General features: G+C 34.6%; 4 protein-coding genes across 5 annotated transcripts in view; 1 reads left to right on the top strand and 3 right to left on the bottom strand.

Annotated features, from left to right (window-relative positions):
- Positions 1-4,391, bottom strand: part of LOC125829451 (protein CELLULOSE SYNTHASE INTERACTIVE 1) — a 10,440-nt gene extending 6,049 nt beyond the window's left edge. The window contains exons 1-4 of the mRNA XM_049508663.1: positions 4,241-4,391; positions 3,526-3,660; positions 2,812-2,885; positions 1-1,771 (exon numbers count right to left, since the gene is read on the bottom strand). The exon at positions 1-1,771 is cut by the window's left edge and continues 1,278 nt beyond it. Of these exons, the coding sequence (XP_049364620.1) occupies positions 1-1,771; positions 2,812-2,855 (1,815 nt within the window). The 5' untranslated portion in view covers positions 2,856-2,885; positions 3,526-3,660; positions 4,241-4,391. The remainder of the gene's footprint in view (positions 1,772-2,811; positions 2,886-3,525; positions 3,661-4,240) is intronic.
- Positions 4,392-13,602: 9,211 nt separating this feature from the next.
- On the bottom strand, positions 13,603-32,809 carry LOC125829474 (uncharacterized). Of its 2 annotated transcripts, XM_049508687.1 has the most exons (12): positions 32,646-32,809; positions 32,243-32,306; positions 30,395-31,114; positions 30,212-30,313; positions 29,932-30,072; positions 29,673-29,750; positions 29,371-29,463; positions 29,174-29,293; positions 20,200-20,277; positions 16,695-16,874; positions 14,356-14,457; positions 13,603-14,248 (listed from the first exon to the last, which is right to left on the bottom strand). In XM_049508687.1, the coding sequence occupies exons 1-12, from the start codon at positions 32,654-32,656 to the stop codon at positions 14,018-14,020; spliced, it is 1,920 nt and encodes a 639-aa protein (XP_049364644.1). In that variant the 5' UTR covers positions 32,657-32,809; the 3' UTR covers positions 13,603-14,017. The 2 variants fall into 2 exon arrangements, with proteins under 2 accessions (XP_049364644.1, XP_049364643.1); XM_049508686.1 differs by lacking the exons at positions 13,603-14,248; positions 14,356-14,457 and having other exon boundaries at positions 16,654-16,874; positions 30,212-30,301.
- Positions 32,810-37,887: 5,078 nt separating this feature from the next.
- LOC125829579 (uncharacterized) lies at positions 37,888-41,361 on the bottom strand (the record flags this gene model as incomplete). The annotated part of the gene is made up of 7 exons (XM_049508789.1): positions 37,888-38,043; positions 38,471-38,597; positions 38,772-38,926; positions 39,009-39,182; positions 39,363-39,539; positions 39,623-39,802; positions 41,266-41,361. Coding segments are annotated over 7 exons (921 nt in total), but the record flags the coding sequence as incomplete, so codon positions are not given.
- A 3,001-nt stretch (positions 41,362-44,362) lies between these two features.
- Positions 44,363-58,006, top strand: LOC125829515 (uncharacterized). Its single transcript, XM_049508736.1, has 3 exons — positions 44,363-44,718; positions 56,766-57,014; positions 57,744-58,006. Exons 1-3 carry the CDS (start codon positions 44,503-44,505, stop codon positions 57,996-57,998), a joined length of 720 nt encoding a protein of 239 aa, XP_049364693.1. The 5' UTR covers positions 44,363-44,502; the 3' UTR covers positions 57,999-58,006.
- Positions 58,007-72,089: the final 14,083 nt, after the last annotated feature.

Raw genomic sequence — 72,089 nt, 5'->3', positions numbered from 1 at the left:
ACTTTTCAATGCATCTAAGACATAAATTTTGGACTCCGGAAGATCACTAGTTAATAGTGCAGTGAGTTGACTAATTGTTGCAGTATCTGATTTGTGAATCAAATGGTTCAGTGTCTTTGCAGCAATTTCCTTCCCGTTGGAGCTACCATTCTTCAGAAGCCACAATAAAGCAGGAACAGCATCAGCACTTTCAACACAAGCACGGATATCTTCACTGTGATTACAGAGGTTTCCAAGGATAGTTGCTGCATCTTCCTTAGCTTTGGCAGACCCAGTATCCAGAATTTGGACAAGTGGAGGTATGCCACCAGCTGCTGTAATGGCCCACTTACTTTCATCATTTTCATTGGATAGGAGACAAAGAAGAGCAACAGCACACTCCTGTTGCTGCTCTGATGAGAGTCCAAGAAGAGAGATTAATAGCTGAATCCCCTCACGACCTTGTAGTGCATGCCATAAGCTACCTTCATTTTTGCATAGAAAGAGAAGTGACCTTATCAACTCATCCTGAACTTCATTTGTGGCCATTGTGATCAAACCAACCAATAGGCGTTTTGCATCAGAATTCACAAGTTTGCTAGACAGTAAAGAATTCCCATACAAACTGGCAAGTGCTTCAATAGTACGCTCCTGCACTAGAAAGGGTAAGCGGGCCTTAAATTGCTTAACCAGTGTTTCTTCCACTTCCAAAGGATCTGATGCTCTTGAATTTTCTGCTTTGCTATCATAAATCATGAGAGCTGAAGCTAAAGCCCCCAATGTATCAGCTACTTGTGCAGGTGAGGTGCAAGATTCAAGGCTTTGACCAAGACTTGAAATGACATATGATAAACCACCAGAAATATTTGCAAGCGCACACATTGCATGCTCCTGCAAAGCTTGGGCGTACTCACCCTGCATGAATTCTTTTGAAGGAGCTATGGTAGCATTTATCAAAGCAGGAATACCATTAGAATTTGCTATTTCCTTCCTGGAATCTTTGCTTTGGGCAGAAAGAGATTTAAGAGCGCCTGCAGCTTCTGCTCTAACTGAGGCTTCATTGCCAGGTCCAAGTAGTTTAAGAAGTTGCTTGGTGGCCTCTGCAGCTAAGACTCTTGAACAAATAGAAGAATCCTCCATCATCATACAAGCAAGGAGAAAGCAGACATTTGCCTGAGTATTTGGCTGTCCATTATTCAGTAGTTTAACAAGTATATCCACTCCTCCAGCTTGTACTGTTGCAGACCAGAAGCCCTCAGTGCTGGTTGAGAGGTTTTTTAAAGCTCCTGTTAGTAAGTCGTCAACTATATTTCCAGCTTTTAGTCCCTTTTTTAATTGCTCCCATAATGCTGGCACAACTCCTTCAGTTGAAAATATTTTTGAGCCAACGTGATCTTTTGCACCACCTTGAGACACAGCATATATAGTTTTTGCTGATGCAATCTGACTTTCGGCTGAGCTTGACTTGAGAAGACCAAGGAGAGGCGGTATGCAGCCTCCTAGTAGCACTTTCACTCGCAGTTCATTCTCTTTACACAGAGAACCCAAAACTGTAGCAGCCTGCATCTTTACCCCAAGTGATCCAGAGCGAAGTAAAGAAACAAGTACTGGAACAGCTTGTGAATGTGAGCCAACAGCACTAAATGCGTTTTCTCGTGTATCAATAAGTTCCAGCAATTGCTTAAGTGAATTTTCTTTTTCTTGCATGGATGAGGAATTCTGCCGTAACTGCTCAATGCATTGAGCAACACTTGCTAATGTCCCATCTGGATCCTCCATGCTACTACGATCTCTGCACAATTTAATAGCAAAACACCCTTTCAGGATTTGTTTGTAGTCTAAACCAACCATGAATATCATGACGTAAAATGCTAATGCAGGCCACATGAAGTTAGAAAAGACTGCATCAGTTTAAATGATACTCTCTCTATCCAAAATAAGTGTCACCTTAGCATAAACACGTCCATTAAGAAATCAACAAATACAATGTGTAGTTTACTAGATCAATCCTATTCAATAAATGTCTCTTGAAAATTGAACACTATTAAGAAGATGAAGTATAAGGGTATAGTTGGAAAAACTTACTATTTTTCGTCTTGAATTCCTAAAATAACGCTTATTTTGGGGCAAAAATATTTTTGCTAAAGAGAGATTTATTTTGGGATAGAGGGAGTGTTACAAATTTTGTTCTATTGCTGCTTTTCTTACTGGTAACAACTTCCATCAAATTAGTATCTTACAACAGAAAACAAAGGACAGGATATAGTCAACTGCAGTTTGAATATTTTCAGTTTTAAAACATAGCAGCAAAGACCAGCAATGTCCAAAGCAGAACGTAATCCACATTCCCCATACTGATTGTTATGTGAATCTAGTTTGTATCTTGGAGAATCTACGCTATCTCTGGACGAAAGGTGAATAAAACAGAAGCTTATGTCAAAAAAATAAAACAGAAGCTTATGCATGATTTATGTTTTGTGCAACTGATGCATGTAGGAGTTGCAAAAAATGGATACTATATTGAGATAAACTATTGGACTCTTTCAAGCAAAAAGAAAGAATCTCTAAGATGAGTTTAATTGAGGACTCCTGAAGTATAAGAAACTGTATCAGCATTTGCAGATACAGATTCCCTGAGAAGAGAGGAGAGCAACAGTTAAGAGTTTTGCATGGAAAAGTCTGTTTTCATTATCCTCATACAGTCATGCTTATAGCAAAAAAAAAAATGTGTCGCCTGACTATAGACTAAAATGCTTCTCATCGAGTAAAACACAAACCATAGATCAAATCATTATGAGCTCCTAGACTGAAAGTGTTGATGTTTAGACTAACCTCGAAGATGTTTTCATAAATGAATGCGGAGTTGGAGGCTCCATATCATGAGGTTTAGCATCCCCATTTCTATCCTGTTACAAGAAAAGAATTGATAGATATTGGTGAGGAATGAGCAACAGTATAGAAAATCACAGCATCCATTGATGTCATCAAGAAGGAAAATAGCACGAATATGATGTTGAAATTAATCATCAACAGCACAAGCCAGTTTTGACATCATCAAAAAACAAAGTATGTAAATAAATCTATAATTTTTTCTCAGTCATGAAAGCACAGCAATATACATTAGAGATGCAGCATTGAGTGAGTGATGCAACCCTTTTTAATTTAAAATGCTGACATGATACGGACAGCTTCTCCGACAAAAAGAAATGCAAAATAACCTATTCCTCTCCCATTCCACGAAGTTTACTATATTCAAAGGAAAAAAGAATTGGAACAATGGCAGGTCACCTGGATTTAGCTACAGAGTAATACTTAGAACACGTAAAATCGAGAATAAACTGCATTACAGTTTCAAGGAAATAAAAAAGTACACCAATACTAAGATTGAACATAGAACACTACTACTTAAGACACACCAAAGTAGAGTGAAATGCAGCAAGGGCATCTCCAGATCTTTGAGTAAAATAGTTCAACAGCTCACATATCAAATAAACCATGAGGAAATTAATCAAATCAGTTTCTTTTTCTTTAAAAAGGGAACTTTACCGTATCACTAGTGGCAAGACTGCTGCCATTGGCAGCAGGGAACCTCCAAGCCAGTGTGGCCGCCAGCTTTGCTGTGATCTCGAGATCTTCACGGCAGATCTACCTCCCAAGACACAGAAGAAAGCCCACAGCCTCCTGCAGAGCACCAGTAAAAAGATACTTATTCCAGAACTTCTAGAAAAAACACAAAACTAACAAAATGAAGTACCTTTATCATACATTAACAAAAAATACAGATCATATTGTACAATAGCATAGTTTCCAAGAATGATAGTACCACTAGAATTACTTAACCACCTTATTTTTCAGCAGTGAATTACTTAACTAGTCCAAAGCAACACTAACCAAAATTCACATATGGAAATCACATAAATCTAAGACCAGATTCAGCACTAAATTCAAGTCAATACAGAATCATACATCATTTCCCTATTAAGATTCCCACAACCCAGATCAAAATTCACCATAAACCCCACAACACCAATCCAAGAAAACACAAGATCCAGATCACACGCCATCAAAGCTCACATCTTTACCTCAAAAAATAAAACCCCAGATGAAATTTTCCACTAAAACCAAACCCCACATTCACATTTCACCAAGATTCATAGTCTTCCACAAAAAAAAATCAACTAAAAGATCTAACAAATGGGTAAAAATTGAACCTTTACACTATAAACAAATCAGTAAAATCTTGAAAAGAGAAGAGATAAACCTGGAAAAGAGAAGGTACTTGTGTTCTCTTTGTTATTGCATTTGATTAAAGAGGTTTCTTAGTAAAGAAGCGAAGAGAAAGAGAAGAAAGAAGATAAATAGACACACAAAAAAGTGAATTAGAGAGAGAGAGAGAGTGTGTGAGTGTGAGCTAGCAAGAAGAAGAAGAAGGGTCACCGACAGACAGCTGAGAAAGACTGTGAGTGATGAGCTTAGCTATAAGCTGGCTTTCTTTATTTTTTTTCTCTTCACACTCTATTTTCTCACTTTCTTAAACTTGAATTTTGGGTAAAAGTTACCTTCATTTGGTTATGCTTCTTTTTTATCAGGTGAAATTTTCCCTTTTATGTCAAATTGAAATTAAGCTTCCTTGTTTTTCTGAGTTTTAATTTTTTATTTTAAAAAAAGAAATCTTTAAATATTTATATACAATACGTAGGGTGGTAAAAGAATTTTGACTAACATTAATACAACTATTATAATGGTAATTTTATTACTAAAACTAAATTGGAGTTATAACTCTCCAAAAGTTAACTCCTCATTTAATGTGAAAAAATTAAAGAAAATATTTTCTTATTTATAAGAATAATACATTTGATACATATTAATTATATATTCAAGAAATGTGACTCGACTCTTTATTATTCGTATAATTTACACTTTATTTATGTTGTTAGAAAGAAAAATGGTTTATGTATATGACATTTCTTTTAACATTCATAACATAAATTTGTTATTAAGAAAAAAAAAATAATGGATTTTGAAGTTTTTTTATAATAATTAAGAAAGTTAAAAAATAATTTAAAATTATATTTAATCAATATTAACGTTTAAAGTGGACATGTTACCAAGAATAAGAATATATACGTCAGTATTGCTATCTATAGTTTTTTAAAAAAAAATCTTTGAATTAGTTTAAATCCTCTAGAAAGCCTTTTTATAGTGAGATCAAATGACCATGTTCTTAAAATATCTTATAATTTTTATCTTGTTATATTCCTTTGCAATATTTCTTATTTGTTTCATGTCGTCTTATCTATATTTAGCTTTTATATATATTAGCATTAATTATTTTTTCCATCAAATATCATACTTTTTTTTTGTTTTTAAAGAATTAAATCATATATTATCTTAAATTATACCTATATAATTCATATTTAAAATATAATTTAGATATTTAACAAAATATATCATGAGTTATAAATCGTTTACACACTTATTTTACTTTTTCATATTATACTCTCCACAAATTGATATTCTTAGTAGAGTAATTAAATCAACTCTCCTTATTTTTTACAAATCATATGAAATATCTTTAAAATTAATTTTTATTTCGATGAAGTTCTCCTACCATGCTCTTTATATGCACACACGCTACTGTCATGTTTTAAATCAAGATTATTATTTTTTGTTCATATTTCTTGATATGATTTTATCAAGGAAAAAATTCAATACAAACACTAAATATTCATTTCTTAAAAGTAAATAATGAATCAAGGTCCAAAGAAGATCATTAATTTCTCTGTTGGTAAAGAAAGTAGATTTTGAGAGACAAATAATTTTATTAAATTTATTTTTGTCCAAAGCGAATATTTTTAATTTTTTAAGTATTAAGCTTGAAGAGTACTTCAAACCCAATAAACCGTAGTAATAATTTTAAAATTTTGGAAAAAAAAAACTTGAGAACTTCTAATTAAAAACTTGAAGACGACAAAGTTATATATTAATACACTATTTTTCTATGAATTAAACTGTATTTTGAAAATGGGAAAATGCTTATATATGTCATCAAACTTTATGAAAAGGTTTACCTATGTTATTCGCTAAAAGTTTGGCCCATCTATGTCATTTTCGTTTGAGAAAAGGCTCATCCATGTCATTATTTGTTGACTGAAAAAAGTTTTAATTTTGCAAAATCATTTTTCATATGTGATCAATTATGATTCGGTCACGTCATTAATTAAAACATTTTTAAAAAAGGAAAAAGCTCAAATATGCCATCAAACTTTGTGAAAAGGTTCATCTATGTCATCCAATTAAAAGTTTGGTTTATTTATGTCATTTTAATAAACAAATAATGACATGAATGAGCATTTTCTCAAACGAAAATGACATTGAGCCAAACTTTAAACATATGATATGTAAATAAGGTTTTTCTCAATATTTGAATCTTTTTTCATTAGAAATTAAATTTACGTACATTCTCATGTTCTATCGTTATGTTTATTAAAAACTTATCTACATGATTTCAAACAATATATACATACTTTCTTGATTAGCGTGTTTGTATAGGTTGACTTACTTTTTAGCTCCTGTTTTTGAAAATATTCTGACATTAAACTATAATAAGTTAATCTTGCCAATAAAAAAATTAATTAAGCCATTTTTTAAAAAAAAATACTCAAGTATGAGTTAGAGAGGAAATAACAACTCTATTATTATTATTATTATTATTATTATTATTATTATTATTATCATACCTCTCCATTTCGGAAGCCGCTTTTATTTCTACATCTTTTTCTTCCTCACTTTCCACCCTTTCTTCTGTAATCAAATTCTCTCAAAACTACACAATGAAGCAAAGAGAAAACAATAAATCATTTTAAAAAAAATCATGATTCATATCATGATGAACCCAAACAAATAATATTAATATATAGTTGCAACATAAAAAAATTATAATCATATTTGGTATATTAAACCATTTTACCTTATAAAATCAAAATATGCAAATATATCTAACAATTTTCATTATTAATATCTCTATGATAATTTGCAACATCAAATAAAAAATTTATCCAAAAAGATAAAAGGTAAGAATAAAGAGAAAAGAAAATAGAATAATAGTCATATATAGTCAAAATATTTTTTTATTAGTGTGATTTTTAAATGTCATAAATTTGTACATCAAATAATTGAGGATTATGATGAAATGATCAAATAATTGAGGATTATGATGAAATGATCAAATAATTGAGGATTATGATGAAATGAGAGGGGAAAAAATAACTAAAAAATGAGAGAGAGATCAAAAAAGAAAAAGAAATGAGGGAGTAATGAACATTACTAATACTCCTTTCGTTTTTATTTATATGTCGTTCTTACTAAAATTAGATAGTCTTGTATTTGTCATTTTACAACACCAATGCATAAGTAGCATTATTCTTCCTACTTTATCCTTTGAAAGTTATTAACCTTGAAAATATAAATTTACCCAATATAAAAAAACTAAGTAATTAATTCATGTTTATTGGTCAAATTAGTTAATCAAAGTAAATAATTCATGTTGATTTATTGAAAATTTGACTTCAAGATAATATTAAATTAGAGTACAATGATAAAAACTTATCTAGTTTCTCAAGAAGCGTGAAAACCTAAAATGATGGCAAATAGGAATGGATGGAGTGTTAGTTAAGAGTAGAATATGTGTAATTGAATGAATCAAGGAGATAATTTTATTATAATAAAATAATTGAAAGAAATTAGAAAGAAAGAAAAAAAGAGAAATATTTTTTTTTTATCATAGAAGATGCCACATCATTTTAGCTATATTGACATTTATATTATATATATATATATATATATATATATATATAGATTCTCACTTGATGATGGAGCTAAGGGTCACTTAAACATATGAAAAGAAATTATCTAATATGTTGCTTTTTATTGGAAATTTATTTTGAAATTTCATGATTCTCACTTACTTCTTTGTTCAGTAAGTCACAATCTTAAATACAAAATAATCATCATTTCATGATTAGAAGATTACATATTCTCGAATATGTTATTTTAGAAAAAATGTAAGTTAACATTGCAACATAAAATTTAATATCATTGGACACTTTTGAAATTCCCACAAAACAGAAGTAATTTAGTCTGTATTTTTTAATGTGACAACAACAGTTTATGAACAAAGAGTACAATATTTTTTTAGTAATACAAAACAAGAAAGCAAGAGAGGTAATTATACAGCTTCAGCCAAAGGCAGCTGAATTACAAGCTGGCTCAAGCCTCTCTATTTTATTTTTGTTACTTTCTGATTTCTATGGGTTGGCACAAAATAATATAATCCACTACATATCTTTTATGTTTTTTTAATTGGCACAAAAAAAGACAGAAAGGTACACCTAATAAGGATACTTCTATATTTAATATAATTTAATTGAATTGCATGTTCTCTCATGCATGTAACTATACTCTAACTAACATGAGTTCTGATGAAGTGGTGGACTGCTTCATTTTTAATTAAAAGTTTTGGATTTGAATTTTGGATATAATTTTTTTTTTTTTGGGAGCGTCACTCTCAAATGGACCCTATAGTGTGCAATCCAAATTTAATCAGGGCTCCAATATAAACTTCGAACACCGAATAAGAAATTAAAAAAAAAACAGTGTACTCTAGAATGCCCACATGGTTAATAATTATAATTAGAATAGCAACTTAATCAATAAAACACTCCACATGCAATTTGGGGAATAGGTTTTGTACATAAGTTCTATTAGAATAAATGTTTTTTCAGTGGTTAAATTAATTTTACATTTCTCGCCAATAGATAAAAGAATCAACGAGTCTGATATATATAGCAAGGTTTTAAGTACCGAATGCTTGAGAAATTGGCATAATTGATTTTTATTGAAACTGTCTAATAAAAATACTTTATTATATTTTTTGATGCTCAATCGGAACACAATCATTCGAGCTAGGCATGTCAATGCCTTTTCAAAAATGACCAAATTAAATTGTATCGAATTGATTATTAGATTTATTTTAATAGAATTATAGATTCTTATATAAATTTATACTTTTTCGACTAATAAAATTTTAAAAAATCTAATTTTATTTATATCAAATAAAATAATAAAAATTTATTATAATCCAAAAATATTATTTTTATAAAATAACCGACCAGTCCCATTTTTTAACCCCTCTAATTTGAATGTCTGAAAATCTATACCAAATAAATAAGCTGTTGAAATCATTAGCTTAGTAATGTGAAAGCACAATTTCTGTGGGTTCTCACTTCTCTCTGGTGGGGTCTTTTTTTTTTCTTTTTCTAGTAGATATGAAAATTCATTTGTTCCAAAATTTAAAAAAAAAAAAGTTGATTAGTTATGTGTCACGTATAGTTTGAGATTTCAATCACCACATCACTTTCTGGTCAATTGGAATGTAGTAATAGTGATTTGATATATCAAAAGATGTGGTACAATTTAACGAGATTGTTTTTTTCTTAATTAGAGATCTCATATTTAAACTTTGAAACTGAATATGAAAAAAATCGTGATAAGGAGTGTTTTCTTTCGAGTGAGGCTTTAGGTGTCACGAATTCAGATATAGTCAGAGTTCAATATAGTTATCAGACATCAAATAGGAAATAAACATAATAATTAGTGATTTGGGTTTTTAATCTACATTTTTCTTGCTTAATTTGCAATTTTTAATGAATTTCATCCAAAGAATCCAGAAGTAACTTAAATTCCTTTAGCCACAACAATTTTTATGGAGAAGAGAAAACTGAAATTACGCATTAAAAGTTGTTTAATATCAATTTTATTCGTTAAGTTACTGTTTACGTTCATTAAATTTTCAATTCATTTAAAATGATTCAGTGCAATCATTGCCAAATAAAATAAAACTTAATTAAAAAAAAGATATTATCTACTGGAAATTGCAAATTTGTTTTTGGAAAATAGAACAATCTTTTTAGAAATTAGATTAGATCAACAGAAAATAAAACATATGTGTAATTCCATTAATACAATCTGCATAGGATATGTAGAGTATATGTAGAGCTTATTCCTACCTCGTAGAAATAGAGATATAGTTAATTAGCAATTCCAAACAGTCTGAGAAAAATACAAAAATGAGATCAATAACAACAACAAAATAATGTGACATGGAGAGCAATACACAATATATAGAGGAAAGAACAACAATGACAACAAAATAATGTGATAACTAAAGCACAAAAAATATAGGTGATAATTCAAACCGAAGAACAAGAAACTATGTGAATATTGCTAGTACCACTGATAAGAAAGAAGGTTCAAGTACGACCACCAAGTGTATCCCGCAGAAAATCGAGATAACATTCAACTACCAACTAACATTTTATCCTAATTCACAACGTTCAAACTCTCTTATTTAAAGTTATGCTCTCGGTAAGCTCAATATGCGTCATGTCATGTCTAATCACCTCCCCAAGACTTCTTCAGCATGACTCTACCTTTCCTATTTTCACATGTTCAAACCATCTCAACTTCGCTTACCTAATCTTGTCCAACATGGAGACCTCTCCTATCTTGTTGCAAATATCTTTATTCCTAATCTTATCTCTCATAGTATGCCTACACCTCTATCTCAGCATCCTCATCTCCGCAACTTTCATCTTCTAAATAGAGGCGGACCCATGTGTTCATGCGTGGGTGCACGTGCACCCGTTAACTTTGAAAAATATTATGTTTATATATATACCTTGAAATATGACATTTATTTTATCAAGCGAATTAATTAAATCACTAAAATTGATTGGGTGCACTGCTCTAAATGTTGCGCACATCTCCGTTTCGAGCTGAGGGACCTCGTTTTTGAATCCCATTTGTTGTTTCTCTTTTTTCATTTTTATCTAAAAACTTAAAAATATTGAATAAAACAAGGAGGCTATCTAGTTCGAACTTGCGACTTCATGCACTCTCCAAAGCAAACTTTATGTAGAAAGTCATTTAATTAATATTTATATGTTAGTACATTAATTTTATATTTCTATGTTTAGTAAAATTATCACAAGATTCGGTACTGAGTGACATGCTTTAACTAAGATGTATTAGTCTTAATTAATGGTGCACCCATCATCTTCACACCCTGGATTCACCTCTACTTCTAAGCATATGAGCTCTTGATTGCCAACACTCCATTTCATACCATATAGACACTCTAACAACCACTATGAAAAGTTACCTTTAAGTGTTGGCATTATCTTCTTATCGTGGATGAGTAAGCTAAGTGCTACATATATTTATCGTTATTGGATTTCAATGAAAAATTAAAAAAAATATTTATCGTGAAAGAAAAATCTAAAAATAAACGAGAAAATTGTGTCGACGAGTAAGCTTAAGTACTACACATATTTACATGTGAAAAGTGGTTGATTTGCATGATTAAAAGGGTTGAAAATCAAGCCCAGGATTGACTACATTACACGTGAGAATCATGACCAAAGGGGGCTGATTCTCATTGGATATTTTTGAGTTATTTTGTTAGCAAAAGAGTATTTTTAAGTAAAAAACGTAATAATAAAGATATTTTTTAAACAAAAATATAACGGATGGAAATAAAATTCATAAAAAGTTTGTCATAAAATTTTACTTTTGTCCTCATAAATGAGCACTTTTTGTGATTTGCTAAGAAGTTGTGTTTGTTTTTCTTCAAACCCCCAATATGTTCTCGCTCACCGTTACTAACAAAAGATTTTTAACCTCGCCATGTAAACTAAGAGCCTAGGTACTTCCAACTAATATCTTATCATAAGGAAGGAAAAGAGAAAAAAAGTCATTCTGCATCGACTCTTTTTTCATCATCTATTAAAAATAAAGGATGGTGCTTGTTTTTCTAATTATGAAGTGTGACTTATGTTTCCGATATAGAATTATCAGATATCACAAAAGTATCATATTTCATTTTGAATTGAATAAAAAATTGAAATGGGTCTTATAGTGCATGATCCGAATTTAATCGAGACTCTAATACGGGCTCCAAGCGCCGAGTTAGAAACCAACAAAAAAAGACATAGACAAAGAAAGATAACTCCTCGTTAAAAATGGATTTATTAGTTTAAAGGGAAAGTTTGTAACTAACTATCATATTGGATAACTAAACAGTGATAAAACATAATCTGTTTTCTTTCTTTTAAATATTTCAACTAGTTAGAAAAATAATAAATACATCAAACTAACTTATATTTATTTATATAAGAAGAAGAAAAAATTAGTTAGCTTGTCTTAGTGGCTTGAAACGAGTATCCAACTTAACCTAATCGATAATCAAAGCTAACAACCGAAGGACTTGACTAATATATGTATTAATATATGCAAAAGTTAACCGATATGAGTTGTGGTGGGATGGTTGAAATTCCCCAAATCTTAACTAGAGATCTGGGGTTTGCACTTCTAAGAATGAAAAGCCGCCTCTAAAAATGGTCTTGCAATAAGCAAACCCACGTCTTAACCGAACCCCAATATAGGTGCCTACAATACGCGAATTTGCGTCTAATCCAATTTAAATGTTGATATCTGATATCGGGTGTAAAAAAAGAAGGTTAAAAGTCGTTGGCTTGTAAAGGTCTTAACCAAATTGTATTTAATGTTAGGAAATTAGTTGGGAAAAAAGGGACAATAATCAATTACAAAGTATAATAATCTTAAGAGGGATAGATGACAAATTAATGAAAGGTTATTTTGTTTTTGGGTGCACGAAATTGAGTTAGGAAGGGATTAATTAATAAATCCATTTGGTTAATTTCTCTATAGATAAATATTGAAGCACATCGAATGTTTACGTCAAATTTTCATTTTTTTTTTTAAAAAAATAGGAGCCGGGGAAGGAGAAACACGAGAGGGAATTACTAGGTGGAGAAAATCAAAGTCTCACCGCTGTAAAAATTCAAGTAATCAGTTATGGAGAAAGATCGTGGGAAAGGTTGTAGAGGTGTTAGAGTTAATTACTGGAGTAGTGAATAACCACACTAGCTGTAATATTTTATAACAAGTGCTTTTTCTTTTATTTTTTTCATGATCACGATGCACAAACTAACACCATACATATTGAGAGAGACATATCGACCATGACTTTTGCTCATTTTTACTAATTATGCTTTCATAGTGTAGTTATCACTTGAAAAAGTGTAAACATTCTCTCTCTCTCTCTATATATATAACTGTATGACTTTATTGGAGTTTGGTGAATGAACCCTAGATTAGTAATATGTCTTGATCACAAATCATATGGTATCACTCTTATAATTAATTTTGGGGTTTTAATTTTGTGTTATTGCACTCTATTGATAAAAAAATTACACGTAGGAGAATAACTTGGTCTCTTTTCTAAATTTTGGCTGAACAGTAGGAAAGAACAAACACTGGCCACTTGCACAAGAAGCATTTTGCTTTTTAACTCGATCGTTTTAAACTCGTCTGTATCCAAAGAAACTTCAATTTCTTGATCATATCCCATAATGAATTCAACTATAATTGTTAAGATATACAATAAATCAAAGTATCCACAGAAATTTCAACCTCAACTGTTTCAAGGTGAATTATGTCTACTTATCCCCTCGATCAGACGAAAACCTATCAATGCTTGGCTGAGCTCTTTCAAATTTAATTCGTTTAGGAAACTAACCAAAGAAGTTATCCAGTCATCTGAGCTGCCTTTATTATACATGCTAAACAGGGTAACAACAGCAAATACGATTAGTTCATGCAAAGTAGAAAATGCAAAGGGTACTCCAGCTTGGAGTCCTTTTCATGGTTGACCTGAAAGAACTAATAACAGAAGTAATCCGTTGTACAACAAACCTGCTCGATAGTGATGTATCTATCAATGGAAATTATTCCCGGATCAAGAAAGGCATAACTACTTGGATTGCAACAAGATGAAAAAAGGGATAGTGTTGCAAGCATTGAAAATGTCATGTTAAATCACCAAAAAGCCATTCTTGAGTGATTTTTGTAGGCAGCAGATAAACTGGACGTTTGATTGCTATAATGGATCACTGTTTCAAGTGCTAATAGTGGTGGCATAAGATTGCAGCAAGGTTAGTGCTTGCTCGGTTATAGCTCTGTTCCTAGCACGCTTAACCCAATCATCAACAACTGCTGCCGCGTGAGTGTCCTTTAAACCCTTCTCAAGGGCATCAGCGGCTTCTGATAGTTTTCCCTGAGCCAAGAAACTCTCAACTTTATTTATGAGGGATTCAATTCCATTACCAGACTGGCCAGCCTCCCTAACCTGACATCAGTACACAAAATTATCTTATGGGGAAGAAATACAAATTCAGTAAACTTTACTTCAATAATCAGATAGTTTAACTCAAAGAAGGGTAAATGCAAAGAAACCTTTAACCAGGATGCAACACTAGCCAAAGAATGTGTCAATATCCCACCACCACCTGGAGGAATCAGGCTAAAGTGCCGAAGTGTCCCCTTTAATGTATCGAACTGTTAGAATGAGAAGTAATTAGAAACAGAACCATCCAGATTTTGCTCAGGTACAAGCATCAGATATGCAGGCTTCAATGTAAGAGCTACAAATTCCAATAAGAAATCCTGCTCTCAACAGACACACAAGACTAAAGACTTTAGGCAGAAGGAATAAAAGAAAAAACAAATTCAGATACCTAGCAGCAGAAATCACGCAATTTATAAGGAAAGAGTACTGTTGACAGATTTGATCGCAAGAGAAGCAAATTAAATACTGGGATAATTTAAACAGTGACCAAATCTTCTAACTTTTTTTTTTTTTTGAATCTGGTAACTTTACCAAACTCTTCTATCAGTCTTACAAATTGTCTGGTAGTGACGATTCAACCAGGTCAGGAAATAAGGAACCAGAAAAAGAGCCATTGAGTTTGCCCAAAAATATTAAATGTAGAAAAGGGAACATAGCAAATTTGAAATTAAAAGTTAAAATTACTAGAGATTCTTTTATAGCAGAGCATCTGCTTTCTCAAAAATTGGGGAAATTTTTTAGATTTAAATTTGATAACAAACCGTGTGGAATCCCACTGTGACAAATAGTCTTTCTTCCAGAGAAATGGATCTTACCCAATGGTCCAATGATTCTAGTGTAAGGATTTGAATTCTTGAAGCATAAACTGATTCAAACTCTGATATACCATGAAGGACAACAATAAATATACTGTAGTGAAGCAGTCTAAGGCCAGACATGAAGTACCTAATGGACTGAGCATATCATTACGTCTACATCATGCATTTGTGCCTCAGAAGGTTAAACTCGGCTTTTATAGACACTCAATGCATACTTGATGTGCAAGTAGGCAGACTTTTAATGTTTCCAAATACTGACAATGAGAAGGCCTTCCTCTCTATGTTGCCAAGGAAATTGAAGACTGGATAATCACATGAGAAACTAGAGGAATCTTCACCCACAACATGTATGGAATCAGCTCCAACAGGGTTGCTTAAAAGCTTTAGATCCCAGGTGGACATTACTTACCGTTCTTTTTTTGTTCAGACTATGAGAGTAACAGGACCTAGCAAGGCAACCAATGGGATCCCTTAGCAGAGTAGCAGTTATCCTTTCTGCGAGCTCAAGGAAGTGCATGTGTATTGCAGATGGCAATAAAGGATCAAACCAAACCTTAGAGCTTAAACATTAGTGATCCTACACCAAATTACAAACCCACACTTTTCACGATCACCACAAAGATGAACCAAGATAGACCCAAACCAGAAATTTGTGCAAGGCATGTACCTCTCAAATGATTCAACTCTATGAACCATCAGTCTGTCTTGTCAGTCTTGCACCCCGAGGACAGTGTGACATCAAACTCAGCCCCTACCCAGAATGTTAGTTTTTTTGTGGCCCTTGCTCATTCTCTTTGCATTATAATTCTCAACACCCAATCATCGCACCTTCAAAACAATTATCAGATCTAAACTGGTTGCAAATTTTTGTCATAGCTCTATCACCCATATATTTGGTATTGAAAAAATTCAACGTCTAAGATCCAATCCTTGGAATATTTTAGAAATGAATTGAAGTTAACCAAAAACTTCAATACAGTCTCGTCCATGGAGTTCCATATTGAAACTTCCTAGAGGTTCATACTAGTGCAGGTCCTACATGGAGTTCCAACTCTTGGAAACTGAAGAAAATTAACATAAATATAACTCGGAGGTCCCAAATTAGATTAGGTCTTCCTGACAGTTGTTCTCAGGATAACACTAATCTTTGGATGGACAACAAAAAGAACCAGATTAACGGCTCTTCAAGCACTTCAAATAAAGATAAATGAAGAAAAAGCATCACTACTTAAAAACTGTAAACTAAATTATCCTGTTCCTTTGCAATCAGGATCATTGCTTTATCAATGTATCACCTCCTCTACCATTCTATTTCTAAGGATTTCCAATATGGAGAGAGAGTTACAGTATCAGGTTCTTCTTTTTCGAACTTGGCATGAAATTCAGAAGACAAATGAATGCAGCGGGGAAATGAAGATTTCTCCAGCTGTAGTAGAAACAGCAATGCATCACATGGAAAGACTAAAGAAAAAAGGAGATAAATATCCCTTTTCGTTTTCTTTTGTGAAGGAGAGAGAAGAAAAACATAGGTCACAGACAGCTAGCAAGAAACTGATCTATAAGCAAAGGAAATGTTCAGCCCTAAATTACAGTACAAAGCATAATTCTACAGTGTTTCAGATGCTTGCCTTATGATTCAGTTGTAATACAGTATCTGCACCATATCTCTGTGTTTCTTCTGGAAGAGAAGATAGAACCAAATCCAGCAGTGAGTTGTTATCTATCCCTTCAAGAGAAGCGTGAAGAACTTCTATTTCTTTTTGAATTGGTAACCCTCTGGACAATGCATCTTCCAGAGCAAGCACCCCCTGCAACAATGAACAATCAAAGGGTCCCATCAGTAGAGCTTAAACACTTGACACAGGTTTTAGCTAATAGCCAGTAGGTTAGCATTGTTTGTACACAATCATTCCCTTCTAATACCCTTGCCTGGGAGTACAATTATGGAAAAATAACTGGTTTTACAGCTTAACAAACAAAGAACAAATCAGTATCAGATCACTCCTGTTCTTACTTCTTCCTCAGCAGTATGGTTTTTAACTTCCAACTTCAGAATGAGTAAGATATCACCTTGTTAAATTACAGTATGAATTTCTTTCTCTTAATATACAATTTTTTTTTTATAGTTTCTTAATATACATAATCTTTGGGAAGATGTAGACTTCATGAAGCATGAAAGCCAACGGCCATTTTTTCCTGATTAGAACATGAGAGAGCCAAGACTTGAGCCAAGAATTGAGCTATAGGAAGAGTTCTAAACTTGAGTTTCAGAAGTTATTTAGCAATAGCATAAATGAAAAATGGTGTTACTGGAATGGTGATTAGGGCATCTCCAAGACTCCAACCCAAACACCAAATTTTACACCAAATTTGGTGACAACACTATTTTTGGTGTAATCAACTCCAACCCACTGCACCAAATTTTACACCAAAAACGAATATTTTTCTCTCTCTTCATTATTATATATTATTTCTTATTTCATTTATATTTCTTATTTCATTAAACAAATTCTTTCTAAAACATTCACCATTTATAATTCATATTATTTCCTTTTATAATCGTTTAATATAAAATTATTTTGTACCATAATTTTTTAAATAATATAAATTGCTAGCAAATATTATACATTATACATAATAATGGATAATACAAATAAAAGTGAAATCATTAATGAAATACATTTAAATAAAGTATTGATGTATACTTTATTATACCCCATACAATTCATATTTTAATAGTATTGATGGATCCGGAAAGAATCTATCAGATTATTAAGTAATTGTTGTAATTTTTTTTAAATTATTATGTTTTGTTGTACTTTTTAAAATTACTATGTATTTTATATTTCAATATTGATGTATGTCAATTACTACTTTGTTGAATATTTATTATTTTCGGTTATTTTTAAGTACATTGTATTATTTGTTTAAAAATTTATATGTTTGCATTTTTAATTTTTGTGAAGGTTAATTGTAGTTATATCCCATTATAATTTATAGTAGAATTAACATAAATTTAATTTTAAAAAAAAGTCATATATAGAAAAATTAATTTATAAAAAAGCTAAATTTTATATCTAAAATTAATATTATAAAAATATTTCATAAAAAATAATTAAATATACAAGAGATTTAATTAAAACATACAATTTATATAATGTTTAATTAAAAGTTTGTATAAGTGTGATGAATCACTTTACACCAAATTTGGTGCAACACTATTGACACACCAAATTTGGTGTTAAAATTGGTGTGGGTTGGAGCTTAAAACAGCAAATTTTACACCAAATTTAGGATTTGGTGTAAAATTTGGTGTTGGGTTGGAGATGGTCTTACCAGAAACAAGTGAGATGGTTACATTAGAAATTATTTAGCTTAGATTTAGGAAAGCTGCAATTGTTCCAAACAGAATTCAAGATCATATTTCACAGAGAAGTAGCAGCTGTTAGCCAAATTATTTTGTATGTGTTGATGGTATTTCAGGAAAACAGAAAAATGGCAACGCTGGTTGTACATTGGGTTTACCAACTAATGTGGCCGTTAGCTGGTCATTAGGAAGGGAAGATGGCTACTGTTGAGAAAATTTTGGCAGAGTTTGCGGAAACTGCGAGTTTCAAAATGATATTCAACACCATTTTTGGTTGGAAAAGGGGATCTATTTAGACATGTTACCAAATTGTGCAACTTTCCCTTTTATGTGTTAGGAGGGGAAAAAAGGCTTACAGTTATAACTTATCACATTCAAGCAGGAGATTCTCCCTCTCTCTCACTCTCTCTCTCTCTCTCTCTCTCTCTCTCTCTCTCACACACACACACACACACATGCACACACACACAGGTCCTCAATTTTGCCTTCTTTGAACATTAAAAGACAAAGGACTGAAAACAAAAACAATCAGATCACCACCAAATTTAAGGAAAACAGAGAGTGAAGATGAAATGTTAAAAAGCAGTGGTTGTTATACTAGAAGGTGTCATTAGACGGATATTAGCGCGTTTAATAAACTAGGGCATGGCTAAAGCGAGTTCAGTAGCACCCACCTCCATCATGCAATGTTTAGTAAACAGAAGTGAACTAAACATCAGCGGAGAAAAGGATGGAATGGAGGTTATTAACAATTAGAATGGTTGATTTATGGTTTTCAACTCTTCATGATGTTTGTAGTTGAGCCGAAATTGATTGTCTGGAAATTCCAATTGAATTTAAAAGTTTGGTTTAGACCAGTGTTTTGGACGGCGAAAGGCGACAAGGGCCTGCCTCGTCTCGCGGCGAGGCGAGGCACTCGCCTTTTTGAATTGAGGCGCCAATTAATACCAAAAATTAAAAATATTTAATTGCATATATAATTATCCAAAATCTCAATAGCAATAACATATTAAAGCAAATATTTCAATTCAAAAACTAATAGTAGATACTAAAAGTCTAGAACTTTAATTTATTTTATTTTTAAATAAAGACAGCAGTGACGCGACTCGTGCGAAGGAGAAGAAGACGTGATCGACCTTGAGGAGAAGAGGAGAAGAGGAGAAGAGGAGAAGAAGATGCGACTGGCAATACGATGAAAGTTTGAAAAAAACCCTAATTTTGACTAATATTATTAAGTCAGACCTTTTTTTAAAAATAAAAAAAAACCCGCCTCGCCCGGCCATAGCCATATTGGCGCCTTACGTCGCCTATCTAACTTCGCCTCGCCACACTGTGAAACAGCGTGAGGGCCTCACCTCGCATTATCGCCTTTGGCAAAAGGCGAGCGCCTTTCACAACACTGGTTTAGACCTTTTGGACATGATATCAGATGTTCCCAAATTCTAGCAGGGCAGTCATATACATAAAGAAAGGACTATATATACGTCATTTTGCAGTAGCATCATATATGTGGAGAAGCAAATATAGCAAGCATACACACTAACAATGTGCAGAAGGCAATATAGCAACCATATGTGATAATATTCTGTTAGTAGTTCAACAATACTCTGGACTAAAGATTGGTATCATCCCTGATGGTGAGATTCTTCAGAATGGAAGAATTTATGTATACATTGTCTCACACCCACCCTTAAAATAAAGAAGTTCTTTCAAAAAGGAAGGAGAATAGAAAAATAAAAAGAGAAGTACAGCAGAAGCATAGTTACCAGAGCAAGCTTGTGAACAGAATGAGTCTGGCGAACCTCTTCAGATCGTGCATAAAATGCCATGCACAGAGCATTTATCTGTAAAACAGCAAGAACTCAAATAAAATCATCAGCCATAGAAAATGCCAAACACTTAAACAACTGAGCTATGAAGAAACACTCTAGAGAGTAGTGTTTTAAGATAAGTAGAAGTAAGAATATATGAACTGCAAATTTAGCTAGCACAAAAAGATATCTAGGTTATGCTCCAAAAGAATGGTATATATGAAGATATAACACACAGAATTGGGAAAAAAAATGTTTGGAAAAGAGGAATGTTGCTGGAGTGATTGTACTGTAGGAGGATACCTACCAAAGTGATGGTTAGTTTTTTCCTGGATGCAAAATTTGGTTTTGGATATTAAACTATTGCCTGTTTTCTCAGTCAGTTGCTCAGAAATTCTTTGCTAAAAAGTGGTAAATCTATTAAGAATTTAGCTGCAGTGCGATTTTCTATATGTTTGTTGTGGTAAATATTGAAAGTTGCATTCTTATGTGCATTTTATGTGAGAATCCTGAGTGATTTAGGAAAAGGCAACATTACTTTAAGTTCTCGACTTTTGGTACGATGAATTTCGTTGTCTACAAGGAGGATATTTCTAGATTACAAACCCTTTTGCATAAGATATCCTCAGTGAGCTTCCACCTATCCCAAACAAGCTCCTTTTTCTCTTGGGAACTCAATTTTGGGAAATTAGCCAATTTTAAAAGCACATCTTTTCTGGTTAGAATTGTCCTGTTTCTGGTGAGTTTCACTTCTCCACTATGGAGGGAAGAGCCTATTTCTCTGCCGGTCTCAACCGGAGATAAGTCTTTTAAATTAATTAACATTAGGAAAGAAAGAGCAAGATGGTTTTACTTACTTTACGAGGGCAATAGAAGGCTCATTAGCAAAATCAAAACTGGCAAAAACAACTTGTGATGGGCATGAGTGCTTTGAAAAAGGCTTCACCGGAAGAGGGGAATCTTTGCCAGAGATACGGTAGGAAAATAGAGGCCTACCTATACCGAGTGTATCAGAATTTTAACAGTTATGGTTGGTAGGTATGTTCAAATTGAGGCATGGGTGGGTGATATGAAATTATCGGTGATCATTCGAGAAGTTATTGATGATGGAGGATGGTATGAAAGTGTAGACAATCCTGTGGAGACCACAATAACCAACGACAAGAACTCTAGAGTTAGGCAAGACCATATTTTGAAGATGAATGGTGTTGTGGCAGTTAAAAAAAATCAAAATCAACCAGAGACCAAAGCAAATAATGCCCATATTCTTGCCAAATGCAAAATTAGGAAATTTAATGATCCTTTCAACATATCTCCCAATCAAGAACAACAACATACCCCGTGAAATTCCACAAGTGTGTCTGGGAGGGTAGAATGAAGGCAGATCTTACCACTACTTCATGGAAAGACAAGTTATAAGACCCACCATTACACCCTGAGAAAGCCCATCATTCATTCCCACATACCATTAATCCCCCTAGCATTCCAGGCTACAATCTTGACTTTCATTGGATATTCAAAGGCAAAATCCTTCCACTTCTCCTAGGTTCACCTTCTTTGAACTTCATATCAATGTCAAAGAACAAGTTCTTGAGCTCCTTTGGAGTATTAACTGTGTTGGTACAACTGTGCTCCCTTTGCTCTATTCTGATCTACCTTCGACAAAAGGAAGGCCTCATTTTCGCAACCCCTGATAGCTGCTCCAAACTTCTGGCTAAGTTCGATCACGTTAAAGTTTACCTATAGAGTAGTATTCTCCCTAATGAGACCTTCACAATTTGAGTCGTCGATTTACAGAGGCCTTGATTCAGAATAACAACTCAGTTGATCATGAGAATACTCTAGAATCTCCTCAGCATCCTTTCTTATTACAGAGCATGATCACAATCCTCCCTGGTGATAGAGAAAGAGAATTCTGCAATGATTTATCTCCCAACACTTGATCGTTTTCGAGGATAAAGTCATGTTTTGGAGTCTCCTCCATCTTCTTCATGAAAGTCCCCAAATCTCCCAGGATACATGTGAATTCAAATGGTAAAATAGATGGACCTTGGGTTATATTTAGGAGCTCAATAAATGGTTCTAAGGGGGTTAAATGAATAGGCCAAAAAGGAATTTATGGTTGGTCCATGTCTGCGAGCAAAGAGGAATTTAAAAGAATTGGGTTGGGCCCACACTCTTTTAAATTCAAATTCAAACATTCAGCATTGCACTGGCGCCACTTGCTGCATGTCAGGCCCCACAAAATCTATTGCGTAAAGACCTACAACCGCTTTATCTTTTCATGAAAGTCTTCTCATACTTCCCACAACCCAGAACTACTTTTGTTTCTCCTTTACTAGCTATAGTCGCCTGTCTAGGGTTAGTAACTATCTTTTTTTTCTTGTAAATCACCGACGAGTCTACCCATATCAGCAGAGAGAAGATTAAATTCCCATCATCGACATCAATTGGTCAGCGGTATTGTCTCCCTCGGACCCTTAATCCGAACGCGAGCCCATAGCAGGGGGTTCTTAAGTTCTATTTCTTCTTCATTTTCCAACCAACTCAACATCTATCACGTATCTCTTTCACGACTCCCATGGACCAGAGGGGTAGAGGAAGACCATTTACTCTGATCCAAAACCAATCAAACTTGATTTGGATCGGAAAGGAACCCTTCATCGGAGACCACGAACCGAGTGTTAAGTTGATCGCATATCTCCTCTAGTCGCCCATAAGAATGTGTTCAGCTGCTTTCCTTGATTGGAACTCGAAGAGTAACTAAAGCCATTCATGTCATACACTTGAATATTCTGAGTCCCTTTTTTCGGTTTGTTGAGCCCATCTTCTCACATCATTGTGAGTCATAAGTTCATCCCCACCATTGAATTGACCAACTAGACATCTCCGCAGAAGATATGTATCACCCTCTTGAGTTTTCAAAGAAAGTTGGTTCTTCACAACTGCAACCTCAGCTTCCTTTAAAGTCCACTTGCTCTTATGAAGAACATCTTTGAAGTTGCCCGTGTCCTTTAATAGTTGTTTATTGTACTTCCATTCATAATAAATGCAGCAGGATGCTAGTTTTCACTGTAATAAATTTCTCAATCTTTGTAGCCACCAACCCCCCATCCCTCATTAAAAGAAATTTTCTGGAATGATGATCACAACTCTGTTGTGTCCCTTAACTGTAATAACGGAAAGGAACCTCCCATACTTATTAACTTTTGAGAACAATAATATTTTATTTTATTTTTAACATTGGTAAAGTTGTATTCTTCAGCATCAAGGACATGCTGGCCACCTTTTCAAAAATTTACAGCCCTAACCAAAATTACATGCTCCATATTAATTCTATAATTTGATCTACATCTTCTATACAGAGCTGTTTACACCAAAAAAGTAAAGATACCAAACAATTCCATTTTACTTTGTGAATGGAATTAGATTTATCTTCAAAACATCTCCCATTTCTTTCCTTCCACATTGACCACCATATGCATGATGGTATTAGCTTCCACCACTTATTTTGAGTCTTGCTACCCCCCCTTCTGATCCAACATTTAAAAAGATCAGAGGTGTGTTCTGGCATAGTCCAGCTACATCATGTGATGTTGAGGAACATCTCCCAGATCTGTGTAGTGAATTTGCAATGTAAAAATAGGAGTTTGTTTGTTTCCCCCATCAAATTGCATAGGAAACACCTAGGGACTAGTTGCTTTCCTTTCTTCTGCAGCACTTCTTGAGTAAAGCAGGCTCTTTTGATGACTAACCAAGTGAAGCATTTCACTTTGGTGGGGATCAGTCCTCTCCAAATACTCTTCCAGTGATGATGGTAGCCTCTAACCCCAACTTGTATGCCTTTCTTGTAAGCACTGTTTACTGTGAATTTGCCATCCTTGTTGTGCTTCCAAATAACTCTATCTGGTGCATTTGTTACTAGATTGGTTCCCCCCAATTTTCCCAGGAAAGAAGCCACTCTATCTACTTCCCAATCATTCAATAGACTTCTAAAAGATAGGTCCCAGCCTTGAGTTGTCCAGCATTCACATACTCTGGCTTCAGGATTGTTGCAGATTGAGAAAAGATCTGGGAATGACTCACTTAGAGGAATTTGATCAATCCATCCATCTCTCCAAAACTTAATCTTGTTGCCATTTCCAACTTTGAGAAACACATTTTCTTCCATAGAGTTCCATAAAGCTCTGATTGTCCTCCATACTCCCCATCCATAGGGTTCTGACACTATCTCTGTACACCAAGGGTTCAATTCCCCATACTTTGCCACTATCACCTCCTTCCATAGGGTTCCTTCCTCACTAGTATATCTCCACAACCACTTCATCAAAAGGCTCTTGTTTTGGATTCTCAAATTTCTAATACCCAGTCCCCCTCTTTCTTTGCTTAGCATCACAGTGTTCCATTTCACTAAATAGTAACCTTTGCCTTCTCCCTCTTTGCCTTTTTTCCAGAGGAAGTTTCTTCTCAGTCTGTGCAGCTTTTTGATAACTATTGGAGGAATTGGAAATAATGACATAACATAAGTAGGCAATGAATCTAAAACAGAGTTTATCAAGATCACTCTACCCCTCAAGGATAGATATTGAGCCTTCCATCTTGATAAAAAAAATTCTGCTTTTTCCAGAATTCCATCTCATATCCCCAAAGCTTTATGTTTGCTCCCTAGTGGCATTCCCAAGTATGTTGTCGGCAATTTCTCTACTTTACACCCTAGAATGCTTGCCAATCCTTGAATCTGAGGCACCTCCTTGACTGCAATCAAGCTGCTTTTCCCCCAATTAACCCTTAGCCCTGATACTGCTTCAAATAAGATCAGAATCAATCTGATGTAGTTCAGCTGTTCAACTTCTGGCTAACAAAGGATGATAGTATCATCTGCGTATAGCAAATGGCTAATCTCCTTTCCATTCCCTATTTTGTCTCCTATTTAGAAACCCTTGATCCACCTGCTCTATGTAGCTATTCTCATCATACTGTCAAAACCTTCCATTGCTAGAATAAAAAGAAAAGGTGACAGTGGATCACCTTGTCGCAGCCCCCTTTCTGATGCAAAGAAGCCAACAGGTTCACCATTTACTAGTATTGAGAACCTGACTGTTTTTAATGCACACTTCTATCCATTTTAGCCACTTACTGCCAAAGCCCATTTGTCTCAAAACATTCAATAAAAATGCCCAATTTACATGGTCATATGCTTTCTGGATGTCTAACTTGCATAATAAACCTGCAACTCCACCTTTCATCCTTTAATCTATGCACTCACTAACTATCAATGCAGCATCCATGATCTGTCTCCCTTTTATGAAAGCCATCTGATTTTTATTGACCAATTTGCTCACCACCGTCTTAAGTCTTTCTGCCAGTAATTTAGCAATGATTTTGTAGACCCCTCCTATCAGACTGATTGGCCTATAATCTTTTAATTCTGAAGCTCCAGCCTTTTTAGGAATTAGAGCAATGAATGTTGCATTGAAACTTTTCTCAAAATTCTGATTGGAGTGGAAATGTGATAAGAGTGTTAATTATGTCCTTCTTCAAAACCTCCCAAAAAGTCTCGAAGAAAATCATTGGGAAGCCATCCAGTCCAGGAGCCTTCTCCTTAGCACACATCCTAATACTTTCTAGGATTTCTTCTTCCTCAAAAGGTCTTTGCAACCATACTTGTTCCTCTCCAGTTATCATATTAACATCTTGAATGTTCAGATCAGGCCTCCAGTGTTCAGTTTCCTTGTATAAATTTATGTAAAAATTTTGGACAGCCTCCTTGGTCATAGCTGGATCTTTCACAATGTTACCTTCTATATCAAGTTGTTCCATAGTATTGAACCTCTTATGAGAGGTGGCGATTCTGTGGAAAAACTTTGTATTCTTGTCTCCATGTTTCAACCATTGGACCCTGGACCTTTGTTTCCATGCTATCTCCTCTTTCTTGGCTACCTCTTCAAACTCCATGGCCAGATTTGCCTGTAAAATTTCATCATCAGTAAGCATTTTGTGTTCCTGTATTATCTCCCAATTTGCTATCTGCCTTAAAGTGTCTTCTTTCATCTTTACCTTTAACAATTTCATTTTCTCAGCTAATATATATCCTGCTCTCCCCTCAATGTTGAAAGAATCCCACCATTCCTTTACCTTATCTTTGAATCCCTCTACCTCCAACCACCAAGATTCAAATTTAAAATAAGATTTTTTCCATTCCCAACCACCACATGTTAGCATAATAGGATTATGATCAGATGTTATTTTTGGTAGGACATTTTGTTTGATGTGAATGAAGTTTTCCCCCCATTGCGCACAATGAAGAAATCTATCAATTCTTGAAGCACTCCTATGATTGTCCCCTCTTCTCCAAGTATAAGATCCTCCAAATAAAGGAGGATCAATCAACTCCAGCTCCTCAATACAAGAGGAGAAATATGTCATAGCACCACTAAGTCTGCGGCAGTTTGTTCTCTCTGATGGGTATCTAGTAACATTAAAATCTCCGCAAACTATCCATGGTCCTACAAACCTTCTTCTGAAGGCTTTCAATTCCTCCCACAACACCTTTCTGATCTCTCTACTACAATCAGCATATGCTGCAGTTATGTGCCAACTGAAGTCTTCACTTACCCCTGTGAATTTTAAGCTTTGCCTGCCAATCTCCACCAGTTCCCCCTTCCATACCCTTTTATCCCACAAAATTGCAATCCCCCCACTGCTCCCCATTGCCTCCTTATGAACTTCTCCCATCCATCTATTTTCCCATATGTTCGGTATTAATCCATCAATATTACCCTTTTGCTTTGTCTCAACTAATACATAAATATCTGCCTCCCACAGATGTATTAGTTTCCTAACAGTGTCCCTTTTATCACTCCCATTCAGCCCCCTCACATTCCATGAGATTATTTTCACTCTCATTGATTGGTTAGAGCTAAAACCCTCCCACTAGATCTTGGTTCCCCGTCTTTGAAATTCATATCAAAGAACAGATTTCTCACCTCTTTTGGGACATCATTGTTAGATTTTATTGTCTTCATCTTCTCCCCTTTTCCAGCCTCCTTTTCCCTCCTTTGGTCTAGCTTAGCTAACATGGTATACGCTTCCTTTTTGCATCCTTTAAAATCGACACCAAATTGTTGACCTAATTTTATCATGTTCGCTTGGACCCATTCCATGGCATTTGCAGCTAAGTCTTCCTCGTGTGCTATTGTCAACCTGTAAAGGTTCTGGTTCTGTGTACATAACCAAGAGAGAATTTGAAAAATCCAATTCTCTCCTTCTCCATTAATTTGAGTTGGATTGTTCTCCCTTATTGATCCCCCTTCCTCCTGAATTCTTGCATGTGGTTGTAATTGATTGTCCTGCTCTTTCTCCCTTTTTTCCATTCTTGTTACTCCAGTCGCATCCAGTTCTCCCTCACCTTCGAATTCGACGAAGTTAGAACAGCGGCATGTTTCTGAATTTGACATACTAATGAGCTCGACAAAAGGCTCTGTGAAGAGCTTTTGTTTTTGTTCTGGGCCCAATTCTTTTGGATCTATTTTATCCTTCAGTTTATTTGATTTAAAAGGAATAGGCTTTCCTATTTTATGTGGAGAGATCTCTGCATCTACACAATTTAATGTTCTTCCCCCTGTTTTCTGATGCATCCCTCATTCTTCTGCAAAGCCAGAGTAAGGCTCCTTTACTCAGAGTTAACCTCCTAATAGAATTCCTGGCATTCTCCACCCGTTCGAACCTAAATGCTAATTCTGAATCTGATGAATACATAGAAAAGTCACAAGATTTCCCCCCAGATCTAAAATAAAGTCTGTTATCCATTGAGCCAGAGCAACTGGAGAGATGCATGAGAGTTCAAAAAGGTAGGAAAAGTGGGCTCAGGTGATCGGATATAGCCGGAAAAGGGTAAAAGAGGCCCAGAAGGGACCTCTAAGAAAGACCTAGGGATATGTGCCAAGGAGAGAAAGAAGAGATATTTGTGGCTGTAACTGTTATTATTGTTGTATAAGATTAAGATATAGAATGTTCAGCAGAAATTTGGCAATAGGACAATCCTGTTATATACCTTCTTGGCAAGTAGTAAGATTCCTTATTTGGGACAAAAGAAAGAAGAAACATACGGTTGAGCAATCCATAAACGTCCAATGCTAAAATACATGACAAAGAGTGTAATTTGTCCTCCCACCCATCATTTTTTCTGAGAATGGTAAACTTTACTTCTATATATCCACAGGTATACTATAACAAAATGTAGCCCCCCATCACAAAAGTTCTCTTCACAAAATCCTAATATATCTAATTACAGCCAATCAACTGCATTCAAAACATCTTCTGTGCTGTCTATAACTACTTGTTTACACCAAAAATTGTGAAGGCTGTCCTCCCACCCTTCATACAAAGCATCTTCTGTTTCCTTAGACATTATTATACTTACAGGTATGTGAAATCTAATATCATATGCCATAGACAAAGTAAGAACTGAAGCCATACATACAACAATATAAACTCATGAAAAAATGAAGAAAAAACTGCAGTCAATTACATCAGTTATTTCCCAATGCACGTCAAACAAACATTGTACTTGCATCCCACAAACAAAATAGAATCAAAATAAGACCTTCGCTTGCCAACACTACTTTAATGGAGCAGTCATGCTGGAGTAAGTATTTTCCATTTACTAAAGAATAGGATGCAGGTGTTGGTCTAAACAGATTTTTATTTTTGAGAAAGGGAACTGTAGTCTAAACAAAAGTTAGGATAGCAAATTATCTGATTCCCTTATCTGTAGTTCCAAAATATCATCCTATAGATGTTTCAAGGCAGAGACAGTTTCTAACACACAGTTGAATAGGAATGTGCATAATAATTTAAAAGATTGGTGTAAAATCAAATGAAAAAAGAAACTTCTATATGTGGAAAACTAATAACTGGGAAGCTTTACATGGAGATTGGCTTCAGCCATTTTTTCAATTTGAGATGCTTTCTCACTTGCGATAGCTGCATCCAATTGTGCTTTACCCAACTCCTGGGCTTTCTTCAACTTCAGTTCTGCTTCAGCTTCCTACAATTACGAATCGGCATAAGTCTGCTGGACAGAAAATATAGCATATTTTTTATGGTCTTAAGAGAGTATAGTACCTTTTCCTCAAGCTCCGTCTTGTGTTCTTCTTCGAATTTTTCTTTAAGTGATTTCAAAGCTGCAATGGCTTTTGCTCTTTCTTTTTTCAGTTCCTAATGAAATTTTCATCATTATTCAGTCCAACAAAGAGACTAGGATAATGAAAGACAATGATAAATCATCAACTAAGATGACCCTCCACACATGTGATCCTAAGAAAGAAGTGAAATGTGGCAAGAATAGTTTAAGAACTGGAGTTATCACACACTGCAGCAGCCTATATGAGGGTAAAATAGGCAACCAATAACAAACATGCTACAACCTTATCCAGTAAGGCCTCTTGTTCAGCATACATAAGTTCCCTGGCCCTGGCATCCTTCAGCTCCTTTTCATATCTCTCCTAAATCATGAGAGCAGAAAAATCTTAAAATAATAATAATAATAACGACGACAACAAGCAGCAACACAATTAAAATCAAATCATGTGGAAGAAATACCACAAATCTTAAAGAGTGAAGTATCACAATAATGCTATAACATCTTCTTTTCAAAATTGTAAAGAATTGTTACAGGTCTCACACCTTCATATATTTCTTTTCTTCAGCAAATAAGCGAGCATCTAGCTCTGCTTGTCTACTCTCAGCTTCATGAATAACCTGTAAGACATCAAGCACCAATTTTCCATCCTTTGATATGTAGGAATCACCCAGATCTTCGACAACCTACAGTTTCATAATGCAAAGATTAAGGAAAACCAACTAGGAGATTCTCTCTTTTTCCTTCCCTCTCTCATATCCTTCTGTCTTTTTATTCTTTCATTTTTTTAGGGGGTGGGGGGTGGGATAAGGAAGGAGAACATACCATTTGCTTGTCAGATGAGGTTGTAGGAGTAGCTCCACCTCCATTTCTTATATAGTATTCATCAAGGAGGGAACTAGGTTTTTCCTCATGCTGAGGAGCATCCTTCAAAAAGTAGCTGTTCAGAGAACCATGACAAAATTTGTAACTCGCAAGATAAAGTTGTCAGCACAAATTGGTTTATACCTCCATCTTGGCTCGACTGGTTACATGCTCTGGAGACATGGCACTAGCCTCATTTTCCTTCTGAAGTGTATCAGCCTGTGTGGGAGTTGGAGTGATTTCAATTGCCTTAGACTGCACTGCATCAGTAGATACCTCTGGGCTCTTTATGTCCAAAGTGTCCTCAGGTGATTGAGTAGAAGTAAGTCTTGTTTCATCAGGTGAAACATTTTCCCGATGGGAGCTGGGTGATAATTCTTTTACTTCAGTATAGTTGGCTTCTCCACCAGTAATCTCTGATGAATCGTTTACCTGAAATTGACTTTCTGTTCCAGTTGCTCTTGGCTCTTCTGATCCAGACAGATCTTGTCGAGTTCCAATGCTCTCGTCAGTTTGCTCAAGACTATCAGACTCTACAAATTTAGACTCAGCATCTGGTCTTCCTAAAGTTTCACTATCTTGTGAAACTTCACTACTTTCCTTTAGCTCCTTCACACCTTGAATGTCAGTTCCTTCCCTGGCTAATTCAGGGCTAGAATGGGGCTCTTTAATGAGATACTTATCTAAATATCCAGTTTGATAAGCAGCAAAAAATCCAGCACTTAAAGCAACAGATCCAATAATGAATCTCGGCAAGAGACTCACTGTTTCTTCGGGCTTCCCAGTTGAACCTGGCCCCCGTGGTGGCCCATTTTGTTTGGGTGAGACTGAGAACTCTCTTCTGGAAAAAAGATAGGAAGGTACCTGAAACCATATACCGGAAAACAAATCGGTAAACAAGAATTCAATGCTAGTTACTGTAAGACATAACACTAGTATTCAAAGAAAATGCGAGGAAAGTTTTTTTTTTTCTTTATTTTTCTTGTGGTAAAAGTAAAAAGGGAAAAAACAAGCAGATGATAGTCAAGATTTAAAATAAAGATTCTGAGCATTGCCAGGAAGGGTCCAGTTATGCCAGTCATCGTATTTCTCTCCAGTTCAATGGCATTAGATTTGTTCTACCTCCATTGATGCATCATAATTTACCACAATGCTCCAACTCATTTTGATCACACTTATCAAAAGAGTTTCTCCAATCCTTGCTCTTCCTTTCTTTTCTTTTTTGATATGGTAAGCTAAACCTACTTTACCACAACCCCTTCCCACGAGTGATCCAAGATAACACATCGCTCAGAGTGTTGAAACTTGCAGCAACAACAATCTCCTTGTTAAAAAAAGGCTGCCCTCCCCACTTTTGCTTCCTTAGGGACTCAAACCCATAACCTCATCTTTTTTTTATGACAAAACCCATAACCTCATCTTAGTTGCGCAGACTCTTCACTTTTGATGTTGGACCCGTGTTGGATTCTCCAAACGGGACACTACTTTTGGCGAATCCGACAAGCACCCGTTGACATTTTTGAAGAGTCTGAGCAACATACAACCTCATGGTTAAACGATCTTGTTTTAATCTCTTCAACAATCATATTTACTCTTTCTTTATGAAGATACTGATGTAACAGAAGCACAAAAATCACGAAAGCATCCAAACTTCTGAAAAGTTCCACTTTTTACTTCTCCACCATGACGCCCCCAAGAAATTCAAGTTTGTCCATGTCATAGCTAATAAAAATGGTTCTTTCTTCTTCTTGTCATAAAAGGCACAATAAACAAATGTCCCCCAAGACTACGACATGGGAAGAATCACATAATGCTTTTTTTGTATTTTGTTTTTTCAAAATTGGAGGTTGGGGAAGGGGAAATAGGGGAGGGGATTACAATATGGGGAATCGAACCCTCACCCATGGGAGTTCAGGTAGCCAACTAAGCTACTATAAGATTCCCCACCTACTGTTTTTTGTTTATCTATTTTGACGATATTCTAAAAAGTACCTGTGTTGTGACCTCTACTGGAATTCTTTTCATTGATTGACCAGCCGAAAGTCGCAGGATGGACCTGCAAAGAAAAAAAAAATATAGTAGAAGATCTCAAATTAGTTCAAACACTCAATTTTCATTCAAAAAAATTCATTTCAACCCTAATTCTTTTCATTGAAATTAATACTAGAGAGTAAAATCAAAGGAGATTCCACCAAGAACTTCTATAGCTAAAAGAGCTAATTCAAGTCTACTTATTGCATTAGTCACGTCTATTTTGAAGTCTTCAACAATAAAATTGACATTGACAAACTACCTATCCAATGTATCACAACTTAATGAATGAACAAAAGCTACGGAATATGAGAGTATTTATATATCGATAACTGCAGAAATTGAGATTTTGGTTTAGGGTTACCTTCGCAACATGGTGAGAGGATTGGTTGCCGCCAAAAAAAAACTGATATTGAGTTGATTTGTAGCTTGTCTGAGATGAAGCTCGCGCCAATGGCGGAGAGTTTTTGTTCTTTCAGCACGGCGATTTCATTTGCTTCTCTTTACACTCCGATTTTCTTTATTTCTGCATCCCAAACTTCTTCTTTTTTTCCTTTTATTTTTCTTAAATTAAATTATTACTAATTTGACCTTTTGTATTTCGATTTTTACTGCATTATTAATTGGGAAAAAGGATAAATATATCCCGAACTATCGTAAATGGTTGTTATACTTTAGGGACATTGGTGCCTCTGCCGTCTAAAAAATAGAGCAAATATACCCTTTATACTAACGGACATATACGTGTCATAATTTTATCCACCAACCCGACATTTATTAAATATCGGATCGACGGATAAGATTGCGCCATGTGTCCCTATTTAGTCTTCCGTTAGAGTAAAGGGCATATATGTTCTAGTTTTTGGACGGCAGGGGTACCAATGTCCCAAAAGTATGACGGAGGATATCTGCATACCATTTACGATAATTCAGGGATATATTTATCCTTTTTCGCTTATTAATTTGAGACTATCACAAATATTTTTCATTACCTTAAAACAAGCAACTATTTATATTTCAATTTCTAGAGTACACCTAACAAAAATCTTAAAATTGCATGACATTAACCAAAAGAAATGTAATAAAATATAAATGGCAATACAAGAGAGCTTGACAACTGGTGCAAACATACAAATCCTACATTCAACCCCCAACAATCCATTACTTTTCGAGAGTTGATTAGACTAATTTTAAAAGCTAAATTAGATTATATTAATTCGATACCTAAAACAAAATTTAGATATTCAATTGCAATTTTTTTTCAAATCAATATGATGGAAGACAAAGAGAATTATAGTTAGTGATATTTAAACAATTTGTATTTTGGATCGATTCAATTTTGTAAATATATCCAACCATATTAAAATAAGAAAATCATAATAATTTTAATAATTGAATTTGCAAACCAAATTCGAATGATATAATTCAAACTGTATCATCCAAATTTGAATTGGTTTGAAAATTCAAAGTGAGCCAATATATGCACCGTATAGACAATGGATGTTTAGTCGAGAATTGCTATTTATATACATTTATATTACATATGTGTATATTCCTTCCGTTTCAATTTGTTTTAGTTTTGACTTGACATTAAATTTAAGAAAGTAAATAAACTTTTGAATTTTGTGGTCTTAAACTTCAAATATGTATAGTTTACCAAAATACCTATTAATATTATGTTTTTAAACATGTCACGTGGAATGTTGAAATTAAAAAGTTGTAAAATTAGAAAAGAGACATTCTTTTTGGAACAAACCAAAAAAGGAAAGTACAATTAGAACAAACGAATTGAAACAGAAGGGAGTATAATAAAAAAAAAAATAGGGAATTGCATTTTCAGAGAGTGAATTGACCTGTTTACCGTTCAGCAACACTGTATTCTGAATGTTGCATTTGTAATGTCTGTTTTATTTGTAGGCTCTGTTTGTTCTCCTTTTTCTGCTTTTTCTTTCGAACTTGAAGGGCATACCATTTTCTGAGCTCCCTTCATTTCTTAAGAGCGGTGTTGGTTGCTTCTTCAACATAGAAAACAATGTTTCAGGTGCAATTTCTATTCTCTTGGACTTGTGTGTGGCTTGCATAAAAGGTCAATGTGCATCATTTCAACATTTGTAAAGTGAGTTGGTGAAGGTCATGATCTTCTAGAATTGACATATTTTCATTTTAAATTCTGCATCTTTTATTCACAATTATAAGAAGCTCCCCATTTCTTTCCAAATATGTCTTCTGCAATCTTGTTGAGCTAGAGTTTGATGAGGACCTTGATTTTTTTTTTGGGGAACTGGTGGGAGAAAAGACTTAAACCTAGAATATTTTGACAGGAAATTAGAAGTTACAATATGCTTCTGCTTTCCTCAGTCATTCGCATAGAGGTTTCAAGGATATATTTGCGCCCATCGAAAAAAAAAGTGGAGATATTTTGGATAGTATGAATATATGTACTCGTTAATTGTAAGTAGGTTGCTCGACTTACGTATTATACTGTCCATAGAACTTGGGGTACTGGAATAATAAAAACCAAGCATAGAAACTGGTTTTAAAAACTTACTGTTGGTTGCAACTCAATTAGTAAGTGTCTCTTAGGATTTGGTCCATAGTTGTACTTTATAAGTGGAAATCTCAACAAGAACGAAATCACAATTTTCTGGCAATTTTTCCAATGGGGCCATATACTGCTGGTATAATGTTCATTTCACAAGCAAATATTAGTTTCAACAGTTAAGATGTAATCATCATAATCATCACAGAAGTTAAGTATCCAAACAAAATTTTAGTTGTCTTTTCCCATAATAGATGTGAAGACATGATTATTTTATTTTTTGTCAATAAATGATTATCAAGTTAGAAGTATTTTTCCCGAGGTAATGTATTGATGAGTCTGCATGTCCTTGTGGCACCTTTTATTGGTCAGGTTGTGATGGAGCACCGATGCTACTCCTTCTTTACATATTTACAAATATTGCTTTCAACATATCTGCTCTCAATCTTATGAAGATTTCATTTGCTGTAATTTCATCCCTTATTGTGATGTCATCAGGTTCTCTCTCGCACTCTTGCAGGCACTCTGCACACAATGCTTAGAGGTATCAATTACATTTGAATTTTATGTAGTCCTATGACCAACCAGATTCTTTTTCCTCTTTTCTTATGTAGTGCCTTTGTCAATGTATCTTCTCTCCATGCCATTGCCATATCTCCCACAAGATTCAAGTTTGAGCCCTTTCTTCCTTCTCGACAGTGATGTCCTTCTCATTGGTCTTATCTTGTATAACATTTCACGGACTCAGAAGAAAGACACAAAATTGTGACTTATTTGAATCATTGCAATTGATGTTCTTCTATGAAAATTCTGGATATATGTTAGTCATGATCTCAGAAAGGCATGGGATCTAGAAGAGTCTATAATCTCTATTACAATTGGTCATACAGTATGGCCTTCCGCTAAATGGATTTGACAGTATTATGGTAACTTGACTAATCCTTCCACAGGTTGTCATCATAGACCAACGTGATTTCCAGAGGTACTTGCAATGTTAAGATTGTCTTAGCGTAATAAGTGGATTTTACAATACCGAAGGGCATTTGCTATGACAGGTCTTAGATGGGTTAAAGAAAATTAAATTTTGGTGTATATGTTACTGAGGTTTGCATGCACAAAAATAGTTGATCGATTTTTTTGGTAGACAGAAGATTCAGTAATTAAACTTTCATATAGTCATATTTTGATTGCGAAAAAGCCTTTAGGCTTATGAAATACTGAAATAAGTTTATGTAATTACAATTCTATCATATTCTTTCAGTGGATGTTTCACCAGACGAAGCAAGTTATGTAAAGCAAACATCTGCATCCTGCATGGTAAACATTGAACAGTTCTAATTTTCTACGGAATGGTAAGAAAGTCGATTTTTCATAATATCATATTTCAAGCACCCAAAATTTATGGGTTCTAAATTTGCCACTTGACTCATAGTTGGTTGTAGTTACAGAATTTGCAATTAAATACTTGTACATTTTATTGGATTTTTTGTTTAAGCAAAAGCTTTTGGGTTTGGTTGAAACCATAAATACTATTGTAGCTCCACCCACGCGATGAACATTGAACAGTTCACTTAGCATTTTTACTTAAGTGTGAGCAATAACAATCAAGAACTTTTGGCTTTACACCAAATTAATGTAGGCTAGGAAAATAATCCTCAATTCTCTTTTCTTGATCATGGATAATCCGGCGATATGCGTTAGTAATGTTGGGATTAGTTATGTTGAATTTATTTCTTTATCATGTTTAATTTGTTGTATTGAATTAATAGGGTATGCTAGAATAAGAATAGTACCCCACATTGTTAATGTTATGGTTTGCTATGCATAAAAATGGTGTTTATCAGTGGTGGTATACAATCGGTATAGTGCTCACTCTATTTCATTTTGTTTATCTTGTTTTTTTTGAGTCCGTTAAAAAATGTCTATCTCTTTTTCCAATAACTCTTTAATTCTAATTTTTCATGTAACATGTTTAAGATCACAAGATTAAAAAAACATTTTGATAAGTACATTTACTTCAAAATCACAACATTCAAAAATCTTCCCTAATCTTTCTTAAACTTCGTGCCAAATCAAAACCTAAAAAAGAGAGTTAAAGTGCATAGCTAATACATGTATTAATTATTCATTGTCTAAAAACATGATCAAACAAGGGAATACCTCCTACCAAACAATGCATCTTGTTAAAGTGCATAGCTAATACATGTATTAATTATGCATTGATTGAAAACACAATCAAACAAGGGAATACCTTCTACCAAACGATGCATCTTGTTAAGTTTAGTCTATAGGTTTGAGTTGTTTTGTGAAAGAACATAGATTACAGATTGCCATTAAAAACTTCGAATGCCAACATGTTTAATGATTATGACCAAAGATATAGAACCTTAATAACATCCATCTGGACATATTGATATTCGTTCATGCCTTAGCTTTCGTATTTCTACATCTTCAGGCATTTTTTTAAAAACCAACCAAATTACTGTGGGAAACTGGTTCTTGAATTTAAGTAGTATCAGATTTTCTTTGTCTTGTATAATGTTTTCAGTAAACCTTTTACCTGTAATTGTACGTGCACAGAAAATACTAGTATCTTCAAATTACCACTAAGAATAATCGCGGGAAGAAAATGATTCAGACCTTGATAATGCACAGAACTAAGATATTGAATCTCATTGTAATGGAGCTAAATCTCACTTTTGTAAAAGAAAGAAATTCATGACATGACATCCATCACTAAACTGAGTTTTCCACATCATTAACAGCTTACACCACAGTTGAAGCCCAAAATTGGTGCTCACCCTGAATATATGCTCAGACCGTCCAAAAAGAGCTGGTTACCCTATCGACAAGAATTGTTTAGAAAGAAGTACAATTTCCTTTTGATTTGCGAAGATGATAATACAACTACCATAAGAGGCTTCATTTTACATATCAGCTGACCCTTTTCAAGAAATAAGATATGAACCAAACCACAGCCACCATAGCACTTCAGCCTTGCAGCAAGTAACTTTCAATTATCCATCTAGGCTTCAGTCATCACTGCTGACAACAATAATGAATACGATGCAAGATTTTAGAGCGATAAAAGCCCCAAAAATTAATATCATGACAAAGTTGTACATGTTACATGAGACCAAGGAACATCTAACCATTCCAACCTTAAAGCCTCTAAATTGATGGATTTGATGTACTCACACCAGCAGTCATATCAATTCCTCCTCTGCAATACCACATATATTAACAGTTATTTTCAGCAAGTTTCCCCACACAAAATAAAACTCATGTCCAAGTACAAAGGGATATAGATCAAAAGATAAACCACTACTACGAATAAGCTCCATTCTAATTGTGATTAAGATTGTGTTCATTATACATGCTATACTCAGAAGAAGCAGAGGGTTGTGAACATTGGAAATAACCACATAACTCATAAGCCAACAATTTCCTTCCAATTAAATCATTGAGCTCAGTAACAAACTAGATTGCTTATCACCTAAACGGGAATGCACAAGATATATATATGTCTAGGACAATTACTACATCATAGCTAATGCAAGATTTCATATATAATACTCTAAAGCAGAACCGCACTTCAGATTTTGAAAGAAAACAAACCGAGGAGTAACGCAATCTCCCTAAACAATTACCTTACGCTTCTTCTGTTGTTTGATTCCAGTGCCGCTATTCTCAAAGTTTTCTGATTGTTCAGAAACAGGTTCCCCTAAAGGCAAACTTTTTATCTCATCATAAAAACTATCTGTCAGCCCAAGCAACCTAGCATAATAAAAGAAAGGAGATTAGCCTCCAGTTAGTCCATTTTTAAAAAGAAATCAATCCAGTACTTTCCAAACTATAGATTAAGTTCATATCTGAAATGATCAAAAGACTGACCATAAATTGACTCTTTTTATAGTAAGTAAGATCAACCACAGTTCCTACTGAACTTACCCATTTCTTGACTTCTTCAGATGTTTTATTTTCTTTTTCTCCAATTTTGTAAGTGGGGCACGATCAAAAGCCTCCTCTTCTCGTTTTGCACGTTCTTCCACTTTAGCCATGTAGTTTGTCAGTTCTCTACTTTCAGATCCAACAACTTCTCTTACCTGTATTTTTCACCGTGATCAATAGTCAATACAGGATGGCTCAGTGAAGTAAGTTAGTATAAATAGTCAGATAGAGAACTACCTCTTCGGGTCTTCCTTCAAGATCATTCAACAAATCTATCATATACGGGCTTTGTTTAGCATTTCGCAATCTCTCTTTTTCCCTCCTCAATTCATTTCTCTCCTGCTTCGACATCTTCTCCTCGCCCATAGAAGCAGGTGCAAATTTGGGGGGTCGATATACATTAGCACCATCCTGTAGGTCAAGACAAAAAACATTCAACTATCTCTTTACTTCAAGAAATCATATGGGAGACTGAGTGAGTTAAATCATAACTTCAACTTTTTAAATTGCTAAAGATCGAGCCAACACTTTTTGAACAGGAGGAGAAAGGAACTAAAATGGTCATTTCATTGTCATGTACCAAACACCAACCTCTGCAGTGTTACTTGTTTTACGAACAAGCATATCAGGTTTTGGACGATACTTCAATAGGTCCTCCTTCTGAGTATCTGTTCCCTTCTCACTTATAACTGACTTCTCAGAAGCTGTGTCGCTATCTCTTGTGAGCTTCTGAATTTGATACTGTAGTTTCTTGTCAATGGGGCGAATCTGCACAGAGCATGACAGTAAGGATACTGCAATTAAGGGCAGAAAATCACCCAAGAGGAGCTGGAGAGACAGCTTTAACATACCTTCTCCAAAAACAATCTCATCTCCACCAGACTCCGAACTACTGGATGCCCTTCAATTGAGAGTCCTTTTGCCTTGCGGAGCAAATAATAGACAAGTGATTGACAATAATTCAGAAGTAGCAGATGCTTCGTTTCAAGGTAACTTATTCCATCTGCTGTTGAAAAGTAATCTGCTTTCACCTGCAGACAAATTGCATGGGAATTTGGAAGCAGAAACAGGCATGTCAAGTTGACATAGTGCTATTTTCATTCTTTCCTACACAGATGACACGTAAAAAATCCAAGGCACATTCAACTGAAATGGATCCAGCAGTTCACTATTTTCTGTGATGGAGTTACAGGAGTGCCTGGCTAAAGGCATTAATTTTATGGATTACTAACATGGGGGTGAGGGGGTCACACATACATTGATATATATCCTTTAAAGACAAGCATGTATTTCAATATAGCATAGACTTGGACTTTCTCATACTGGCCGTTTGGGATGATTAGATATCAACGAAAAGTAGCATGAACCCAACATGGATACTAAGTGAGAAGATCATGTATTATTGATCCTAACATCTGTCACGTGGAAAACCAAAATAGTTGGAGGATCTAACATATTAGTTCAAAGATAATTGCTTAAATGGGAGAATATTGGATTACAGGCACCCAAAAGACAATTGTTTTAAAAAATGAAACCATTTACTAAATATTTCTTCAATGTTCGATTGTACATAAGGTAAAATGTAACCTCATAATTTCTCAAAGAAAGAACTTGAACCTCATAGAGGTGATGGGTAGAGGCATGGGAATGACAACCCGGGGTGATTATGGGTAGCAAATATATATTAAAGTTTATCTTCTTTATTTTGTTAGTAGGAAAACATGTTAAGATTTTGATAGAAGAAAGTGACCGATCAATCAATAATTATGCCTTAATCCTAAGCTAGTTATAGTCAGTTAAATGAATCCTCTGCATCCATTCCATGCTTTAAGTCCATTTAAATCAAATAATAAATAAGGTAAACTAACTAAAAGATCTCTAATTTCACACTTATCAAGAATACAAAGAATCTAGATAAACACTAAACCAAATGAAAGTGTATCAGTTGATTTTAAAGATAGTAGTAAGAAGGTGTTTCAAATACCACGGGAATCATATTTTGCAGATAAAAGCTGATAGTCTACAACAGATTATCTTTTGGTGCAATTTAGAGCTAGTAAATGATGTTGAGACATTGGAAGACTTAATTAGTTCCCTGCACTTTTTGGATTACAGCACCAATTTACTGCTGGTTTCATCAATAAAACTTGCCTTTTGCTAAATGAATGTACCAGTATTTATTGGCAATAACTAATTAAACATGACTATTTGGTATCCAATATAGATTTCTTTTTTGTGTGGGGCGGCTAATAATGGTGTCCGGCCAACTTTCCGGCACCTCCAGTGCTGCACCAAGTATTTTCCACCAGCACAGGCATTGGGTAACCAATAATTGATGGGAAAGGTTTCACCACATCCCAAAAACACAGCGTGTATCCTTACAATTTCTTTCTAACTATATAAATTGTTATTCTTCTAATTAACCGAGTATCAATATTTAATAATCAACTATATCCATGAACAATCATAGAATTAAAAAAAGAAAAAAACTGACCTTTGCAGTTAAAGCTTGTACTTTTAAGCTCACTGTATCCAATCCTGCTTTCATCTCCTTCAATACCGTAACTAGTTGAGCAGCTTGCCTGCATATTCATTCACATCCAAAAATATCAATAATAATATGTTCCAGAACCTTAAAAGACCAAAAAAAACAAAGAACTTGCCTGCTTATTCTTTGACTCGTTTCGAGTGATGCCATATTTTACTACTGATTTCGCTGAGAGTGAAGAAGATACTCCGTTGTTGTCAATGGCGGCTTCCTCCCTGTCTGTTTTGAGGCAGAAGCTGTAGGAGGTTTGATTTATTTATTTTCCAAAAAAATAGAAGGATAGAAAAGGGGGGAGCGGGTTATGATTTGGGTTTTATATGGGCTTATATGCAAAGGTCCATCTTTGAACCTTGAGAGCAAGGGAGAGCTATCATGTGGTTCGGTTTATTCGAATCTTTTTGACAAAAAATTATATATTACTTATATATATGATTAAAATAATATATATATTATATACTAGACATCGGAGCCCGTGCTAGCACGGGTCCAATATGTATCATTTTTTGTTTCAATTTATGTGACAAAGACAAAATTAAAGAGTTAATCAAACTTTAATATTAATTTAAAATAGTTTAAATTTTTAATTATTGTTAATTATGGTAAAAAAATTTTTTATGTCTTTTAACATTCTAAATTGTTAATTATTGTTGTATGATTTGTAATATCTTTTACGCAATTTTCAAATAATAAAGGTTATTTCTTCTTTCTAAATTTATGTGGTACTAATAAAATTTCGAGATTCAATCAATTTTTTTGTCTTTAAAATATTCTATTGTTAATTACTGTAAATTATTGTACTTTCTAAGTAATTTTCAAATAATATATATTATTTCATTTGTCCAATTTATGTGTCACCGATAAAATTTGAAGAGTTAATAAGATCTTTTACATATTTTTATATCTTTTGAATATTTAAGTAAATAATTATTGTGATTTATAATATTTTATACAATTATTTTAAAAAAATTAAACAACAAACAAAACGAATTCATCATAGGAAAATTACCAAAGCATCCTTGAATACATCAATAATGGGTCCCACTTTTTGTTTAAAAAAATATGCATATTGGAGGATATTTTTGTCCAAAGTGGAGATAGAATAAGTATAAAACATTAAAGTCTTTTAAAATTTTAAATTGTTAATTCTTATTGTATGATTTGTAATACTTTTACGCCATTTTCAAATAATAGAGGTCATTTCTTTTTTCTCAATTTATGTAGTACTAAAAAAATTTTGAGATTCAATCAATTTTTTTTGTCTTTGAAATATTTCTAGATGTTAATTACTGTAATTTATAGTACTTTCTAAGAAATTTTCAAATAATATATATTATTTCATTTGTCCCAATTTATGTGTCACCGGTAAAATTTAAAGAGTCAATCAGATCTTTTATATTTATTTATATCTTTTAAATATTTAAGTAATTAATTATCGTGATTCATAATATTTTATACAATTATTTAGTATAGTAAAATAAATTTAAAAGAAACAAACAAAACGAATTCATCATAAGAAATTACCAAAGCATCCTTCAATACATCAATAATGGGTCCGACTTTTTGTTTTTAAGAAATTGCACATTCGAAGGATATTTTTGTCCAAAGTGGAAATATTGTGTAAAAAATGTGTATTTATTGTGATTTTGAATGTTTTGTGGGGTAATAGGACGCACGCAAAGTTAAGGTGTCTTTTTGAAAATTTGCGACAACTTCAAGTATCACTTAATGTTTTTTCTCAAAATCTAATTTACTTTCGTAAACTATGTGTCAGATCAAAATCAGATTAACAAATTCAAAAGGAATGAGTAATAAATAGCTCATACAATGACATATTTATTATTTAAAAGAAGTACTCCTTTTGGTTGAAAGTTAACAAGATAGTTACAATGTAACTAAAACTATAAAAATCTTTGCATTGTGGCTTATTATATATAGATATAGAAAGAGATAGATATATAGAGTAGATGTCGAATTCTTTGACTAATTTATGTGTCTATTTCTTCAAATTTTGAACTCCTTTCAAGTGACAAAGAGATAGACATATAGAGTAGTTGCCGTCTGGTTTTCACGGCTGCTCGCTGGCCGGCGCTGTTCGCTGCTAGGAGAATAGAGGAGATGAGAGGAAGATGAAGAAAGAAGGATGGCTTAGGGTTTTGGTTCTTTTGGTTTAAAATAAATAAGAATGAATATTTGATCTCAGCCTTTGGTTTGAATGATATGGACGATCAAGATTTGATCTTGTAGTTAATTTGGATGAACGAATGGCTGAGATTAAAGGACGGGGCTTTTGAGAATTGAATTGAATCAGATAGGCTATAATTGGAAAGTGTGTAAGGCTATAATTGAAATAAGCAATGGCCATAATCGGCATGAAATTGAATATGAAATAGAATTGGATAGGAAGAGGGCTATCAATTAAACAAATTGAACAAAGAGGTTATGATTTAAATGATTTAAGGGGAGATCAAGGAAATGTTATTCAATTAATAAAATACTACATATATTAAAGTATTTTCATATAAATTAAACACACCTAAATTTAAAAACATTTAAATAAAGTAGTTATTTCGAGTTTAACAATCGATAAATATAATAAGTTAATAATAATAATAATTGATAATTTTGTAAATTAGCGATACTATAATATATAACTTTAGACAAAATCGATTAAGATTTTAAAACTCGTAATATGTTTTAAAAATACGTATTTAATCGAATAAATCGGTCAAAATTGGATGTCAACAATATATATATACGTCCTAATTATATAAATTTAATTTTATCGATCACCTGCCAATAAAAAAGTACTGAATTAATTTTTTTTTACTAATTCATCTTATCAAATTGATTATAGGAAAAACGTATTTATATAATGTATTTTTAGAAAATTATAAAATTTTATAAGTTCATGTATAACAATTAATGATAAATTATTAAGAAAATTTCAATTATTACATTTACAATAATAAATAAATAATTATTTTTTATATTTATATGTATGTATAAAAAAAATAACATTGAATAATTTGAGCTTTTATTTTTTCGGACCTAAAACCACGGCATTTTATCTTACGGCTAAATCCTCTTTTTCTTTTCCGATCAGTTCCTCGGCCAACGCCAGTTTTAGGGCTGAGCCGCCCCTCTTTTTTCCGATAGCTTGCTGAAACTACTGCTGGCGAGGAGATGAGTTGCGCTACCATAAACGCCTGCAATTTCAATGCTTCATTTCCATCACTTAATGCTCCCAAAAGGATTTTAAAACTGACAACATTATCTTCAACTTTTGTGGGTATAAAACTCCCGAAAAATGCAAAAGTAGGTGTATCCAGACAGCAGCAGCAGTGCACAACTGTATGCTTATTTGGTGGTGGAAAGGGGAAATCAAGCAATGACAATGAGGTGACAATCTTTTGCAACATCATTCATTCTGTATTTATGTGTGTCAAACAATTTTAATATCTTTAGTCGGAGTGATGATTAAAAAAACCATGAAATGTCCCAAATTGTCCGAAACAATCCCAAGCAAATTGCCCACTAATTGTTTTTTTTTTTTTTTGAAACTTATGAAATGCTTCAAGTTTGTTTTATTTGTAAAAAAAAACCACCACGCCTTGATTTCAAGCTAGTTAGTGTAAGCTATATGGATCTTCATTATCCATTTCGCTCTATTTGAACTCGTTTCATTGCAATATCAATAAATATGAATTCTTAGAATTCGGAGTTCTCTACATTCTTTTTAATAAGAAAATAACTCCTAACAAATATCTGACCAAATATAAGCTTATGGACATGAGAGCTTTAATACCAAGTACTTCCTCCGTCCATCTTTACTTGTCCTATATACTAGAAAATAGTTATCCAACTTTACTTATACAGTTTGGAAAACCAAGAAATAATTTACCATTTTGTTTCTATTTTATCCTCCTTGCTATTAAACACTATTCATCTTTCAATATTTAGATAATTTATAATTAAGGGCGATATAGTAAAATTACCCCTCTATTTATTGTTTCTTAAAGAGTGTGCCAAGTGAAACATGGATAAGTAAAGATGGATGGAGGGAATAATTGGTATCCTTTTCAAATGTACCTAGTGGTTAGTATCACCTGTATGAGTTTGTTTCTTCAGTTGATTGTGTGAGTTCATCATAAATTACCTAGTTTTACTTTAACTGTTAACCTATCATAAAACTCCTCTTTTATCAGGACTTGGGGTTGGCAATGTGAGCTTGCTCACATGATCAAAGTGAAGTTTGCTTTATTTGTAAAATCCCCCAAAAAAATTTCCAATTCTTGTTTGAAGATATTGGTATAAAAAGAAATGAAGCAAAAATTTCTCAAATGGCAATTGGCATGGATGGTTGCCACATGCCAACTGTGAGACAGACTGGGAACATTTCTTTCACGAACCCTCTCCAGGCGTCGAACCAACTGAGAACTGATAAGGACAAGAGGAACTCATCTAGTTAATTAAAAATATTCTAGTTTACGTAAGATAATCCAAACCATCCACAAACTAATCCAACCAGAAAAGTTTTCCCACTATATGCAGGTGGTTTTGATTTCTCTTTGAGAAACGGTTATATGTGGTGTGGTTTTTGTATTACTCTGAGAATCTCCAAGCCATCTTATTTACTTATTATAAAAAAAATAAAAGAAGATAGCCTAAAACCACATGCATCTCTAGACACCATGCAAGATGAAAGAGATGGGAAACAGGTTCCGGTCCCCATATTCACTCCCCTTTATTTTCTTTGCACTTTTTGGATCATTTGAGTGTGAAAACTGTCTAGTTAATTAAGATAAGTGCAAGGCGTTCTTGTATATTCTTACATGCATATGTTGAACCCGCGATGGGCTCTTGCTTATCATGCCAATGTGGCCCTTGGCAGTGAAATGAGGGGGAACTCTAAAACTGAGGCCTATATTTTTTTTATTTTTAATCAAAAAGTATAGGCCTCAGTTATGCTCATTGTGATCTTGAGTCTTGTCTGTAAAATAAGGAGGATAATGTAAACTCTTCAGGAAGGCATAGACAACCTTTATATTCCACTATATAACGTGTTCCATGGCCAGGCCTTTTGGTTGCTTCCTTGTCCGTATCAAGAAACATCAACTGGCCAGTTGTGACTCCAGATATAGCTAAAGCACCATTTGTTTGTTACTAGTGCTTTAACTCATCATTGGTTAAACATAATCCTCTAATATTTGGTTATAGTCGTTTTCTTTCTCATTCGTACTTAGTTTCTTGTCCTTATTGCTTGTATTTTCCCTGACATGGAATCTAAAAACAAATTAAGACAGTTGCAAATAATCTAGGAGAACGGTGAAAGAAGAGAATGTCTCTTTCAACCCTTCTAATCGCCTAACCCTTTTTCTCCCTATTCCTCAGTATTGCCATAATGTGGTTTCCCTTTTTTGGATAGGTAGATTTTCATCACTAAAAGGCTGAACCCATTGGTGGCCACCTAAAGTTGGCACCAATTTTCACGAACACCCTAACTAGGCTTTGTTCATTTTAGACCCCTCATGTCATGCTGGACTGTGTCATTTTGATACTTTTTGTTGACTTGGCACATAGTGTGTGTTGCACTAACTCTAAGCGTGTGAAGAGCTTCTTTTTTCATGAAATAAATTTTTTCCCTTCTTTTTCTCGACTCTTTCTTCCTTCCACCATCCACCTCCACCACCGCCATCATATCCATCCTTTTTCATCATCTACCCCTTCACTGTTACAACCCAGATCATCCATCTTTGTCATTTTTTTCTTCTCCACCACAAAACCCATCAATTTTTCACCTTTCTAATCATTTGTAGTAGCAGGTACGGTAAATAAAAAATGGGTTCTGAAATAATTTTGATGAAACTCCATTTTTGAATATTCGAAATTTGAAAGTACTTCTTGGATAAAGATATGTGTTAGGATATGTAATTGTTCTTTTACGTATGTATTTAACATTCTACAATTGAACAACCTATTTGGGTTTCCAAAATAAAAAAATATTTTTGCTACAACAGTAAAAAGAGATTTGAACAATGAAGCTTGTATTAAGCACCCATTTGTACTGAACTTCTTGTCAATAAAAAACAATTACATAAATAAGCACTCAAAAGCTATGTGTTATGATACATAATTGTTCTTATTAAATTTGTTGGTTGTAAACCCAGATGTGAAATTCAAATTTGTTGGCTAAATTTTGATTGAAATGAATGATAATCATGGATTTGTGCTAAATTTTTTTTATCCAAACACTATTTTATTACTTTAGATTGAAGAAATTGAGATGAAATTTGTAGACTTCATTAAAGGTCTTTTGAAGCTTCTGCAAAAAAAAAAAAACAAAAAAAACTCAGGTCTTGTTAAAATAGTTTTTACTTTTTTTTTTTAAACTCAAAATTCATTATCTAATAATTATTTTGAACACAAAAGACAAGTGTCCTCATTTAATTCGACACTTTACACGTGTCATTTGCAAGTGCACACATTATAGTTTTGCATATTGAAAAAAAAGTGTCAAAATAACACAATGGGGTATGACATGAGATGTCTAAAATGAACAAAGCCTAGTTAATGTGTCTAAGTGAAAATTGGTGCCAACTTTAGGTGGCCACCGATGGGTTCAGCCTTTCCGAAATTGGAGTTATGTACAAGCAAAAAGAGGACTTAGGAATGAGCAACATGCTCCATGCCTTAGTCATTCTCAGATACCCTCTGTAACATATAGTCACAACTAACTAGGCTAAGTTGTTTCTTCTAAGTTGGGTAATAGTTGAATTTATCCAGTCAATTTGCGGTGTGGTGGCTTGAGTTCCCCTCTAAAATGAACCTCTTGCACTATTTGCTTCACTATGGCATCTGGTAATTGAGTCTTCGTCTTGGAAGAATCTGGTGTTTCTCTTCCATTGGACAAATACCTGTTCCAAGAATGGCAACTCCACAGAGTCATATGCTTTTTGCATATCTATCTTGAGCATGCATCTTGGGGAGATCCCTTTTCCACCATAACCTTTAACCAATTCATGACTCAACAAAATGTTATCTGTTATTTCTCTGTGGAACAAATGCTGCTTTAGCCATTATCTATGATATTGTCCATCACCTTCTGCATCCTGGTTGTTAACACCTTAGAAATCAACTTATACATGAGTGTGCAACAAGAGATTGGCCTAAATTCCTTTATTGAGGTAGGATTTTTCCCTTTTGGGATCAAAGTAACGAAGAGCAGTTTATAGTCTCATACATCCAATTAGATTGGAAGAAGTTTTATTACTTCATTTGACACCTCCTCTCCTATAATGGACCATGTTTTTTTGAAGAAGACTCCATTATACCCATCACACCCGGAGCTTTCTGTGAGTCTATGTCCTGTTATGCAACCTGTACTTCTGCTCTTGTGATTGGCTCTATAAACTGCAACTGCTGATCCCTGCTAGGAATAGGACTATTAGTCATGATACTAGGTTGTATTGCAGGTAATTGAGGTGCACAAGTTCAACTTCTTGTAGAATCCAGTGATCTCCTTCTCTATACCTTGCTTGGTTTGGATAGTTACTCCCTCTTCAGATACAAGATGCCTGATGTGATTCTGTGCTAGCCTTCTCTTAATGTTGCATGGAAGTAGGCTGAATTTGTGTCCCCCAGTTTCAACCACTGGACCCTAGATTTCTGTCCGAGTATGGTTTCCTCCACCATGATCCATTTTTCCAGAGCTTTCTTCAATTCCTTTTCCTTCGTGAAAAGTGCAGGATCACTGTGGCAAACCCTCAGCATCTCCTGCAGGTCCATGAGTTGCTTTCTTGTGTCCTGTACTCTGTGGTCTACTTTAAAAGAATACCTTTTGTTCATTTCCTATAGATTGTGCTTCAACTGTTTTACTTTATTCCATACTCTAACCATATGCCTGCCTAAACCAGGTTTTGCCCAAGTTATTTCAACCACAGTCATAAAATCCTGATGCTCAACCAGGTGATGCAGGACCCTGAATGGCTTAGGAGTCTTCTCCACACTATCTTCAATGGTAACAATGAGCAAAGAATGGTCTGAGAACTGAGAAGTAGGGATCCAGTACATTCACCTTACTGTGGCCACTTGGTCATCCATAGATGGTTAACTATCACTCTCTATCACTCTGTCGATCTTGCTATGGACATGTGAGTTGGTCCAAGTGAAGAATCTCCCAATAGATCTCAACTCGTTTAGTCTAGTGTTAATCAACATTATCTCGAAGTGCTTAACCTCCATGTCCTGCACTTGATGACGACCCTTTCTATCTGAGCACTGCATTGAAATCCCCCATCACCAGCCAAGGGTTGCTTACATGTGATTCCAGGCTTTCGAAGATTTCCACAGCTCCTTTCTATCCTCTAAAGTGTGCAACCGTACACCACAGAGAATTCAATCTCAATATTCCTATCAACATCATTAATCACAGTGTATTAGCTGGAGTGATGTGTGCATAGCTGTAACATGTACCACCCTAGGATCCCACAGACCCACACCACCCAGATTCTACCCCTACCATCAACAGTGTAGTTTTCATGCGAACTCCATCCTTGGACTACTTTATTAACAATACTCTTTGCCTTCACCTGAGTGACTCTGTGCTCAGTAATAGCTAAGAGCCTAAGACTACTAACCTTTGTACTTATTATTTTGGGAAGCCTTTATGTTTATGCAACTTATTAAACCCCCTCACATTCCATGCTGCAATCTTCATTTGGCAATGTTTGGCAGGTCTGGGGCCTTAACAACCCCACTGGTGCTGCATGTACCTCTGTCCAACATTTTCATCACTGCCTGGATCATCTGATTTAGGGTATCCTCTTCAAGTTGCTGATACCCATGGATAGTCTCAATAGGCTGAATAGGCATTAGTCCAACACTCTTTGTAGCAGATTTCCCCTTCACTGTTGTCCATTCCTCTTTCAAGCCAACAGGAGTAGGTACCCGAGCATTCCCATTATCCTTAGTTAATTGTGGCTCAGGTTGCTTTAGTTCTTCACCTCCTTCTTTAATCAACCATTTTTTGTGAACTTCTTTGGATCAGCTCTAGCCACCTCTTTCTTTTGGACCTCAGGCCTCTGGGTCTTGTCCTGGGGTTGCTGTTCCTTCTTGCAATCATGCCCAATCAAACAACATGTTGCACACTACTGTGGTCTCCAGTCGTACCAAATCTGTTGCTCAAACACCTTCCCTTGTGTATCCATCACTTTGACGGAGTTGGGAAGTGGTATAGTAACATCCATTTCTACTAGCAGCCTTGCATATGAGATCCTTTCCATTCTGGTAGTGCATTCGTCAGCATACATAGGGGCTCCAAGACTGCTTGCTATTCGACTCAGAGAATTACCCCCAGCATTGCAGTGGTAGATTGAGTAGCTTAGTCCACAATGGTATTGTTTTTAGCACTTCTTCATTAAAGTTGAACTCCTGACTCCAAGGCTTTACTATTACTGGTTTGTTGTTTATCATGTGTGGTCCTGTATGCACTATTCTATCCCTCTCACTGATGTTATGGAATTTAATAAAAAATTATCCATCTTTAGGGTAGTAGATGATGGGCTTGCTGACAAAAACACCTATTGTAGGGGAGTCACCCACTACATATAGTATCATGGAAGCTCTCCAGGCCAGCACTTTCTTATCTACTTCTTTCACTAGTTTTGCCATTTTCACTCCATTTTGGATGACCAAAGTGAAGAAATTGAGATTCATACTTTTGATGCCATCGTGTTTCTATGAAAAGGATATTCCATGTCTTCTTGTCCCATCCTTTGGGGTTTTGGTTACCCAGCTGGGTATCATTAACATTTTCCAGAGATCTAACAGTTCTCCCTAAGCTTTGTCTTCTATCCACCAACTGTATCTTTGTCTGAGAGTCTTGCACTGTTGGCCACTGTTCCATTAAACTGTCAGCCTGCACTGTCGTGCCTATGCCCTCCTCCGCCGGAATCAAGCTTGTCATCTCTATTCCTTTGCCCATCGAGGGGTTTGGGGTGTTACCATTAAACCTTGCTTCATCAGATGTGCGATTTGGGTTTACAACATTCAGCATAGGTTCCTGTTGTGTGGTCTCGCTTGCACTAGAGCTAAGTGCTTTCCCTGCGTCTTCAGTGTCCAGTAGTCTCTTATTTACCTTTGCCAGCTTCACGTCCGGTAGCTGAATAACCTTCGTTGTCCTCCCACGGCCACGGCCGCAGGCCATTTCCGGTGGTGGCGTGCAGAGTTGCACCACTAGTGTACACCAATCTTATCATGCGCCGAGAGAGAAATGTTATATTTTAATCTTCAGTCCAAGATGTGAAATGGAATTGCCTGGAGACTTTATTTTTTTGGTGTAAACAGAACTGTATAGAGGAAATAGAGGAGTTAGTAGAATTTCTAGGAGCTTTGTAAAGCTAGAGTCTACTTGCTTTGTAACTTGTTTCTGATGGTGGCCAGCATTCCCAATGCTGAAGAATACAACATTACTAATCCTTAAAAATGTTATATTTTAATCAACTTCTTTTTTTCCTTATCTTACAATGTGGCTTAATACAACAACAGCAATGAAGACAATGCCTCAATACCAAACTAGTTGGATTGACTATATGACCTAATTATACTGCTTCCTTTAGCCACAATTACTTGATATCAGCTAGACAAGTGCCTTTACTTTCACTAAATCAGGTTGGTTGGTGAGTGGCGAGCGATTTGCTGATTGTATGACCCTTACATGTACACAATGCTAGTTGTCTCCCCAACATTGTTTAGGTTATCTATCCAATATGTTGCGCATGTCATGTGCCCGTTTAATTTTAATTGCTTTAAGAAAACCTTGCATTTTTTATAAAGTTATCTAAATCTATTTTGATTAATTTTGGGTGTTTAAGTTTGCTTGGTGAGCATATTTAATCTGCTTTCCATTTTATTGTCTCACATTTATCCTCTCCTTTTATTCGAAAGAAATCTGTTTCTTGTTACAATGTTGTTGAATTCGTTACAGCTCAACTCTTATCCATGCAAAATAGATAGATTGTGCTGTATCTAAAGCTAGCAACAGATGAACCTTTTTTCTCCATGAATGCTCTGCATGTGCATCATAATTTGGGGTTCTTTTTCATAAAACTGCATCCAAGGAAAATTTTCGTTTCTCTTGACTCCACATTGATTTTCTCTCTCCTCTCTTTTCTCTCTCTCTCTCTTTCTACTGCACCAACGTTCCTCTTCTTCTTCAACGATCCCTCAGGCGAAGCGCCGACCAACGACGGTCAGCGAGCAGCCGCGAAAACCAGTTGGAAACCGGGCGCCGCCGCCGATACGTTCTTCTTGCCGGTAAGCGAAGGCTGCGCCGGCCAGAAGCATCGCAAGGACCAGCTCTAACCGGCGAGCTTCTTTCTCTGTTCTTCGTTGTTCCAGTGAGTACGAAATCAACAAACAGGACCTCCAGCTGCTCGCTGCTGCGAACAGCCTACTCCGGTGCAGGCAAGGCATTCACAGGTGAGACCGACCAGATCTGGCCGGAAAAAGCCCTAAGACCACCGAAGTCCTCCATCTCCACCGACCAGGTTCTATCTACCTTGTTTTCTTCATTGAAACCCTCTTGTTAAGTAATCTAGTCTTGCTTGGTAGGTAATCACAACCTACTTTCAATAATTTGAAGAGCATAGGAGTAGATTTTTAAGGTTACCTGATTGTGCATTGTGCAATACATCTGATTATTTGGATTGTTTAAATTTTTGTGGCTGGTTCTGATTAGCATTTTAGCTCATATCAGGGCTCCATCTCATATATTTCAGATCAGTTCTTGCTTGTTTCTTTTATAGTTCCGATCAGTGCTTCAGCGTATAATATAGTTGTGCTATCGTGTCTTTTGGAGAATACACTATACTTGATCTTTTAGTTTAGTTGTTGCTATCTGGTCTTTTAGAGTATACACCTGTTGCAGAAATTTTTTCTGTTTGAAGTGTATTCCTGTGTAGATTTTACATTAGATTCAGTAGTTTTCAAGTGGATTTGGTACCTGATGGTGGTTTTGAGTCATGTCTTCGGTTGAGGCCGAGGATGAGGGAGAATAGTGGTAAGTGGGTTACGGGTTCCCATAAATTGAGGGTAGGATCTTGGAACATAGGTTCGCTAACGGGGAAGTCCTTAGAGTTAGTGAAAATTCTCAAGAAGAGAAAGATTAATATAGCTTGTGTCCAAGAGACTAGATGGGTAGGTTCCAAGGCTCGGGATGTCGACGGGTTTAAGTTGTGGTACTCAGGAGGCTCTAGGGATAGAAATGGAGTGGGTATTTTAGTAGACGGGGATTTGAGGGAGCAAGTGGTGGAGGTTAGGAGGATCAGTGATAGGTTGATGTTGATTAAGCTAGTCATTGGAGGATGTACTTTGAGTGTTATTAGTGCTTACGCACCTCAAGTGGGATTGGGCGAGGAGGCCAAAAAGCTCTTTTATGAGGATTTGGATGAGGTAGTTAGAGGTATACCGATAACCGAGAAAACTGTCATTGGTGGAGATTTTAATGGCCATATCGGGGCAACTTCTAATGGCTTTGATGATGTTCATGGAGGCTTTGGTTTTGGGGAGAGAAATGGGGGTGGAACTGCGCTTCTGGATTTTGCTAAGGCTTTTGAGTTGGTGATTGCTAACTCATGCTTTCCGAAGAAGGAGAACCACATGGTTACCTTTCGTAGCTCGGTAGCTAAGACTCAGATAGACTACCTACTCCTTAGGAAGGGTGATAGAGGCCTCGTTAAGGACTGCAAGGTTATCCCAAGTGAAAATGTTACTACCTAACACAAGCTTTTGGTGATGGACCTGGAAATTAAGAGGGATAAGAGGAAGAAGATTGTATCTGATCGACCGAGGATTAAATGGGGTGGCTTGACCCCTGACCTTTCTCGGGAGATAGGTGAGAAGTTGAGTGGGATGGGGGCTTGGAGTGGTAGCGGGGATGCGGACACCATGTGGAATAAAGCAGCTAGTTGCATTAGGGAAGTTGCTTCAAAGGTGTTAGGGGTATCAAGGGGTAAATTTGGAGGTCGTAAAGGAGATTGGTGGTGGAATGGGGAAGTCCAAGGCAAAGTGGAAGCGAAGAAGGCTGCATACACAAAGTTGGTGGAGTGCATAGACGAGGAAGAGAAGCGGTCGCTTAAGAAAGTCTATAAGACAGCGAAGACAGAAGCTAAGTTAGCAGTTATGAAGGCTAAGACGGCAGCTCTCGAGCGCTTGTATGTCGAGCTGGGGGACAAAGGTGGGGATAAGAAATTGTATAGGCTCGCAAAAGCAAGAGAGAGGAAGGCGCGCGACTTGGACCAAGTAAAGTGCATCAAGGATGAGGAAGGCAAAGTATTGGTGGATGAGACCTCCATTAAGCAGAGATGGCGAAGATACTTTCACAAACTTCTAAATGAAGAAGGGGGCGGAGACATTGTGTTGGGTGATTTGGCACACTCGGAAAGACTTCGGGACTTTGGGTACTGCAGGTGTTTTAGGAGCGAGGAGGTTATACGTGCTATTAGTAGGATGAGCAGGGGAAGAGCGACCGGACCCGATGAGATTCCGGTGGATTTTTGGAAGAGCACGGACAAGGCAGGTATAGAGTGGTTGACTGGGTTGTTTAATGTTATTTTTAAGACAGCAAAGATGCATGATGAATGGAGGTGGAGTACAATGGTTCCGTTGTATAAAAACAAGGGTGATATCCAGAACTGTAACAACTACAGGGGTATCAAATTGCTAAGCCATACTATGAAGATTTGGGAGAGAGTGGTGGAGATGAGGGTGAGAAGAGGGGTGTCCATTTCTGAGAATCAGTTTGGATTCATGCCGGGACGGTCGACGACCGAAGCCATTCATCTTATGCGAAGACTGGTAGAAAAATATAGAGAAAGGAAGAGAGACCTACATATGGTGTTCATTGACCTTGAAAAGGCCTATGACAAAGTACCGAGGAATGTCCTCTGGAGGTGCTTGGAGGCTAAAGGTGTCCCGATGATTTATATTAGGGCGATAAAGGACATGTACGGTGGAGCCAAGACTCGGGTTAGAACGGTTGGAGGTGACTCGGAACATTTCCCAGTTGAGATGGGGTTGCACCAAGGATCAGTCCTTAGCCCTTTTCTATTTGCTTTGGTGATGGATGAGTTGACGCGGTCTATTCAGGAGGAGGTCCCATGGTGTATGTTATTTGCGGATGACATAGTACTGATTGATGAGACGCGGGACAGAGTTAATGCGAGGTTGGAGGTGTGGAGACAAACGCTTGGGTCCAAAGGGTTTAAGTTGAGTAGGACCAAAACAGAATATTTGGGGTGCAAATTCAGTGATGCGTTGGATGAGGCAGATGTAGAAGTGAGACTTGCCACACAGATCATTCCTAAGAGAGAAAGTTTTAAGTATCTTGGGTCTGTAATACAAGGAAGTGGCGACATCGATGATGATGTCACACATCGCATTGGGGTTGCTTGGATGAAATGGAGGCTTGCCTCTGGAGTCTTGTGTGATAAGAAAATTCCACCTAGACTTCAAGGTAAGTTCTACAGAGTGGTAGTTAGACCGGCCTTGTTGTATGGAGCGGAGTGTTGGCCAGTCAAGAACTCACATGTTCAGAAAATGCAGGTTGCGGAGATGAGGATGTTGAGATGGATGTGTGGGCACACTAGGAGTGATAAGATTAGGAATGAAGTTATTCGGGAGAAGGTGGGAGTGGCCTCTGTGGTGGACAAGCTGAGGGAAGCGAGACTGAGATGGTTTGGTCATGTGAAGAGACGGTGCGCAGACGCCCCAGTGAGGAGGTGTGAGGGGCTGGTTGTAGAGGGTACGCAGAGGGGTAGAGGTAGGCCTAAGAAGTATTGGGGAGAGGTGATTAGACAGGACTTGGCTCAACTTCACATTACCGAAGACATGACTCTAGATAGGAAGGAGTGGAGGTCGCGTATTAAGGTTGAAGGTTAGTAGGGCTAGCGTGTTGTCTCTCCTTGCAAGGGTAGGGGTTGTTAGCGTGTGTAGTAGTCCTAGTCTTGCACTTGCAGTTCTTGTCTGTGATATCGATAGCCTTATGTTGTTTAATGCGTTTCACTTCTCTCATTGTTTATTGATATTACTGTTTTCCTTTGTTGATTGTATACTATCTTTCGTATTGGATGGTATGTATATACACTGTTTTCCTCGCCTTTTACTTGGATTTGATGTACCTGAGCTGAGGGTCTTTCGGAAACAACCTCTCTACCTCGCACGAGGTAGTGGCAAGGTCTGCGTACACTCTACTCTCCCCAGACCCCACCTAGTGGGATTTCACTGGGTATGTTGTTGTTGTTGTTGTTGTTGTTTCATAAAACTGCACTGGAATTGAGTATAAAGTAGCTCCAACATTCTGTTCATAATCATGAATTGTGAAAAATAAGCTTATGGAATGTTTATTACATGAGAAGATAACACCCCACTTGGCACTACTATTTGACTAGGCTTCTCCATGGAAAGCTCTTGAGAAAGCCATGGGAAATCTGAAGAAGGAAAAGTCAGTTGAGGATTTATTGAAGCAACAGATTGAAAAACAAGAATACTTTGACGGAGGAGATGGTGGTGGAGATCGTCCAGGTGGTGGCGGTGGAGGTGGCGATGACGCTTTTGGTGGAGCAGAGGATGAAGGCATTCCAGGGATCTTGGATGAGCTAGGACAAGTAGTCTTGGCAACTATGGGCTTCATATGTTTGGTACTTCTCCTTTCTCTCTCTCTCTCCCCACCCCTCCAAATTTTGTCTGCAGATATGTGTGTACTTCTGGAGCTCACTGTTTATATCCCTTAATCTGTATTACCCTATAAGGCAATCCTTGCAGCTGGCTGAAATATATGTTGCAGGTTTACTTAACTGGCGATTTGTTATGCTGCCCGCTTCTCCAAAATTATTTATAACTTTTTTTTTTGATAACCGAGAAATTCGTCTGTGACCCGCCCTTTGAACCAATCACAGCATTCTAAACTCGGTGGATAATGGGCCGGCCCCTCTACCCTTCTCCACTTAAATACCGGGCTTCGCTTTGCATGGTGTGGGGCTTGAACCTGCGACCTAAGCCACAAATCCTCCACCTTTTGCCACTTGAGCTAGGCCTTGGGGTCAAAATTATTTATAACTTAACTGAATACCTTTTGTCTAGACCATTTCTGGTAAGTCATGGACCAATGAGTGACCGACTAAATAAAGAGAAACAGATTATGATAATCATGTACTCTATGTTTAGCCTTTGTTAGATCTTTCGCCTGAACTCTCTTCTGATGGGAGTGGTAGATTTCAAATAAAGAAAATGTCTTGAAAGGTTTTCAAAGCAACCACTAGTACTGTCTGATTGTTATAGTAATAGCAGGTGAAACAAGTTGGTATAGTTTGCTTCCTCTGGACTGCTTAACAAACTGAAAAATCGCTGTATTTTTACTTTGATTTCAGTATATCTACATAATTGAAAGCGAGGAGATCACAGTGTTTGCAAAGGATATTCTCAAGTTTATCTTTCTAAGGCAAAAGAGTATTCGTCTTGGGCGCACAATAGCACGGTGGGAAAGCTACTTCAAAAGCCTGAGTGAGAAAGAAGTAGATCCATATTGGTTGGAAAGTGAGATTCTTAATACTACTACTTGGTACGACGGCCCCACAAAGTATAGACGCATTCTCAGACGGTTGCAATCCGATTCTGATTATTGATAGGGAACCTTTTCTCTCTGCTGTCAAATTTTGTACTGGTTTAAACACTTTCTTGTTGCCTGTTTGAGTAAGAGTATGAATGAAGCAACAGGTATTTTTATTTTAGCTTTTCGTATTTCGTGATGAGCTATGATTCATGGATCATTCAGTTAAAGAATATTGTGTTTGATGAAATGTTGCATAAGACGTGAACTTTTATGTGAAAAGATTTAATAGTCCTATCAAGAAAAAGAAAGGAGAATAGAATTAACACCATCTAATATTCTTCATCGATTATCTCACCTTTCAATTAGACAAAGAACCAGTTAAACAAAAGGTCAACAACATCGATTTCCTTTTTTTTTAAAGGGTTCATAAACATGTGACACCTTAGCCTAGTTAATATGAGACTCTGACTCACTTTAACAGAATTAAAATTGATTGCATCACAAAAAAGAAAGATGTACGTTGTAGACTTTTATCAAAGGAAAAGAAAGGATGGCATACGTGTAGAAGGAAGCTTTTACCTAGATTTCTTATTGTTTTCTATAATAATCATCAAATGCAAAGTTTTACCTTGATCTCTTCACAAACACTATTAAAATCGATAATGGAGGAAATATTGAGTCAGAAGGTTAGATACACCATTGAGACTACTATGATGCAAAATTATGGTTGTATTTATTTTGTATCTACCATAACTGCAGTCAAACACGTAGAAGTGGACATTCTACCTTAATTTCATTTTTTAATCGTTTAAAGCAAATTTTTACCCGATCTCTCTACAAACACTATTAAAATCGACAATGGAGGAAAGATGAACTCATAAGGATTAGATACAACCCATTGACACTACTAAGATACTAAATAATGATTGGCTTTTTTGTTGGTTGAATATCAGAAGACTCCTCTTAATCTGGATATGAATTATTTCTTGCACACTTAAATTATTAATATTCTTCGTAGTTTATTACTGATTAATATTGGTAAGAAAAATTTCTAGTTACCTAGCTAGGCGTGAAGCCCTAGACTTGGTCTACACATGCCAAAAGAACTATCTGTGATTTATATTTTACAATATTGGCATGAAACACATTAAACATTTTTTCTTTATAGAAATAAACACTATATTTATAGTGGTGTGAAAAATATTTCTACACCAAAGGAAAATATTTATAAAAGAACTAGTCAAGTGTAAGTTTATTTTAATTACATGCGTGTTGCGTTTTATTATTACGTAAAAAACTTTTAAAAATAAAGTAATTTTTGTAAGATTATAAAAAGTATACTCGAAGACTAACATAACTCACCATCACAAATAATTAAGGAGCAAAATTAAATATAATCTATCTATATATAATAGGAGAGGAAATAGTGTCACATGCCAGCACCACATAATTTCTAGATATATTAAATAATAAATACAACAATTTAATTTATAGATATATTAAATTAAAAAAATAACAATTTAAAAAATTAAAACAGTTTTTAGGATTCATGTACGTTAAAAACTTTTGAAGTTGTCTCTTTTTAAATAATAATAATAATAATAAAAAAAATTAAATATATTTGTTCCTAATAAAATGCAAACTAACTACTGTTTTCATGTTTGAAATCACTACAACTTTACGTAATTTACTTTGTTTTTTAAAAATAGAAGAGATAAATTTTCAGCATGACGAAGAAAAAGCACTAAAATTATAACAAAAAAAAACAGAATCAATAAAATTATAATAATAAATAAGAAATATTTTCTTAGTCATTATCCACATCCTACAAATAGCAACAACTGAATATAAAACGTTTAGCATTATCCTTAATGGTAGTATATCAGTTCATACCAAATGATTTTTCTTTCATTCAAAAACTCTTGCTATTATCAATCATTAGCAACCAATGGATCTATCACTTCACTTCGTTAAATACACGATTAAAATTTGTTTCCTTTACGGCAATAAATTTAATTTTTACAATTTCTCACTCTAATATATCTATATGCATGTGTTTTTCCCAGCAATGTCATCTCCTGGCAAATTTAATTAGTAAGATTTCTCCCTTTATGTGTCTGTATATATGAATTTATGTATAGAATTTTATGATCAATTTTTCTTAATTCTTAATTGCTTTTTGAAAATTTATTTTTAGTTATATGAATTAAATATAATTGATAAATAGGATTTATGTCTTTTTATGAATTTTATTTATTAGTCTAAATTTTTTTAACCCATTTATTTCGCTTGTATATGTATATAATTTGATGTCAATTCTGGCTTCAGGATGTTGTTGAAATCCGTTGTCTTACTATTTCAATTCAATGGCTATGAAATTTAAATTTTATATTTTAAAAAATCCATAATATCAAACAAAGGATAGATCAATTAATGATGATGTTTGCTTTGAAAGAAAAAGAGACTTGATAATTATAATAAGAGATAAAATCTATATTGTGTTATTGGAGAACTAATGGGCCATCAAAATAAATTAATAACTTTTATAAATTTATGATAGTGATCCGCAATTAAATTTATAGTTTTTAAAGGTTTTTATCACTAATTATATGAGTAATATGACTAATGGAGTTTCTATTAACAAAAAATGCTCCCTTTTAGAATTTATTTTTATATATTTGATTGCAGGAACTCAGAAACCATTAAAGGAAAGCGAAAAAGTTATATTTATAGTTAATTCTACTTTTGTTCTATCTTAAAATTGTAATTTTAGAAGATTTTATAATTTAAAATAAATTTGAAAATAAAAAAATGTTTAACTATCATATTTTTACAATTATTATAACTTTTTTCAGTTTTTTAAAATTCAAATTTTAATAACATGTGTGTTTCCTTTTTTTGTGAGAAATTATTATCTTTTTAATATAAATATTTTGAATTATTTATAAATGAATTGCAAAAGTTAATATAAAATCTGAAAAAAGAATTTTAAAGAAAATCTGAAGGAAAAAAACAATTAAAAAAATAAAATAAAACATAACTTCCCTTATAATTTCGAATTTTAAATTATATAGTTAAAGTAATTACTAATTTTTAAATTCAAAAAATATAAATATTGATACGTTAGTCAATGGATAAATTTAAAGGGTGATTTTAGTGCCCCTTATAATTCAAATTTTAAATTGTGAAGTTAGAGTAATTATTAATTTTTAATTCAAAAAATATAAATCTTGACAAATTAATCATTGGAGAAATTTTGTTTTGTAAGAATTTTTTTCTAACTATTTCTTCTTTGTTTTGCAGTAATGTTGAATTGTAAAATTTATGTGCTCAATATATTTTAATTTTATAAGTGTTTTGATTTTGTGTTGATATATTTTTTATAAACGAAATACTAAGTTGATATGTTATATTGTTTTCATTAGTTATTCCTTTTGATTTTTTTAAATTCATCATATTTGTTTATTGAGTAGATAAATCAATGCATACGTGATCCCTGAAATTAATATATATTGAAACGAACGACTTAAGAATTGACAAAAGACCACAATTTTTTTTTGTACCTTTAACTTTTGAATTTAATTTAAGATAATCACGTCATTCTATAGATAAAGTAGGATGAGATAATACAAGAAAAACACATATAAAATCTCAATCTATTAAAAAAAATTAAAAAAAGAGAATCTTATTATTTCACGAATGCATATATTTTTTTATAAAAAAAAAGATTAGTGGAATACAGTATATAATAACACATATAAAGAGCAAGGATAATTTTTATTTTTATTTTTTTTAGTAAAAAGATAAGGTCAGAAAAGGAAAAATAATTTACAATTTTTTATAACTAAAAATTAAAATTATTTTAAATATAAAAATCTATGTAAAGGATAAGTATATTTTTTTAATTTTAAATAAAAAATAAAAAAGAAGAAGATAAAATCAGAAAGAAACAAAAAAATAGTAATAAACTAATTAAAATATGTGGCTAAAATAACTAATTATATTGACCGATATGTGTTTATGCTTATTAAATTAATATTTGTTTGTGCTTATTAATTTTAAAAGAAATCCCTTGTAAATTTTATTTAAATAGAATACGTTAATAAAAAAAGACAGTTTTATAACTCCCCATTACTCATCCACTACTACACAGTCCTAAAATCAATAAAAAAAAATCATGAAATATAAAAAAATTAAATAACAAAATTTTAAAAAAAATTATTTGAATGAAAAAAGAAAATCAGAATGGTTGTGGATCAACCATTTTTAATAAATAAAATAAATAATTCTAACTGTTATCAATAAAAAAGCAAAAAATGCACACGTTCTCAATTTCCTCAAATAAAGCAACAACAACAACAACAACATACCCAGTGAAATCCCACTAAGTGGGGTCTGGGGAGGGTAGAGTGTACGCAGACCTTACCACTACCTCGTGGAGGTAGAGAGGCTGTTTCCGGAGGACCCTCAGCTCAAGTACGACAACCCAAATAAAATAAGAGGAAACATTATATATGACATAGTATCCAATAAGAGAAAAGTGCATAATCAACAAAGGAGACAATAACATCAAGAAAATAATGTGAGAGGTGAAACTCAGTAAACGACAAATGGCTATATGATCACAGACAAGAACTACAAGATCAAGGCTAGGACTACTACAAACGCTACCCACCGAAACCCTCGCACGGAAAGACAACACGCTAGCCCTACTAACCTTCAACCTTAATACGCGACCTCCACTCCTTCCTATCTAGAGTCATGTCCTCGGTAATGCGAAGCTGAGCTAAGTCCTGTCTAATCACCTCTCCCCAATACTTCTTAGGCCTACCTCTACCCCTCCGCGTACCCTCTACAACCAGCCCCTCGCACCTCCTCACTGGGGCGTCTGTGCACCGTCTCTTCACATGCCCAAACCATCTCAGTCTCACTCCCCTCAGCTTGTCCACCACAGAGGCCACTCCCACCTTCTCTCGGATAACCTCATTCCTAATCTTATCGCTCCTAGTGTGCCCACACATCCATCTCAACATCCTCATCTCCGCAACATGCAGTTTCTGAACATGTGAGTTCCTGACTGGCCAACACTCCACTCCATACAACAAGGCCGGTCTAACTACCACTCTGTAGAACTTACCTTTAAGTTTTGGTGGAACTTTCTTATCACACAAGACTCCAGAGGCAAGCCTCCATTTCATCCAAGCCGCCCCAATGCGATGTGTGACATCACCGTCTATGTCACCACTTCCTTGGATTACAGTCCCAAGATACTTAAAACTTTCTTTCTTAGGAATAATCTGTGTGTCAAGTCTCACTTCCCCATCTGCCTCATCCACCGCATCACTGAATTTGCATCCCAAATATTCAGTTTTGGTCCTACTCAACCTGAACCCTTTGGACTCCAGCGTTTGTCTCCACACCTCCAGCCTCGCGTTAACTCTGTCCCGCGTCTCATCAATCAGTACTATGTCATCCGCAAATAACATACACCATGGTACCTTCTCCTGAATAGACCGCGTCAACTCATCCATCACCACAACAAATAGAAAAGGGCTAAGGACTGATCCCTGATGCAGCCCCATCTCAACTGGGAAATGTTCCGAGTCTCCTCCAACCGTCCTAACCCGAGTCTTGGCTCCACCGTACATGTCCTTTATCGCCCTAATATAAATCATCGGGACACCTTTAGCCTCCAAGCACCTCCAGAGGACATTCCTCGGTACTTTGTCATAGGCCTTTTCGAGGTCAATGTCCTCAAATAAAGCAAAACATAAAAAATTATAAATTGCAGTTGCATAGGGTCAAACAATTAGGAAGTTATTAACATAACAATATTATTTAAAAAATAATATAATATTGTATTTATAAAAAAAATAAACAATAAAAATAAATGTAGTGGCGGTTAAATATTTTACAATTAGTGGGATCACTTAAAATTTATTTAAATTTAAATATTAGTATCATTTAATTTTGAGTTATGGATGGATAGTAATAGTTCCTAAAATATTGGTAACTAACTTTAAAAAAATATATTAACTATTTAAAACATAAAAAAAATAATTCAAAATGTTAATTACATCGAAATAGATCATGAAATTTATTTTTTCTTTACAGTTTTTTTCCTCATATTTTAAAGTTTCTTCTATAGTTATTTTATTTTTCTGTATTAATTATATTTTAAATATTTTTTTAAAATTTATATTTCCACAATTCTTTAATCATAGTGATGGATAGCTATTTAGTCTAATTTGAGTTTTATTTACGCGAGGATTTATAAATTTTATAGTACATAAATTGCATAAGCCTTTTGTTTATGCTTATTAAATTAAAATGTCTTTATGCTTATTAGTTTTAAAAGGAGTCTCTTTGAAAATTTTAAATAAATGAATACGTTAATGAAAAGAAAAAAAAATAGTTTTATAACTCCCCATTATCCATAAATTACTACACAGTTCTATAATCAATAAAAAAAAAATGTGTTAATAACATTTTTATTTTCAGTATTTATTTCAAATTAAAATAAAATAAAAAAAATCATGAAATAAATAATTATGTCAAATTAAAATATGTTTTAAGATTTTTTTCGATACATACCTCACCTTTAACCATATTATCATAAGTATGTAAATACTTTGTTTTATCAGTTGATCTTTTAACTAATAAAAAAATATAAATCACGAACTAAATATACAAAATACTAAAAAAGATTCATACACTTTTAGTTATTATTAACAATTGATATTTGTTTATGCTTATTAATTAATATTTGTTTATGTTTATTAGTTTTAAAAGAAGTACCTTTATAATTTTTATATTAATGAATACGTTAATGAAATATTTACATAAAGATAATTACTTCAAAATCTAAATATAGTATATGTAGATAAAGACTATTAGGGAACTCTTATTATGAAAAGTGTAAAACAATTTATTTGTTTTCTATTTCTATTTATGCATAATTTTTTTCCTTCTTCTTTGGACGTGACTTTGTAGTTGTTGAGACAAAGTCACTATAATCAACTTCATACTTAGAATTAACACTATCAGTGAGATTTGATATATAGATATAGCAACTTTTTAAGCATTAAAATTTCTTATCAATAATTATTGCAAATCATTAGTTTTTGTTGATTTTTTTTTCCTTTTTTATTGCTTATAACTTTTAATGATTTAAAGTTTTTATTTGCAGGATGATTGGTGTTTAATTCGCTGGATTTGAATCTTTATTTTTTATTTTTATTTTTTATTTTAATATATTGTTAAAGTTATTATGTACACATATTTAATGTGAAGCATTTATTTGATAATATTATTTAAAAATAAGTTAATTTTTAAATTATCAATAAATTAATATTTACAATTACATTTATCAATTAACTGCGCATCGCGCGGGAACGTATACTAGTAAATAAAGTTTTACCATTAATATCAAAAGTCAAAATCACATTGATATTTATCATATATTTTTCTCTTTCCATATATTTTAGTATTCCTTACTGAAATACCATATATTTTAAGACTCCTTACTTATGCAACCTATAAATTGTATTAACATATATTAGGGTTTTTGTATGAATTCATGATGAAGAAAGTCACCGCTGACATATTGCCTGAATGCCTTATTGAAAAAATTGTCTCTTACCTTAGTTTTAAAGATGCAGCCAAAATGAGCATTCTCTCGAAAACATGGCTACGATCGTGGTTGATACATCCCAACATTGAATTCAAATATCCTGGAGGAAATTCGGTAGTGGATACAATCATGAACCGATATAGGGACGAAAAAATTCCGATAGATAAGTTTGAATTATCATACTCTTATAATCCTGAAGTTCCCCAGCCTATTGATAAGTGGCTTTTTATTGCACTTGAGAATGATGTAAAGTCTATATTCTATAGAGTTCCTAACTTTGCATTGTCTATTTTTATAATCTTGGAAGCAAAATCTTTACGAGAATTGGTTGTGGTGTGTTCTAAACTTATGCCTGTTATTTTGTTTTCTAGTGGTATCCCGTATTGCACTTCTTTGAGAAAGCTTTCTCTAACCCGTGTCAAATTAGATGAATACATGCTTCAAACTCTACTTAATTGTTGTCCCTTGATTGCCAATTTCATCTTTGAGTATTGTATAGGGTTGGAAGAGATTGAGTTGTTGAATCTTCGAAAGATTAAGTCAGTTACCATTAAGACAAGGACAGAACCAAAGCAAGTTGTTAAAATCCGAGCACCAACTCTTGAACACTTGTCTTATCATGGTTATTTGTCGGAAAATTTGGATATTATTCAATGTGAGAATCTAAAATCTTTAGATATATCATATATGGAAATGTCTGGATTTCTGCAGAAGCTTATTTCTAAATCTCAATTGTTGAAGGACTTGAAGATTCAATATTGTAAGGGTGAAGTGGAGATTGATTCTTCCAACTTGGAGTCAATTGAGTATATGGGATATGAAATTCCTAAACTTAAAATTGCAAGACAATTGAAGAAGTTGAAAATGGATCATTACTGCTCAGGCAGTTTAAAAGCTGCATGGTTCTATAACTTGAGGAAGTTTCTATCAAATTCGGCCTCTTGTCCTCAAGTTTCCCTTTGGTTTTCCCAATGCAATGAGATCAACTTGACAGATTTGCAACTGCACCACGGAGTTGCTACCCCCAAAGTTGACGTTTTAAATGTGAGTTGTAGATGGACGAATGGGGAGTGCGCAACGTTTCTGGATGCTTTGTTATGGAGTTGTCATCCAAGAAGACTCAACGTACAATCAACAAGCGCAACATTTAAATGCTTCATTAATCGTTTGATATATTTGAAGAATTTGAGTCAGTACTCTCCTTGGCATAGTCAATTCAAAGAAGCACAAGTCTACATGTTTGATTTTGATGATGATAAAAGTCAGAGTTGGCGTCCTGTACAACTCAAAATAGGAGAGCTATCAACAAGGATTGTTAGCGAGGAGGTGGATTATTTCTTTTTACTAGATTGGTGATGCAGTTTATTCTATTGCAAATCGAATGCCCTTATTTATATGAATATGCACTTTATTTTTCTTTATTTCTCAAGCTACACGAAATTGAGCTCCTGAACCAGATTCCATCTCTCTTTTAAAGAGTTGTAATAATTATTTTTAGTACAAAGTATACTTAAAGAAGTAGGAACTCTGTTTTACTTCTTCTGAAAGAACACAAGTTGTAAGAATTCATTAATTAGCTTCTTTCCCGCGCTATGTGCTATGTCAGATAGAGGGTAAAGGCGACTGCATTCTCAGGATGTGAACTCGAGACCTCTAGGTAAACAATGAGTATTTACCAATTACCACGTACAATTTATGCTAAAAACTATGTTTTTGTGTCCATAACAGATTGACCAAGGTAACATACATATTACTCTAATCCTCATGATGGAAGAGTCTAAATGAAGTAAAGCTCTCTGCATTTCATCAATGTGCTGCCAAGGTCGTCTTAACAAGTTTGGGGGCCTAAAGTTCTTAATAGTGTCTGGTTGGAGGCTTTAACATGTTAAACTTGAGAAAGCAAATTTGATATGCTGGGGTAAACAACTAGCTCATGCTGGAAATGTGTTACAACTTGTCGATGAAAGATTTAGAGACGACTACTATCATGCCCCAAAAAGGCAAGCGCGATACGGGACCCAATGCCCTCATCTGTCAAAGCGAATGATCTTTAATCTTAGTTGTTATGCCCTTTGTTTTCTTTGATTCATAAATTATAACTGAATGTTTGATCCGCGCTAAAAGGAGGAAAGCTCTTTATAATTTGTACTCAACTATTAGTCATTTGCACAAATATTAACCAATTAAATTCACCATAATTTGCAATTCCAGTAGTAAGAAGTGAAAAGCATTGTTTGACAAGGTGTAGGGAAAGGGGTTTGTTTTTCCGAGACACCCCTCAGTCTAGAATGTTAAGAAAATTCATTGTAAAGAAATCAATGTTACCTCATTGCGATGATATAACTGGCATACTCTTTCGTAATTCCAGTAGTAGTCAGATCATTGAGCAATGAAAAATGGAGAAGGCACCGCTGAAGAAGTAAAACAGAGTTCCTACTAGTATGCACCAGCTAGTTCAGTAATATGAATATGGTGGGGAGTGACAAATGATACTCTATGCTGCTAAGGAACACTTAGTTTTAAGCACTAAAAGATTGTGGTATCTAGAGTGGTGAGTACTCCTTCATCTTTAGCTAGAGATCTCGAGTTCAAGTTGTAAGAATGCAGTCACCTTTACCCTCTAAAGTAGACTTCCCACCCTAATCCGGATTATTCGGGCCCCAAATCAAGTATCAAACACTCAAAAAGTAATGTTGTCCAGTGTAGAGTCCAGGGTGAGGCGAATTCAGGATTTAGAATAAGTGAGTTGAGGAAAGGCATGACTATTATATGTACTTGAGCATGTTGAACTGATGCTAGCTATTTTCACATTATTCAAGCAGACTGTCAGTTTAAACACTTTTATTTCGAGTTTAAGTTTACCATACCAACCAATGATGCCACACATTTTTAACATTCAATACAATAACTACAGAGAGTGGCTATGTAACTTTTTGTTTATAAACTAACATCTTATCAAAGAATTCTGGTCCTCCAATGGCACCTCAGACTGGAATGCCACATCTTTTCACAGTTATTGTGAATGCCACATGTTTCACACCAACAATTCCTAATGTTAACAAAATGAAATTTTACCACAGCAAAAGAACAGTTCCGAAGGTGGAATCTGGTTCAGGAGCTCAATTTGGCTCATCATGAGAAATAAAGTGCAATTCTATACTGTTCTGAATAAGGGCATTCAATTTGCAATAGAATAAACTACCTCACCAATCTAATAAAAAATAATAGTTCACCATCTTCCACTTACAATTGGACCTTATTGAGAGCTCTTCTCTATTGAGTTCTACCGGATGCCAACTCTGACTTGTATTATCATCAAATATGTAGACTTGTGCTCCTTTTAATCGTAATTGACGATGCCAATGAGAGTACTTACTCATATTCTTCATACATATCAAACTATTAATGAAGCATTTAAATGTTGCACTTGTTGATTGTATGTTGAGTCTCCTAGGATGACAACTCCATAGCAAAGCATCCAGAAACGTTCGGCACTGTCCATTCGTCCATGTAGAAGTAGAATTGGCATACTCCCCATTACTCCATGTACAATTGACATTTAAAACGTCGACTTTGGGGGTAGCAACTTCTTGGTGCAGTCTCAAATCTGTCAAGTTGATCTCATTGCATTGGGAAAAATCAAGGGAAATTTCAGGGCAAGAGATCGAATTTGATAGTAACTTTCTCAAGTTACAGAACCATGCAGCTTTTAAACTGCTAAAGCACTGAAGATTGATTTTCAAGTGCTTCAATTGTCTTGCAATTTTTAGTTTAGGAATTTTATATCCCATATACTCAAGTGACTCCAAATTTGAAGAATCAATCTCCTCTATATCCTCACAATTTCGAATCTTCAAGTCCTTCAGGGATTGAGATCCAGAAATAAGGTTCTGAAGAAATTCATCAGATATTCTCACACATGATATATCTAAAGATTTTAGATTCTGACATTCAACAGTATCCAATTTTCCCCATAAATAACCGTCATAAGTCAGGTGTTCAAGAGTTGGTGCTTGGATTTTAACAAGTTCGTTTTGTTCTCTTGACTTAATGGAAACTGACTTGATCTTTTGAAGATTCAACAACTCAATCTCTTTGAACCCCCAACAATAATCAAAGATGAAACTAACAATCGAGGGACAACAATTAAGTAGAGTTTGTAGCATGTTTTCATCTAATTTGACATGGGTTAGAGAAAGCTTTCTCAAAGAATTGCAATTCGTCACATCGCTAGAAAACGAAACAGGCATAAGAGTACACCAGTCCACAACCAATTCTGTTAAAGATTTTGCTGCCAAGATTATGAAAATAGGCAATGAAAAGTTATGAACTTCAAAGAAGAGATACTTTACGCCATTCTGAAGCGTAATGTCAAGTCACTTATCAATAGGTTGGGAAATTAGAGAAAAATCAGAGTATGATAATTCAAACTTATCAATCGGAATTTTTCCGTCCCTATATCGGTCCATGATCGTATCCACTATTTCCAATTCCAAATTGCGTCCATTATAAAGATATTTGAAGTCAATGTTGGGATGCATGAACCACGATCTTAGCCATGTTTTCGAGAGAATGCTCCTCTTGGCTGCTTCTTTAAAACTTAGGTAAGACACAATTTTTCCAATGAGACATTCAGGCAATATGTCAGCTGTGGCTTTCTTCATCATGGTACAAATTTCTATATGAAAATAAACCCCTAATATTCTTATAAAAATAAACCCTAGTGCAGTGTTTGAAAGAAGCTGCACTTCTAAATTAAGTTAACATCTTTAGATAATTACCAATTTATTCTTATAAAAATATTTTCCTCTAACGGTGTATAAATATTGCAAAAAATTCCAATATTTTTAAAAATACAGTTAGGTGTATTAAAGATTCAACACTATTTGTAAATGCAACATATCACTTTTAAACAGCAGCAAGATCACATTCAGATATTTTGTAACCTCATTATTCTTACTTTTTTGAGGAGGATAACTTCATTGTTCGTTGAATACTATATAAAACACCCCCATTTAAACAACAATAATATTATGTCCAGTGTTACCATACTATTATTAACTTTACCTCTCGTAGAAATATAAAGATTGTTTCTGCTAGACACTTGACTCCTTTGCCCCCATCACCCAACTTAAGCCACGATTGACATTCTTTTTCCCCAAGGAAGAATTGGACCTTCATTATTATTTCCATGTGAAAGGTAAAAAGAGGTGAAACTGCGCCTTTGCACGTTAGAGCAAGGATGTTATCAATTTTTATGCAAAGACCAACAAAAGATTTATTTATTAGTGCTATCAAGAAAAGAAAGGAGTAAAACATTAACACCTTTCCTTCAACGATAACTTCTTGATATTTATTCAATTGTAAAAATTAGGTGGAGGTTTTTGTTGAAAAAAACTTGAAGACATGAAATATTTTGCAACAATAGCATCGACATCTAAATTACATGTTGTGACGTATTAAAGATTCGACCCTATTTGGAAATGCAACAGATCACAGACAGCAGCAAGATCACAATCAGACATTTTGTGACCTCATTATTGTTACCATTTTGAGAAGGATGACTTCACTATTACTAAACACACCGTTAATAATACATCCTAACTCACTCAGCACATTGATGAAATGAAGTAAAAATAATGTGCAATTCGATACTGTTATGCATAAGGGCATTCAATTTGCAATAAAATAAACTACATCACCAATCTAATAATAAAAAATATGGCATGTGAGGCCGCTCTTCTCTATTGAGTTCTACACGATGCCAATTCTGACTTCTATTAACATCAAATATGTAGACTTGTGCTCTTTTTAATTGTAATTGACAATGCTAAGGCTGGCTAGAGTGACTCGAATTCTTCATATTTATCAAGCGATAAATGAAGCATTTAAATGTTGCACTTGTTGATCGTATGTTGAGTTTCCTAGGATGACAACTCCATAGCAAATCATCCAGAAACGTTGGGCACTCCCCATTCCTCCATGTACAATTCACATTTAAAACAACTCCATGGTGCAGTTGCAAATCTGTCAAGTTGATCTCATTGCATTGGCAACAAATAAGGGAAACTTCAGGGTAAGAGGTCGAAATTGATAGAAACTTCCTCAAATTTATTTGAAAGATAAAACATTTTTCTATGTCAGCGTCGGATTATTAGAGACGAGTTGAGATGTCTAGATGGTATAAAGAAAGTTGGGTCTTCAACTGCCAGTGAGTGCCAACTGCCAAGTTAAAGTATTTATTAATGTATTCTGTAAATAAACAATTATTCCATAAATAATAATACTATTACTAAACACATGGCTAATAGTATATCCTAATAGGCGCAAGCTAACCGACTAAATGAACCTCTAATCCTCATGATGGAAGAGTCTAAATGAAGTAAAGCTCTCTGCATTTCATCAATGTGCGGCCATGGCCGTCTTAACAAGTTTGGGGGCCTAAAGCTCTTAATGTCTGGTTGGAGGCCTTAACATGTTAAACTTGAGAAAGCAAATTTGATATGCTGGGGTACACAACTAGCTCATGCT

The sequence above is a fragment of the Solanum verrucosum genome, unplaced genomic scaffold (genome assembly GCF_900185275.1).
Source record: "Solanum verrucosum unplaced genomic scaffold, falcon-dt-bn FXZP01000031.1, whole genome shotgun sequence".
In the NCBI taxonomy this organism is placed as follows: domain Eukaryota; kingdom Viridiplantae; phylum Streptophyta; class Magnoliopsida; order Solanales; family Solanaceae; genus Solanum; species Solanum verrucosum.
This window is presented reverse-complemented; position numbering and strand designations above follow the sequence as displayed.

What these genes read in the sequence shown, in the direction of transcription:
- LOC125829515 (XM_049508736.1), top strand. Translation starts at nt 44,503, where the DNA reads ATGAGTTGCGCTACCATAAACGCCTGCAATTTCAATGCTTCATTTCCA. An exon ending in AATCAAGCAATGACAATGAG is followed by an intron (nt 44,719 to 56,765) that starts GTGACAATCTTT and finishes CTATTTGACTAG; the next exon opens with GCTTCTCCATGGAAAGCTCT. An exon ending in CTATGGGCTTCATATGTTTG is followed by an intron (nt 57,015 to 57,743) that starts GTACTTCTCCTT and finishes CTTTGATTTCAG; the next exon opens with TATATCTACATAATTGAAAG.
- LOC125829474 (XM_049508687.1), bottom strand. An exon ending in CCTCATCTGACAAGCAAATG is followed by an intron (nt 30,073 to 30,211) that starts GTATGTTCTCCT and finishes ATGAAACTGTAG; the next exon opens with GTTGTCGAAGATCTGGGTGA. An exon ending in AAGAAAAGAAATATATGAAG is followed by an intron (nt 29,751 to 29,931) that starts GTGTGAGACCTG and finishes CTCATGATTTAG; the next exon opens with GAGAGATATGAAAAGGAGCT.